Source organism: Gymnoscopelus braueri, assembly GCF_963280865.1.
Source record: "Gymnoscopelus braueri genome assembly, chromosome: 16".
Taxonomy (NCBI): Eukaryota; Metazoa; Chordata; class Actinopteri; order Myctophiformes; family Myctophidae; genus Gymnoscopelus; species Gymnoscopelus braueri.
The window spans coordinates 21,280,921-21,353,009 of record NC_137616.1 but is presented as its reverse complement, the minus strand read 5'-3'; the positions used below and the strand labels follow the sequence as shown (position 1 = coordinate 21,353,009).

General features: G+C 44.2%; 3 protein-coding genes across 4 annotated transcripts in view; 1 reads left to right on the top strand and 2 right to left on the bottom strand.

Moving 5' to 3' along the window:
• Positions 1–21,490: 21,490 nt before the first annotated feature.
• fndc4a (fibronectin type III domain containing 4a) lies at positions 21,491–47,652 on the bottom strand (the record flags this gene model as incomplete). The annotated part of the gene is made up of 6 exons (XM_080452729.1): positions 21,491–21,628; positions 23,842–23,963; positions 27,901–27,990; positions 37,078–37,285; positions 39,393–39,508; positions 47,577–47,652. The coding sequence occupies 6 exons, from the start codon at positions 47,650–47,652 to the stop codon at positions 21,491–21,493; spliced, it is 750 nt and encodes a 249-aa protein (XP_080308855.1).
• A 20,790-nt stretch (positions 47,653–68,442) lies between these two features.
• LOC308103811 (chemerin-like receptor 1) lies at positions 68,443–69,754 on the top strand. The gene has a single exon (XM_080453986.1). The coding sequence runs from the start codon at positions 68,456–68,458 to the stop codon at positions 69,212–69,214; it is 759 nt and encodes a 252-aa protein (XP_080310112.1). The 5' UTR covers positions 68,443–68,455; the 3' UTR covers positions 69,215–69,754.
• Positions 69,755–70,722: 968 nt separating this feature from the next.
• The window catches only part of blk (BLK proto-oncogene, Src family tyrosine kinase), a 19,504-nt gene continuing 18,137 nt past the window's right edge, over positions 70,723–72,089 (bottom strand). For both annotated transcript variants that reach the window (XM_080453984.1, XM_080453983.1), the window contains exons 13-14: positions 71,766–71,897; positions 70,723–71,364 (exon numbers count right to left, since the gene is read on the bottom strand). In XM_080453984.1, coding sequence (XP_080310110.1) covers positions 71,162–71,364; positions 71,766–71,897 — 335 coding nt within the window. In that variant the 3' untranslated portion in view covers positions 70,723–71,161. The remainder of the gene's footprint in view (positions 71,365–71,765; positions 71,898–72,089) is intronic.

The window sequence follows — 72,089 nt, the reverse complement described above, 5'->3', positions numbered from 1 at the left end:
AATGACCAACACAACTTTGCAAGGAGGACAAGGTGCCCCCTGTCTGTAGACAATCGACAAATAATAGGGAATACTTAAATATTAATATGTCTCTGATATAGAATCCAAATGTATTTTGCGTAGGGTGGACCCCAGTCAAATGTAATAAATGGATGCTAATGTCTCGAAGACAAATGCTGTGAAAGAGGCATCCTGATGCATACAGTACACTGTGGGAATGTTGTGCAGTGATCTTCCTCTGGTCATTGGAGTATCCTCAAACTTGATGTTCCTAAATGTCCTATACTAGCAAAAATAGGTTGGTTATCTCGAAGGAAAAGAGATTTGTAAAATTGGGTTGTCTTGCGGCTAAACCTCTTTTTTTTTATGAGTTAGAAAAAGAAGAACTCCACCACAATAATGCACCTTGATCTGGGCCTAGAGGGATTTTGGGATACAATAAGCTTAAGGTCATACTTGAACTCCTTTATGGATTGTGTAAAATGGTGTGTAATTAAGTTTAATTATTAATTGACACCCCTCCCTCTTAATATATTCCTTTGTTTGCTTTTGTGCTCTGTTTTGTTTTTAGTTTTTTCAGTGTTGTCTACTATAAATATATATATATATATATATATATATGACTCGTGCACATCTTGTTGGACCCCGACTGGAGGTGCAGGTCAGCGCAAGAGATATGTATAAAGCTAAAAGAACAAAACCTTCAAAAGAAGGGACCGCACACTCCTCAGGACTGATTTTGCTTTTTTATTTTTTGCACAACGCGTTTCGCTTCCGCTTCCTCAGGTGCACCTGATATACACACACACACACACACACACACACACACACACACACACACACACACACACACACACACACACACACACACACACACTACCTGTACATCCTAACAAAGTCCCTTTGGGCACTATGGTCTATACACTATGTCACGTGCACAAATTAGTTTTTGAAATGATTGAGTCACCACCTGGTTACTCAATATTATCTGCCAGAGGTTAAACACTTGTAGGAGAGGACATGGGATGGATGAGCCACAATTCTCTGAGCTCCTCTGGACACAGGCTGCTCTCGTATATACAGTAGATGGAAGGTACTGGTGTTTTTTCTTCCCTATGACCTTCATGGCAGTCTGAACAAGACCGGGCAAGCCTAGATTGTAACTGTACTGAGAGGTTACCATACCATGCCTGAATCCCATAAGGCCTACCTGATCAAACCGTCGATAGAAGAGATACTTATGTTTTCGGTCAACCATACACTCTGATCTTTCTGAAAAAGCACATCCTCTGCTCTAGCCTGGAGCACAGGCTGTGAATAAAGCATGAGTAAAGCAAATGAAGTCTGCAGGCCGTGTCCTGCGTTGTCAGTTTTCTGAAAAGCAGATTGTCCAGCGATGTCAGAGACCACAAGTCTGCAATGCCAAACAGTTTGAAACCCTTTTCTTATTCAGGTTCCCATATTTGCACCCTATGAACTGTGACCGTGCTCAGCAACCGTAACCAAGGAGCACTCAATTTCAGCCTGACTTTGATATTTGTTTGCTCTTGTGCCTGCTGATGTTCACCTACTGCACTTGGCCATGGAAGATTTATTGCATTGCCAAACAGTGTGATCCTTGAAGGACATATCACCTTATGGCAAGTGAAAAATTAATGTCACGAGGAGCCTTTAACTTAAAATAAAGTACGCCATCTCAAACAGGAATTGTTTTTTTAGTTAGCATTATTATGCATGATATCATGCATCATTCAGGGTAGACGAAGGGAGCCGTGAGTAGGGAAGGCAAAGTCTGGAAATTAACTGAAGCAGGGTGTAACTATACATCGCTTCAGAAATAAAGAAAGCAGCTATTGTATAATCCCTTCTTGTGTTGTCTTGTATACAGATAATAGCACAAAGTACTGCAGATGAATGGATGGCAAAAGACTTGATGGAATTAAAGGGGGTTTCTCACAGTTTCAATAATCTATACTGTGGCATGTGTTGCCCTGTGGAGATAATTATCTGTTTATTTGATCTATTGGTCTTAAACCCTATACTGTACTTATTTGCGGTTGACTATTACTGTTTTCGCTCTACACTAAATATTTTCACAGATAATAGCCGATCTACAGGCTCACAACGCATCGCAAGCTTGTAAATCTGCTATTTCCGCCAAATATGTCCCCCAGAATAGAGGCGCTAGGGTTCAAGTGGTTAAGGGATTGAGCTGGTTCCAGGCCCAATTAATTTCCCTGCAATGAATATCTAGTAGTATGCAAAGTTATTGAACCTTGAACCATTTGAACGTTGGTTCAAAAGACTGTCCTGCATGGTGAAGCGGGAGGTCAATGCAATTAACTTTAGAGAAAAGAGAGTTATCATGAATGTAAAGTTATCCTTTCCTTTTTCACTTATGCCATTCTTCCATCATCTGAATGCTGAACTAAGTGAGTCAAGACACTCTTTTTCATGGAGCACTTTAAAACAAGCTGGTTCGTCGCTGTGTTTCAGGGAGAATAGATTTAAATTCAAATCAAATTGAGTGCGAGAAAGAACAGACAATCACAAATTAGGCTAAGACACATGGCCAGATTTAAACAGTGAAACCCCAAAGATTAGATAGCTGTACATTAGATGTTTTGGCAGTAGAAGACACCAGGCACATTTTCCACAATAGAAACAAGTTATCTTTTAACTTTGTGTTATCCTCCACATTTTCGCTGACCCGTGGGACATATATAAAAATCACACCCAGTGTGAAGAGAGTGGTGCCTTTCATGAATTCATTTCATTAGTTACTTTTTATGGACTTATTACGGACTTTTTACAGACTTATAAAGTATTTTTTACTAATTTTAAGTACTTTAAAATGTTTTTGCTAATTTTTACGTGTTTTTACTCATTTTAACATCTTTTAAGTATTTTTACTCATTTTAAGTGTTTTTTACTCATTTAAAGTATTTTTACTCAGTTTAGGAACTTTAAAGTATCTTTACTAATATTTAAGTATTTTTACTCATTTTAAGTATTTTTACTCAAAGGTGTGTGTGTGTGTATATATGTATAATTAGTGTAACTGGTTGCATCTTTGTGTTGCAATCAGCCTCAGCTGTTGAGGCTGTGCTCAAACATACAGAGAGGCCGTGCTCATACGGACGGACGGACGGACACACACACAGACAAAGTCAGTCCTTGGAGTGGCTAGCACCACTCAAAAACAATAATGATGCTGCCGTGTGTGGCATGGTTGTAGATGAAAAATATGGATCGATGCCACACCTTTTCACCTGTATATTTCATTCTCAGAGAGCACCTCTAAATTTCACTTGGCTCTGCTATCATTGTTTAGTTGCACTGGCAAAAGGAAGCCATTATGCATGTCGAACATCGATGATAGAACCTACTGTATAGCAATGGTGCAGCCGCATTACTAAGGTGTGGAGCCCTATTTGCTATGTGTATTTCTACTTAAAATAAGATGTTTATGTATGTTTATTTGATATAGGCACCGCTATCACATTGGACAGATCAGATGCATAATGGAACGTGCAGAAGGATTTGGAGAGGCAGGGGCTTGAATTTCAAAAGGGCACTTTTTGGATTTTGTTTCACGGACAATTATCATACTTTTAGGTCCGAAAAGGTATCACTGCGTGCTTAATGGCCTCAAAGTCACGCACCCAACAAGCTTTGAACTGAGCAGATTGGACATTCCGTTCCAGAGATAATGGCCAAAACATCTTGAAAACGGCCACTTTCGCCGATTTTCGATCGCCGATTTTTGGCCATTGTCGCCCGTTTTTCTTTAATAACACGGGCTAGGAAGGTTGTACGGCGACAAACTAGATACCTGAGAAAAGTTCACTTTGAGCTGCATCCAACACATCCACTGACATTTCCGTCAGCCTTACCGTTAGCCCGCTTGGGGCAGTTGAACTTTTCTTCCTTTTTTTTTTTTTCCCAGTCTGGAGAGGGCACTTTTTTAGCGACGGGTAAAAGGGCAGGGGCTCAAGCCCCCTTTCATGTCTATGTGTGCACGTGCACAAGTGCAAATGTTCAACACCTGTCTAGTACATACTGTACAGTAATGGCATAAAAACAAAAATGTTTTAAAGTATATCAACAGTAGATGATGAAGCCAAATCTGTTAAAGCGATGTTGAACTTTGGTAGAACTCTGTGCATGATATGAGGCAATGGTTTTCAATGGGAATGGAGCGGTTTGTTTCCATTGCGCAGCTTTCCGCAACAAAACACTCCGTTTCCATTGAAAACCATTGCAAATAGACGGCCACATAGACGGAATCAAAGTTAGGTGTGACCGTGTAACAGGTTTTTGGGTAGAGTTGTTACCACTCTAGGTTCAGACTCCCGTTCACACCATATACAGAGTGAATGACACGACACAGTATATATATGTATAAAAATATAGACCTTTATTTCTAAAACTAAACAGACAATTTATGCAAGGGTACCCTTTTCAATACATCAATGGATCAACATTTACAATAGCAAGCACTTCAATTCATAATAGCAAGCAACTCCAATTCATAAAACTGTGGAAGGAAGCAAGTCAGTCAGTGGGTTAGAGATACCAAGTTTGTATCAGTCCAGTCCGGTCCTGTGGTGAATCCGATCCGGTTTTTGCGGCTCGCCACAACCGTGACTAGACGGCCAGTATAACCCTGTTCAGTCCGCGAACTCCAGTCCGGAGTTTCCGCGTTGCCGCTCGCCGGCGTCCTGCAGACAGCTCCGCTGTAGGAGGAGAACGGTACAATAAATGACAGCCCTCTTTGTAACCGGCACTTTCAAACTATGATAAACACGCTGGCGTGATCACTTTCCTTTAACAGGAGTATTAGAAGCACATCAATAAATCTCTGCCACTGCTGCTCTGCTGTCGTCACGTCACCCGTCTGGCTCCAACGCCTCGACACAAGGAAACAGGAGGACTCGAATTACTCTCCACAATCACGCTCATAAAGAGCCTTAACACATACGCCAGGGAGGGAAATAGTTACTTTCCTTTAGCTGGACGTTAGAGAGCGTTGACACTGCAGAGATCGGATCCTCAGCGATGTGGAGGGAGGAGGCGATTCAGTGTTGCGGAGATCCGACCCACGGTGTGGTGAGGAGAAGAGCCTGAGGTCTGGTCCACGGGCACAGCGTGGAGAGAAAAGGAGATCTTGCCTACAACATGTAGGGAGAGAAGAGGAGGTCTGGTTTGGCGTGACCCGACGGCAACAGCGGCAGCAGGCAACTGTCTGGGTGGCGAGAGAGAGAGAGCCCGAGGTAGGAACCTGGTGTCCCTTTTATATGGGCGTGGAGTTTTCCTGGCGAATGAATGCCTTGATATCAGTCTGTCTGATGCACACGCCTCTGTCACAGCACCTGACAGGTGAACAATACTGTGGCATACAAGTTCATTGTCCATCACGTCAAATATAACACACAGTAATCAATAAAACACAGCAAGCATAATCGAAATCACAGCAAACTATAAAACTCACAATATAAAGTAAACCATAGTCAGGCTGCTTAACCATTGGCCCTGTGCATTCTGTGACATAAACTAAATGGCATTATTCACTCTATGACACACCTCCCCCCTTTATCAGTTGTCGTCCCGACAACTCTAATCGCCATACCTGGCTGGAGGCCTACCCCTAGTGGGTCTCTGTGACCTTCGCAGAGGTTCTCCGTTTCCTTGCTCCTGTCCATCAACTGGGGCTAAAGGTGGGACTGCTTGGTCAACTTCTCTTGGACCTGCAGATGCTGTGGGCACAAAAGTAACAGGTAACAATATTGGCCTAAAATGATGTACATTTGGATCAGGGGGGGCGATTGTTTCAGTCTCTGGGGCTTGTTGTACCACCTCAGGGGGATTGAAGGGGCATGGTCGAAGGTGGTTCCGGTGGATTGTCCTAACGGGTCCTTCCTTTCCTTCCGGCCTGATCTGAAAGACTGGCACACCAGGGCGTGGTTGGTCGAGGACAACATAGGGTTGGGGCTGCCAGTGGGGTGCCAGCTTGCCTTGCTCTCTGCGACGGAAGTTGCGTAAGAGCACTCGCTCTCCAGGCAACAAGGGCAGGTGTTTTGCTCTCTCATCATACCTGTCCTTGTCCCTCATCCGGTTTTCTCTTGTCTTAGCTGCCACCTGTTTGTAGACTTTCTGCAGCATCTGGTTATGTTGGTGAACCCAGCCTTCTAAGTCGTGTCTTTGGGTCAGTGGAGGCGCTCCTACAGCCGTTTCCACAGGCAGGCGAGCGTGTCGACCAAACATGACATAGTGTGGGGTCAATCCGGTGGTCTCGTGGGTGGTGTTGTTGTACATCTGGAGCAGAGTAGGCAAGTGATCTGGCCAGCGTACTTGGTCTTCCTGGCTCAGTGTTCCTAGGAGAGACAGAAGAGTCTTGTTAAACCTTTCACAGGCCCCGTTTCCCTGAGGCCTGTAGGGTGTAGTTCGGATCTTGGAGCATCCGTAGAGGTTGCACAGCTGTGCTACCAGGTTGGACTCGAACCCTGCTCCCTGGTCAGACAGGATCCGTTCCGGGCATCCCCACGCCTGGATGAGGTGGCGCCAGAGGACACGGGTTGTAGTGACTGCCGTCTGGTCCTTCGTAGGAATGGCCCACCCATACTTGGAGAATAAGTCTGTTATGACCAACAGATAAGGGTAAGTGTCGCCATGCCGGCCAAGAGACAAGTAGTCGATTGAAACCGTTTCCATGGGGTAAGAGGTGAAGATGGGCACCAAGGGCGCCCTTACTTCTGGGCCTCGTTTCTGTTGGATACAACTGGCACACTGGGACGTCCATTCCTGCACGTCAGTGGTCATCCCTGGCCAGTAGAAGGTCTTCCGCAACAAGGCTTCAATCTTGGCCACACCCATGTGGCCTGAGTTGTGGTACTTCTCCCACAGCTCCTTGGTCTTGCTTGTGGGTACTACAATTTGAGAGAGGTTCAATCCAGTGTTGCGCTCCTGCGCTCTCCTCTTCAACACACCTCCCTGGATGTGTAGCCGACTCCATTCTCGCAAGAGGCGTCTTACCACAGGCAGGCTGTCCTTCCTTTCCTCTGCTCCTGGGAGGTGTTCTCCTGCGACCCACCCCTTCACTTGGGCCAGGGTTTGGTCTCCTTCCTGCCAGTTCCTCCACTGGTCTTCGGTTTCGGGGGTCACCTCCATTTCCACTGCTCCTGCCGCAGCTTGGATGAATCCAGTCTCCTGCGGTAACCTGGACAAGATATCAGCGTTACGGTTGGCAGTACCTGGGCGGTATTTCAATTCAAAGTCGAAATTTGCCAGCTGGGCTGCCCAGCGCTGTTCAATGGCCCCTAGGCGTGCTGTGTCTAAGTGTACGAGGGGGTTGTTGTCGGTAAAGGCCAGGAACTTATTGCCCCACAAGTAGTCCTTAAACTTTTCCGTAACAGCCCATTTGAGGGCCAAAAACTCTAGTTTAAAGGAACTATAGTTTTGGTCATTTCTCTCTGTTGGAATCAAGCTTCTGCTGGCATAAGCAACTACCCTTTCTTTGCCATCCTGCACTTGTGATAACACGGCCCCCAAACCCCCTAGGCTAGCATCAGTGTAGAGGTTGAAAGGCTTTGAGAAGTCTGCATAGGCTAAGACTGGAGCACTCACCAGAGCAGTCTTCAGAGCGTCGAACGCCGTCTGGCAGTCAGGAGTCCAGTCAATGCTTCTCTTCTTTTGCAAACTGGCTGTGCCTACTAGGAGGGCGTTGAGGGGTGCGGCTACCTTGGAGAAGCCCTTAATGAATCTTCTATAATATCCCACGAACCCAAGAAATGAACGTACCTGACTGACTGTTGAAGGGATAGCCCAGTCCCTTACGACAGCAGTCTTTCCAGGGTCAGTGGAGATCCCACCACTGGAGATGACATGGCCAAGGTAGGTGACCTTCCTCTGGAACAGGTGGCATTTCTTGGGTTGCAGCTTCAGGCCATGGGCTACCAACTTTTTGAAAACCTGCTCCAGGTGTTCAATGTGGGTGTCGAAATCCGGGGAATAGACTATGACATCGTCCAGGTAGATTAGGAGAGACTCATTGACCTGCCCGCCCAGGCACCGCTGCATCAGTCGTTGGAAAGTTGCAGGCGCGTTGCATAGGCCAAAAGGCATCCTCTGGAACTCGTAGAGGCCCATGGGGGTTGTGAATGCAGTCTTCTCCCGGTCCTTCGGGTCCACGTCCACCTGCCAGAATCCACTGGCAAGGTCGAGAGTGGAGTACCAGGCCGCTTGTTTTAGACAGGTGAGGGACTCTTCTATCCTGGGTAGAGGGTAGGCGTCTTTGTGGGTGAGGGCGTTGAGCTTCCTGTAGTCCACGCAGAAACGCCAAGACCCATCCTTCTTCTTCACAAGGACAATTGGCGCCGCCCAAGGGCTGGAGCTTTCCTTGATGACATCAGTGTCCAACATGTTTTGGAGGAGCCCTCTCAGCTCTGGATACAGGCTTGGTGGGATCGGCCTGTAGCGCTCCCTGCTGGGTGGTGCTGCGCCTGTGGGGATTGAATGGAGGACTGCATCAGTCTGTCCGAAATCCTCTTCTCCTGCTGCAAAGGCGCACTTCCATCGCTGCAACAGGGAGTCCATCGTCTGCTGCTGCTCTGCAGACAGCCCTTCGCCTTCCAGCAGGTGGACTGGATGCTGGTCTTCTGTGGTGACCTGGTTCACCTGGACATCAACTTCAACTACACCAGGGTCTGAAGCCTTCAACACCAGGTCCTTCTCCCCTCGCACCTGGCTTGCATCGACCTGAAAGACGTTAGCGAGGGGGCGCCGTTGGGGTATTAAGATGGGGTATGGATTCACGTTGCGTATCCTTATGGGGAGGCGTCCCTTCACCACCCAGGCAATGGACCGGGCCACCTGCCATTCGTCATCTCTCTCTGGGCCCTCCACCAGAGCGCAGAAGTTGGACCTGGTCCTGGTCCCATACAGGTGTGTCCATAACACCATCTCAGTGTTGGGAGGGACGTAGACTGGATCTTGGCGGGTTAACCGGGCCACTCCAACCTGTCCATCTGATGGTTCAGCCTGCGACACCTTCTGGCAGACAGCGAAGGCACGTTCCCACTCTTTTCTGGCTTGTGAGGACATGGTAGCACCAAACGCAGTCAGCCCCGGGTGGACTCCCTGGAACAGTTCTTTCCAGAAGTGTGAGATCACGTTCATTCCTAGAATTCCCTTCTCGGCATTCAGGCACTCGTCTTTCACTATGATGACCCCCTTTCCAGACACAGTGACCCCTCCCACTGTGAAATCCAAGATGGCGTATCCGGTATAGGGGATTCGTAGGCCATTGGCAGCTTTCAGGGTCAGCCAGTACAGATCCTGTGGGTCCCGTGTCTGTTCCTCACTGAGCCATTTCTGAAAGAAAGTTTCACTGAACAAAGTTACTTGGGAGCCCGTGTCGAGCAAGCAGGGCAACTTAACCCCCGCGACAACTATTTCTACCCCTGGACATGTACCAATCATAGCGTTCTCATCTGCTCTGTTCCCTTGACTCCCCTCCCCAACCACTTGGCTCCCAGTGGCTGGGGCTATTAGTTTAAATGCCTCCTCTCCTGTGGACAGCGCCTCTGGATGTGGCCCGCCTGTCCACAGCCTTTGCAGATGGGCTGGCCCTGTTGGTCCCATTCGAATGGCTGGTGTCGCCTGGGGGAGGGTGAATAACGGCCTTCCTGAACTCTCCCTCTTGTAGACGGGCGTCTGTGCTCATCTGGGGCATTCTGTGGGGAAAGTTGGCGTTTAATTTCCTCTTTCAGTGTTTCAGTGAGAACAGATATTTGGTCTTTCATTTCTTTCCTAAGTTCAGCTCTTACAGTTTCTCTCCACTCGTCTAGGCTAGGGGTTACTGGGGTCTGTCGTGGCGGAGGCACTGAGACACGTGCTGCGCATGCAGACTCCATCCTCTGTTCGGCTTCCAATGCTCTGGCTTCACTACACACGTCACTGAAGGATAATGTAGGGTTTCTACGCACCTGTCGTTGGAGTTCCTGTTGTACTGTGCTAGGCCTCAAACCCAGGACAAGCTGGTCTCGAATTGTCATCTCATCTTGAGCTGAGCCAGTTGGTTCATGCTCTCGCCATATGGAGAATAGCTCCCGGAGCCGGAGAATGTAGCCGGCAGCAGTTTCTCCTTCCTGTTGGTGACACTTAAAGAATTGTGCCCGGAGCTGGGCTACTGGTGTTGTCTGTCCATATAGATGCTTTAGCTCTAGTAGGATGGCTACACTGGTTGCACGTCTGTTTGGGTCTAATAGTCGTATCTCTCGTTTTGCTTCACCTTCAAGTGCTCCAAAAATAAAATCAATTTTCTGTTCCTCATTTAACCCTTGTGCCCGCAGCATAGCCCGAACCTGCCCATTCCATTCTGAAAACCTCATTTTACTTTGATCACCATTAAATTTTGGGATCCATGGGACCCCCATAAACCATGGCATCATCATTGCATTTATCAATGGCTGGCTTGCATTAACATTTTCTGCCCTGGCCCCATTTTCCAGTGGTAAATTAAGGCCTACACCTTCAACGGGCATTTCATTTTCGTCTGCCATTCTGCTCTGTATGGTGTGAAAAAGGAGTCCTGCCGCGACAACGCCACTTATGTAACAGGTTTTTGGGTAGAGTTGTTACCACTCTAGGTTCAGACTCCCGTTCACACCATATACAGAGTGAATGACACGACACAGTATATATGTATAAAAATATAGACCTTTATTTCTAAAACTAAACAGACAATTTATGCAAGGGTACCCTTTTCAATACATCAATGGATCAACATTTACAATAGCAAGCACTTCAATTCATAATAGCAAGCAACTCCAATTCATAAAACTGTGGAAGGAAGCAAGTCAGTCAGTGGGTTAGAGATACCAAGTTTGTATCAGTCCAGTCCGGTCCTGTGGTGAATCCGATCCGGTTTTTGCGGCTCGCCACAACCGTGACTAGACGGCCAGTATAACCCTGTTCAGTCCGCGAACTCCAGTCCGGAGTTTCCGCGTTGCCGCTCGCCGGCGTCCTGCAGACAGCTCCGCTGTAGGAGGAGAACGGTACAATAAATGACAGCCCTCTTTGTAACCGGCACTTTCAAACTATGATAAACACGCTGGCGTGATCACTTTCCTTTAACAGGAGTATTAGAAGCACATCAATAAATCTCTGCCACTGCTGCTCTGCTGTCGTCACGTCACCCGTCTGGCTCCAACGCCTCGACACAAGGAAACAGGAGGACTCGAATTACTCTCCACAATCACGCTCATAAAGAGCCTTAACACATACGCCAGGGAGGGAAATAGTTACTTTCCTTTAGCTGGACGTTAGAGAGCGTTGACACTGCAGAGATCGGATCCTCAGCGATGTGGAGGGAGGAGGCGATTCAGTGTTGCGGAGATCCGACCCACGGTGTGGTGAGGAGAAGAGCCTGAGGTCTGGTCCACGGGCACAGCGTGGAGAGAAAAGGAGATCTTGCCTACAACATGTAGGGAGAGAAGAGGAGGTCTGGTTTGGCGTGACCCGACGGCAACAGCGGCAGCAGGCAACTGTCTGGGTGGCGAGAGAGAGAGAGCCCGAGGTAGGAACCTGGTGTCCCTTTTATATGGGCGTGGAGTTTTCCTGGCGAATGAATGCCTTGATATCAGTCTGTCTGATGCACACGCCTCTGTCACAGCACCTGACAGGTGAACAATACTGTGGCATACAAGTTCATTGTCCATCACGTCAAATATAACACACAGTAATCAATAAAACACAGCAAGCATAATCGAAATCACAGCAAACTATAAAACTCACAATATAAAGTAAACCATAGTCAGGCTGCTTAACCATTGGCCCTGTGCATTCTGTGACATAAACTAAATGGCATTATTCACTCTATGACAACCGTACCCTTAATGTCATATTACTCTTGATGGAAGTTCTCTCATCCCACATTAATCGATTGGTCACCATTGTGTTATGTATAACAGAAATTGTGTTTTACTGGCAGAATCCACTTCCTTTTTGTTTGCCAATAGTGTGATTTTGAGACTTGTTTTGCAGTGCAATGAGAGTGACTGGAAGCACTTCTTCTGGTTTCTTGATGATGCGCAGAAGCAACAGATAGACAATATTTGAACTTAAAGCATGCCTATAGGTACAGTAGTTACAGTATACAACCCAAGTTTCTACCAAAATTCAATATCACTTTAATGTTCTTACTTGCGGAATACACAAAGACTGCATAATTCAGCTATGGGCTATGGAGCTCTTGTTTAATTCAGGGGCAGGATTTGTATTAGAACTAATTGATCTATGGTGGCTTGGGACTGGGTCTGTAATTGAAGCATGCAATAGGTATTCATAAATGACTAATTAATTGCTATTATAATTGGCTGTTTAACATGATTTTGGTGTGGGTAATTAGCACCTCTTAACACATTGCACGTTGCCACATTGTCTCATTTTGTGGCAATGGCACTGTCATTTCAACAATGTTTCAACAAAAGTTATATTTTAAGATTATTTTGACTTTTGGAGGTCAGAGAGGATGTGGTTTTCAACAGGGAAGGGATGTCATGCAAAGGGATAATAGTTTGAAAGACACTACTGCACCACAACAAGTGACAATTGAAGCTGCAACATACGTATCCTTATTACATTCTGCTTAAGGAGTAAATGATCCAACCTTTTCAGTGCATTTACACTGCTACCAAGACGCTGTTCAAAAGAAACTTTATTTTCATCATTTCATTTACAAGACCAATGTATTGTGAAACATTGTATGAAAAAAGGATGTGTTTATGTTTGAAAGTAGGACATAGAGAAGAATGAAAATCACAGTATTGCAATAATATTTATTTTTTGCATCATTTACTTGCTACACTACAGGCAAATGACCTGCATGCATCTTTCTTCCTAAACAGTACTGTATAGATGGGTTTCCGCGCGACGTCATCACAGAGCAGAGTGCGCAATCTGCGCATGCTTGGGGTAGAACGAACCGGAAGCGCCCTTCACTCTGTTGTTTTGTTCGGGATTTAGATAGGCATAATGCTGCTATTATAGGCATAATAGGCATAATGCTGCTATTATATACAAACAGATCCAACTTCCGACAAATCATTTTTATTGAGTAAAGAAGATATTACAAACTGCATAATTTAATCTACTTTCATTAAACCCGGTGAAGACCATTTCTTTTATGAATGTACAATGGCCAGAGCTGCTGCGGGTAATATTACCCGCAGCAGGGACGAGGGGCGAGGACGAGGGACGAGCCTGTAGAGGGCGCTATTTAGCGCCCTCTACAGGCTCGTCCCTCCACTGCGCGCGCATCATCCTCTCATGTTTACAAACAGGAAACCCATCTATATGCACAGAAAATGTGTTTGTATATTGTATCATATATGCAAAATGCAACTTTAATCACAAAATGTCAGTTGAATTTCAGTATTTTAGTAGTTTGTTATGTTTCTTCCAATTTATTTTTGATGGAAAATACAGCATTCGACTTTTGCCCCAAGTTAATGACCTTTGCCATTTTTATTGTACAGTAGGCCACTAACAATCTGCCTGCAATGCACAAATAGCTCCATTCCTTTGTGACGTCACTGTACATTAGCGTTTTGTGAATGAACAGAAAGAATATGTTGTATGTCTGTCTAATTTGGAGATACATACAATATTGACATAGCATCTACTTTTACCATATCAAAAATACCCTGCCTATTACAAATATGAGATGTAAGACATGTCTCCCAGAGATGAAAATGGTGATGTATTGCAAAAACATACCAAGCATCAAGCACCAAAGACATCACCGTTATATTATGTGTTAACATCTTGTAATGCAGTGGTTCTCAAAGTGGGGTCCAGGGACCCTCAGGGTTCCTTTACGGGGTTCCAAATGGACCCTTACAGGTCTGTAACTCTGAGAGTTATGGGGGTCCTTGAAATTAAAACGTCTGAGAACCAGTTTTATAATGCACCCTGCGGCAGTAGATTGCCTTGGGGGCACTGCGAAGTGTGCGACTGTATGCATGTGTGCGAGTATGGGGTGTGGGGGGGGATTTGTGTTTGTGAAAAATGTGTGCATGCATGTGGGTCTTCTGCTAGATCAGTGGTTCTCAGCCTTTTCAGGCCGCGACCCCAAAATAATCATATTTGAACTGGGGACCCCCCACTCGGTTCTACAGATAATAGCAGATCTACAAGCTCACAACGCTGCAAGGCGTTGTGAGCTTGTAGGTCTGCTATTTTCACAATCTTTGCGTCTTTCTTATATTATTTGACAATTTGGCCCATGTTTGACCAGTTTTTATAGTATAGTTTGTTGGTTACCTTTGATGCAGTAATGGTCTTCTGTCTGTCTGTCTGTCTGTCTGTCTGTCTGTCTGTCTGTCTGTCTGTCTGTCTGTCTGTCACTTCACTGCCATCTGGGGACCCCCTCAAAATCATGTGGGGACCCCCCTAGGGGTCCCGACCCACAGGTTGAGATCCTCTGTGCTAGATGAACTTGGCTGACCTGCTTCTACAACCATGCCACACACGGCAGCAGTTTAGCCAACAGCTTGACTTGGCCCATCGATGTCTCCTATAAAGTGAGAATGGTTGGCAATGAACCCCCTGCACAGGAGGGGGAGAAAAGGAGACGTCTTTTGTCTGCAGCATCCTTCATCTCAAACCTCGATGATGTTGATTGATGGCGCAGATGGATGAAACTGCAAAGGACAGAAGAAGTGAACAATAACAGTGCATTTACTTTTCTCCTTTGTTTAACCACTTGGGGTCTTCAAGGGGTCTATTATTGCTCCTTTTTGCCCTCTACACCTCTTTTCCGAAAATAGGCGATCTACAAGCTCATAACGGGTTGTGCCGCAACACGTTGTGAGCTTGTTTATCTTACGTTGTGAGCTTGTGGAATACATTTATCTGTAAATGTATTCCACTGTTTCTCTGTCTGATTTATTTTATGTTTCTTTGTGAGGACTGCGGATGAAAACTAGCATCTTTGCTAATTCCGGTGTATTTACGTCATGACGTTCATTTATATGCATCCTGTCCAAATAAACAAATGAATGAATTGTAGATCTGACGTGATCTACTCTGAGGAGAAAAAAATTGTGCTTAGAAAAGTTGTCAAAAAACACATTATGTGGAATGGTTATTGTAAAACATACCAGTGGAATATCAGAAATACATTTTGTTTAATTGCAAAAGTCACACAGTATTGTGTGATAATTGTTTATTAGCAGTTTTGCCACGGGCTGTAGGATCTGGACGGACATGCCATGGTTTTATCTTTTATGCGTTGTTGCAGGTTGTTGTACTATGTTGCACGTAGTGTTTGTCATATAAAAACAAACTAAACTAGAACCTCGGAGCACAGGTCTCCGCCAGGTCAGGTACGTTATTGTGGCCTCCTGGTGGCGCTATAATAGGCCAATGTGAAAAGGGTGCCATTTCTTCTTAGGCCTTTCATGGCAATCGGACACTGTATTCATGATTTGAGGCATTTTGTTCCAAAAATGTGTTTTGCTAAATTAGACCTGCTGGTGGCGCTATAACAGGCCAATGTGAAATGGGTGGCATTTCTTCCTCGGCCTAGTGGGAATGTGCGTGTGAAATTTCACGGAAATTGCAAGCTGCGTTCATGATTTGAGGCATTTTGTTCAAAACGGACCAATCCTGCAAACTTTGGAAGCCAACCTTAGCCAATCAGGATGGAATATGGGAAATCGGACAGATCCTGGTTGATCACATGACTATAGAGATACTGTGTTCCAATTTGCATGACGTTTGGATAAAATCTGTAGGAGTAATGTCAAAAAATTGGTTTTGCACAAATCGGCCTCCTGGTGGCGCTATAACAGGCCCATGTGAAAAATGTGGGGCAGAGGTTCAGAATTGGCATCCAGGGAGTGTGTGTGCACAGTTTCGCAGCGAGCGGGCCAACGGTGCCAGAGATTAGCTGGTAACACACGGACAGGACACACACACACAGGGGGTAAAACATACTCTCTCGCCATGCCTTTCGGCCTGGCGGAGGACAATTAACTGATGAAAAGCGAAATCCTATTTCTAGAAGTGTGCGCACATCCCTCTGCTCCCCCTACAATACCACCCCGGATTTACGTAAAAATAAATCCATAATATTTTCATAGGTCATTGTTTTAGCGGGATAACTTTAATGCCCAGAGTAAGCACCATTTTTGTTGCTGACTCAGTATTTTAGTTAAAATGTACTGAATTCAAGACGCAAGTGCATGCATTGAATAATACATTTTTTTATAACACAAGCCTCGGGTTAAATGGCAATCAATGAATGGCTCAAATGAAGAGGAGAACTGATAGAACCACCATAGATTTAACGCTGTGTAACTAAGTTCTTTTTTTATACAATTCGCAAGTCTGCCCCTGACACTCGCTCCAAAATGACAAAGGCACAGATAATGTGCCAACGTGTTGCGTTCCAAAATATCATCAGGCGCTAGGACTCTTTTGCAGCTGATAGACAAACGCTGTGTCGCCAATGTTACACAGTATGATATGTTTGAGTGAGAGAGAAATGCCAGGAGAGAGTGTGACATGCAGCAAAAGGGCCTCGGGTTGGATTCGAACCCGGGCTGGCTGTACAAAAGACTGAGTTTGGCTACATCATTCACTGTGCCAGGTGAGCTACCTGAGTACCACCAGAACATACATGTTCAATCAAAGATCAACTAATGTAGTTGTATACAACGTAGGTTCAGGAGTGGAGACCACCCTCTGCTTATGTTATCACAGCCACTCCCCGTCCTCAATCGCTTCCCTGTCTACCACACTACCTTCACTCATTAGCCACTCCCCATTCATAATCACCCCTATCCACTACACCTGCCTCCACTCACCTCAGCCAATCCTTGTTGCAATCACCACAGTATAAATACACCTGCGATCTCTCAACTCTTGTTTGTTCTGCTCCACTACAGACCAAACATGGGTCGCGAGTACTGCGCTTGTAGATCGGCTCTTTCTGCCTTTCATCGGTTTCAAGTTTGTTGACCACATTATGCTTTCGATAAGAACTTCATTTAACAGTCCATTTATCAAGTGCCAGTAATCCGTCAAGCGAGCTTGTAGATCGGCTACTTCTGCTATTGTCTACCGAACGCCCCAGACGACAAGCTCTTCCGAACAACACCTCCAGCCATCATCACCATACAGGAGAGTGAACTTTATTTGTTATTACAATACTTTGCTAATGTTTCAGTCCTTAAGCATCACATTCTTGCATTGATTCGTTCTATGCCTTAACATCCTAGTTCACTTCGAGAAGTCTCCTCCTCCTTGCTGGTCGATGTCCCAGAGTCAAGCCACTCAACGGAGCTCAAGCAGACCTGTTCCCCGTCTACACAGTGCACCTGCATGCCGGCACCCCCCCCCCTCGCAGGGCACCCCCCCCCCCTCATCGTCAGGTTTGTATCGATGCTCTGGCCGCTTCCCTCCACCTCCCTCCCCCTCTCCTTTCCTCCTCCTCCCGGCGCCGAGCGCCCCCCACACCGCCCGCCCTCCACATTCGACCGGCGCCGTGCGCCATCTTCCCTCCCCCCTCCCACAGTCCTCTCCTTTACTCCTCTTCCCGGCGCCGAGCGCCCCCTCGGATCGGCACAGCATGCCGATTCTTTCCAAGGACGGGCGCAGCGCGCCCTCCTCCCCCCTCAACGGGTACCACGTGCCCCCCCTTCGACGGGCACCGCCCGCCCTCCACATTCGACCGGCACCGAGCGCCCCCCTTCCCCCTCCCCCCTCCCTCGGGACGGCACAGCGTGCATCCTCCGTTCTCGGACCGGCGCAGTGCGCCTCCCTCCCTTCCTCCCTCCCTCGAGCGGCCCCGCCCACCCGGGCCACACGCTCTGATTATCTCGCGCACCACCATGCTGCAGATCCAGACGCACCTCGAGCGGCCCCGCCCACTCGGGCCACACGTTCTGACGCCGCCGCCCAGCTGGCGTCCTCTACTACTCCGCTCCAGCAGACACGCGCACAGTCCACTTCCTCGCCCCCCACTTGCACGTGGACCGGCGTGCGCCTCGTCTGCTTCCAACCCCCCCCCCATCCCTCACGACCACGTGGGCGGGTGCCCAGTGCCCCAACCACTTCCAACCCCCCCTCTCCTCCCTCACGACCACGTGGGCGGGTGCCTAGTGCCCCAACCACTTCCAACCCCCCCCCCCCCCGGCAGGCTTCCCCCGCCTCGCCTTCCTCCAACGTCTTCCCTCCCTCCCCCCCCCGGCCCCGGCGAGGCCCGTCCCACATCGCCTCCCTCAAACGTCTTCCCTCCCTCCCCCCCCCGGCAGGCCCGCCCCACCTCGCCTCCCTCCAACGTCCACGTCCCCCCCCTCTCGTCTGTCCCTTCTACCTCTCAAGCACGGCGGGTGCCTAGTGCCCCGCAACCTCTGTCCCCCCTCCCCCCGCCTTCCCCCCCCGGCAGGCTTCCCCCGCCTCGCCTTCCTCCAACGTCCACGTCCCCCCCTCTCTGCCTTCCCCCCTCCCTCTCAAGCACGGCGGGTGCCTAGTGCCCCGCCACCTCTACTCTCACCCCCCCCCGCTCTCCCCCCCGGCAGGCCCGCCCCACCTCGCCTCCCTCAAACGTCTTCCCTCCCTCCCCCCCGGCAGGCTCGCCCCGCCTCGCCTCCCCTCCTTCCCCCCCCCGGCCCCGGCAGGCCCGTCCCACTTCGCCTCCCTCAAACGTCTTCCCTCCCTCCCCCCCCCGGCAGGCTCGCCCCGCCTCGCCTCCCTCCAACGTCCACGTCCCCCCCCTCTCGTCTGTCCGTTCTACCTCTCAAGCACGGCGGGTGCCTAGTGCCCCGCAACCTCTGTCCCCCCTCCCCCCGCCTTCCCCCCCCGGCAGGCTTCCCCCGCCTTGCCTTCCTCCAACGTCCACGTCCCCCCCTCTCTGCCTTCCCCCCTCCCTCTCAAGCACGGCGGGTGCCTAGTGCCCCGCCACCTCTACTCTCACCCCCCCTGCTCTCCCCCCCGGCAGGCCCGCCCCACCTCGCCTCCCTCAAACATCTTCCCTCCCTCCCCAGCAGACACGCGCACAGTCCACTTCCTCCCCCCCGCCCCCCACTTGCACGTGGACCGGCGTGCGCCTCGTCTGCTTCCAACCCCCCCCCCCTCCCTCACGATCACGTGGGCGGGTGCCTAGTGCCCCAACCACTTCCAACCCCCCTCTCCTCCCTCACGATCACGTGGGCGGGTGCCTAGTGCCCCAACCACTTCCACCCCTCCCCCCCTCTTCTCCCCCCGGCAGTCTCGCCCCGCCTCGCCTCCCTCCAATGTCCACGTCCCCCCCCTCTCGTCCGTCCCTTCCACTTCCACCCGGACCCATCACCTCCGGGATTCCTCCAAGCATCTGACGCCACACATCCACGCCCACCCGGACCCGCCACCTCCAGGCCATCCTCCAAGCAGCCTACACCGTTTCCTCAAGCAACCTTCGTCCCACAACCACCCGGACCCATCACCATCGGGTTCCCCCAAGCAGCCCATGCCGTACGTTCATCCAGACCCGTCACCTCCAGGTCTTCCTTCAAGCATCCGACACCGCATGCGACGCCCATCTGGACCTCATGCTACAAGCAGCACACACGCTAACCCGTGCCCGTCACCCACAGGTTCACCCCAAGCTCCCCCCACCCCACGATCACCCCAACCCGGCACCCCCGAGTCATCCCCCAAGCAGTCCACGTCTCACGCTGCACGCTCACCCGGACCCGTCACCTCCAGTCATCCTTCGAGCAGTTCACGTTCCACCGCAAACTGGGCCCGTCACCCCCAGGTCATGCTGCAAGCAGCAAACACACTACCCCACGAGCACGCAAGCAGGTGCCCACCACACCTCGCCACTTCCCCCCCTCCCTCTGACCGGCGCCGTGCGCCTCCTCCTCCCTTGGATCAGCGCCGTGCGCCTACTCCTCCCTCGGATCGGCGCAGCACGCCCGACAGCATGCGTCTCCCTCCCCTCCGCCCTCGGATCGGCGCCATGCGCCTCCTCCTCCCTCTACCGGCGCCGTGCGCCTCCTCCTCCCCAGACCGGCTCAGCACGCCTCCTCCCGACGCTACGCGTCTCCCTCACCACCTGGCTCGGCGCGGATCACCGCCGCGCGCCACCTCCTCCCCCGGACCGGCACAGCACGCCTCCTCCCGACGCCTCGCGTCTCCCTCGGATTGGCGCAGCACGCCGTCCCCCCCGACGCTACGCGTCTCTCTCCGCGCCTTCCCTGGATTGGCGCCGCGCGCCTCCTCCTCCCTCGGATTGGCCATGTGCGCCTCCATCGGCGCCATGCGTCTCCCTCACGCCCTCCCTCGGACCGGCGCCGTGCGCCTCCTCCTCCCTCGGCGCCGTGCGCCTCCCCCTCCCTCGGATCGGCACCGTGCGCCTCCCCCTTACGCCTCCTCCTCCCTCGGACCGGCGCCTTGCGTCTCCCTCGGACTGGCAAAGCACGCCCTCCTACCGACGCCATGCGTCTCTCTCACGCCCTCCCTCGGACCGGCGCCGTGCGCCTCCTCCTCCCTCGGACCGGCACTGTGCGCCTCCCCCTCCCTCGGATCGGCACCGTGCGCCTCCCCCTTACGCCTCCTCCTCCCTCGGACCGGCGCCGTGCGCCTCCATCGGATCGGCACAGCACGCCCTCCTGCCGCTCCTCCCTCGGACCGGCTCCGTGCGCCTCCTCCCCCTTTCGGATTGGCGCCGTGCGCCTCCTCCTTCCACCGGCTCCGCGCGCCTCGCCGTGCGCCTCCTTCTCCCTCGGACCGGCGCGTGCGCCTCCCCCTCCCAGCACAGCCCGCCCTCCTGCCGCTCCTCCCTCGGACCGGCTCCATGCGCCCCCCCTTCCTCCGCCCCCCCCCCCCACCCGCCCTCTTCCAGCCCATTGCACCCCGGCGCCGAGCGCTTCCTCCTCCCTCAGGGCGACCGGTTCACCTTCGCCTGGTCCCCGAGTTCAACACCTCCATCCACTCCGCCCATCAACCGTACTCCGCGTTTTACCCAACAGCCTTCGCAATGCCTTTTTGGGGCCACGAATGGTCGCAAAGAAGCATCCTCATCTCCCAGGCCAACACAGCCACAATCGACCCTATCAATAAGGTTGTTCAAACTCCCCCGATACCACATCATACCTCCATCGTCCCGTTCGGACATCCGTCACCCCCCAGTCAAAACTCCGAACAGCCTGCACGGAACGCCTTCAAGCATTTCCACACCAACACAGGCTTCACCTTCCTCTGACGTCATGTTCTCATGGCATTCTTCGCGTACCTCATTCTCAGCTGATCAACGGATCAACCCTCAGCCCCATCTCTCACCCCAGCCTGTCCGACACGTTCCACTCCCACGAATCCCTCACGCTCGAGCGCATCAATCCGATCAACAGGTGCATTCATCCACCACGCATCCGCTCAGATCGACTCGCCCCCCGTCCATTCCGAACGCATCCTCCGCCGTACCCCCTTGATACGTTCCTCAATGCCGCACCTTAAGACCGGAGACCATCTCTGCCGAATCGTCAAAGAGACTACCTCCGCCAAATCCTAACCCCCTTGAATTCAACCTCGCCCCTACTCCGGCCACTCCTCCTGCCTGGCGTTCCCCCACCACGTCCTACAAGTCCCGCAGATCACGTAGTTTTGCATCCCCGGTCGATGGTCCTCCCAAGCCTACCACATTCACGACAGAAGCAAAGTCCACGACGTCCGTTGCGCCCATCTCCACCCAGGACGACTGTAACGTGTTGCATCATCTTCAGCCTGTCCGCCCCGGAAGGGGGTCCCCTCTCTTGTGATCCTTCCCGAGGTTTCTTCCTCTTTCCTCCACCCAGCCTAGAGGGAGTTTTCCTCGCCCGATAGAGGGTCCAAGGACAGGGGGGATCATGCGACACAGTGCCCGAGCTCAAGACATTCGGTCTCCACCTCTCGGCCATCCACGTCATCGAACATGCTCTTTGGGGACAGTGACGGAGCCTAGACGACCGACCGCTCCCCGAGTAGAGCAACGATGGCCGTCCGCTCCCGAGACATACTCCCCACAACCCAGAGTCTCACCCCGCCCGGGTTCCACATCCACACACGTCCACCCATTTTGGTTCAATAAAACCCGTTAACTTAAGCAGAAGGTGTGGTCTCTTACTAGTGAAATGTAGTTGTATACAACGTAGGTTCAGGAGTGGAGACCACCCTCTGCTTATGTTATCACAGCCACTCCCCGTCCTCAATCGCTTCCCTGTCTACCACACTACCTTCACTCATTAGCCACTCCCCATTCATAATCACCCCTATCCACTACACCTGCCTCCACTCACCTCAGCCAATCCTTGTTGCAATCACCACAGTATAAATACACCTGCGATCTCTCAACTCTTGTTTGTTCTGCTCCACTACAGACCAAACATGGGTCGCGAGTACTGCGCTTGTAGATCGGCTCTTTCTGCCTTTCATCGGTTTCAAGTTCGTCCTCCTCCACCCCAACCTCCTCCTTCCCCCTTGATTCTCGCTCTTCTCCTTTCTGTCTCTACTTCTCTAGGAATCCGGGGGGGGACAGTGACGGAGCCTAGACGACCGACCGCTCCCCGAGTAGAGCAACGATGGCCGTCCGCTCCCGAGACATACTCCCCACAACCCAGAGTCTCACCCCGCCCGGGTTCCACATCCACACACGTCCACCCATTTTGGTTCAATAAAACCCGTTAACTTAAGCAGAAGGTGTGGTCTCTTACTAGTGAAATGTAGCAAAAAATATATCTTATATGAATACAGGCACAGTTTGGAGGGGTTGTATGTTCTTAAACAATAACCTAAATCTCTGTTGTGTCATAATAAACCCTGATCATCAGTGGGCTCATTGTGAGTCATGGTTCATTAATCAGTCATTCTGTCAGGGGGAGTAATGTTTGCTGTATATTTTCATCTTTTGACCTGACAACTCTTCCGTCAATGTCAAATATGACCTAAACTTCACTATTTTCTGCCCATGCATTGAACACTGCTTTGAGGGGTGGAGAGACAGGAACTTTGATTTGTCCCTGTGATTGACTTGACTTTTGTATAAATATGTTCCTTTGTTTGTCAGGAAAACATTTAGCTGATGAAGACCTACATGATTGAAGCTATGTGGCAGTAATACAATTATTTGGGAGCTTTAACCAGGGTGTGGACGTTTTTACTATTCGATTGATTCCTGCTTTGATATCCAGCATCTGGACTAACCAGGTACTAGATGTGCACATTATCTCCTCATTGAACCTTTTTACCTATGTTACCTGCATTAAAGCACCCAGTCTTGGGTTTTGATCACTACCTGGCTGGCCTGCATTTGGGAGGCCATGAAGGCCTGGGGCCGACGGTGGAATGCTTCTCCCGGCAGCACCTCAGCTACTGGGAGAACTTGGATGGTGGCCACGCTCTCTCAAGTATACCGCAACCGTTAGGTTCCCAGTTCGATCCCGGGCGCTGCGGCTGAACCCCTAATTGCTCCCGATGAGCAGGTTGGTGCCTTGCATGGTTTCCTCTGCCATCTGTGTATGAATGTGTGTGTGAATGGGTGAATGTAATGCACAATCTATGTAAAGCGCTTTGGATAAAAGCGCTATCTAAATGCACCATTTACCATTATACAATCCTTTGTTCCGCCTCCCATTATGTGGGTGACTGGGTCTACTGGACTGTATTTTCTCTGAATGACTCCCTATGCACACGAATACAGTACCACTGAATGTAAAGGACTTTTTAACAGCAAAAAAGGAACCTGTTGCTTCCTCTTGAATTAGCTCAGGTGCCGTGGCTTAGAACCATGCATGGTTTCAGAGGAGTCCCACTTACGCTTCCTCCACTGTGGTGCTCCGGTGTGCTCCTCTCTGAAGACGGCTTGGCCTTCTCCTTGCTGTTACCTGAGTCATTGTCCTTTATGATGTCATACTGTCTGCAGAACAGGGCAATGACAGCTGCCAGGAGGTGAGAGACGGAGACACACACACACACACACACACACACACACACACACACACACACACACACACACACACACACACACACACACACACACACACACACACACACACACACACACACACAGGGTCAGGATGTCATTCATATGTTGGCACCTGTCACTCAGAGACCTGTCTTACTCTGACTGAGCACATTGAAAGCCCATGTTGGATAATGGAATTCAGTTCCCAGCGGGGTTTGATGGGCGTGTCGTTATCTCTAAGCTTGCTGGGTTGGAAATTCTCCACAGAGCTTGCTACAGTATTTGCAGTGTGTCAGATGCAGGTACTTGGCAGTGTCTAATTGTGGAGGCAATTAGCTTGCTTGCTTCATTGCAATTTTTAACTTACAGTAATAGTATGAGATCATTATTGGTCCTTCTCCATAAAGTGGTAGCCTATAGTAAAGTGCTAGAACGGGGACCAATATACATTCATAATAATCAACTAATCACCAGACACCCGTTGTTAATGTATATTGGAATGTTAAGTAGCCTATTTCATATTCAAATTGTCAGTTAGCATCTTGATTGGATTTAGTTCCAAGCACCATGCTTCTCTTCCAAACAAGATGGTGATCGTTATATCCTGAGGCGAGGCATTACAAGCCATGGTGTAAACAGAAAGCATCTGTCATGATTTCCCAATCCACCTCCTCAGCTATGACACTCTTGGGGATTCTGTGCCATCTAATAAACTCACTCAGCTTAAGATCTGGTGCCATTGGCAGATGCATGTTGGCATCAAGAAAGTGAGAGATCCTGGATTGAGTTTATAATAATAGCATAATGTAATCATTGTAAAGGTTTCATATTACATGATATTTTATCGTCTTATCTTTTTTCAGGAGTTCAGGAATCAAGTCCTTTTCTAGATGCTTTACTTCTTGTGATAGAAGGTAATCCGTAAAATTTTATAGAGAGAACAAACGGCAATAGATAACATTTTGTGTTGGAAGTGGAAGCCAAGGACTGAATTAGCTTTCCATTACGGAAGCGATAAGAGTGACATTCAATTTTCATTTCAATGAATATTTAACAAGGTGTTAGCTGTTTATTCCAAATGCATGCAAAACCCATCTGTGATACTGTATTACTAATTCATTAAGTATCTATAAAGTACTGTATATTGCCGATTGAACTGACACAGGTAATGAGCTACATCTTAGAGCTCCATAACCACTTAAATCCTTATATACTTTGTTGACAGGAGGCCACCAAGGGTCTATGCAAGGACCCTTTCTTTTTCCCTCTACATCAAATCCCAGTAAATAGCCGATCCACAAGTTCACAATGTGAGCTTGTAAATCTGCTATTTTCGCCAAATGACACTAGGGTTCATGTGGTTAAGTCATACTCTTTCTATTCTTCATCTCGCTCTTTCTTTCACCCCTTACAGCATGCTGCGTTTTTCTTTCTACCCACCTCCCACGCTTCTGGTTCCTACTATTTAGGACCTCAGTCTACAGCCCAGGGGCAGGACACCCAGTCGCTGGGAGGTCTGGTGTGTCAGATATGCCAGTTCTCATAGTGCCTCAGCACTTATTTAATCTACACAGGTCCTCAAAGGGAGGGCAAGTCACCTCATGAATGGAGAGCTGAAGGGCATAGACTAAGGGATTGATGTGATATCTCCCCCATAGTACTGTAGCAACACTGCCAAAAAACATTTCTGGGTCATATTCAAAGTTGTTGGTACATCAAAGTTGTCAGATACATTTTTCTGTCAAAATGAGTTTGCTATATGACTATTCTGTAGTGTAAAGGACACTGCACTGGATTAATAACTAGCTATCCAGTAATTCAGGGAGTTAATGATTAAGCTGTCAATTAATTGATGTTAGCACAAGGACAATTACGGTGTGAAATTAGCTGGAATATGTGCAACATGAATCTTCATTAATCGGATAATGTTTTAAGGATTATTTGAAGTTACTGTACCTTGATTACGATTAACTTTTTTGTGGAAATAGCAGATCTACAAGCTTACCACGGATCGCGTTGACTTGTGAGCTTGTACAGCAGTTTTTTCATGTCACCAAGTATAATACAGGGATTAAGTGACTAATCGAGTTAGTCGAATATAACAAATGTATTATACATTTTCTGTGTAGATTTGTTGATAAGAAAGAAAAAAAACACACAGTACATCCCCCACAAAAACCTTCTCAATTATTTGATTAACCTAAGTCGGCTATTGTGTCCGTTTCGATAACGATTCCTGAGCCATGTGGCCCATACGGAGGCTGCCCATCTCCTGTTTCTGTAGCGTGAGGTGGCTTGAGGTACAAGTACATCCCCCAGCCATGATGAACAAGTACACATGACGCTAGTATGTCTCAGGGACTTACTGTACCCCCCAATCCAATCCTTGATGCAGAGTGCCAAGCACGGAGGCATTGCATTGGGTCCCATTTTTATAGTCTTTGGTATGACCCAGGGGGGGGACTGAACCCAGACTTCCCAATTGCCGGGCGAACACTCTAACAACAAGGCCACCGAGTGAATTTTGTGTGTTTGTGCACTTAGTTAGCAACAGCCCACGAGTTGGTGTCCAAACATGACACAGAAACTTCACGAGGTTCAACAAAGAAGTCTGCTGTTGTGTTTGTACTAGCCGTTTGCTTGGCTTATATAACAGTGTTCTTGTTCATTGAGAAACTCACAAAGTGGAGGTCTCTTGGTATGCCACATCAGCGCAGCCTAGATACTTGCTTTTCTTCAATTTCCCATTGAAAACAACTAAGCATATCACTCTTGTGTGAGAATCCAACCACACCAAAGTAGACGGTGTAATCAATGCCCTGAAATATTCTGTGGGCCTTTCCAGCATTTTTTAAAGGAAGGACTTTATACCATCCCATGAGAATAGCAGTATATACTGTACTGTGTGTGTGTATATATACACACACACACACACACACACACACACACACACACACACACACACACACACACACACACACACACACACACACACACACACACCCCGTACATAATTGCGTGTGCTTGTAGATATGCTATGCGTGTGTGCTTGTAGATATGCTATTTTCGCTTGTTATCACATGCCCAGAATAGGGACCCTAGGGTCCATTTGGTTAATATTTAATGTACTCTAGACATCGCGTGCAGTGATGTGAAATGGCCAGTGTCTCTCGTGTGTTGTGCAGGGTGTTATTTATTAACCATGTCAGTACTGTATGTGCTTTGACATTTTATTATAAATATGTTCTAGCACCCATGTAACTGTTTCTGTACTGTAACTGGCAACCAATCTTATTCCATAACCACTTCAATCCTACAGTATATACTTGGTTGACCAGGGTCCCCCATGGGTCTGTACTTCCCCTCCCCCATCCTTTTCCCTCTATTCGAAATCTCTTCGCTGAAAAAAGCCAATGTACTGTACATGCTCACAACATGAGCATTGTGATGCATTGTGAGCTTCTAGATCTGCTATTTTCACCAAACTAGATTTTCAGGCTGCTATGTTGCCTTCAAATCTAGTCCTACTGTATATTGGGCTGATCTGAGCAATGGTCACCAAGTTATGTCTATTTGAAGTGATAAACATTGCTGTAACACTGTTGTAGTGCCCCATATGTGTGCAATGTTTGGTGCGGATCGGAGCAACGGTGTGCCTGTGGCCGTCTGTGACCCCTGACGTGTGGCCCCTGTTCTCAAGGCAGACCTCTGAACAGTGTTTGTGCCATGTTTGGTGTGGACCTGGGCAACGGTGCGCCTCGCAAGTCCGGATGTTACGTTTGCGACGTCCTCCCACCGTCAACTCAATAGGCAATTTGAATATATGATGTTCGCCCTAGAATATGGACGCTAGGTTTCATGTGGTTAATCATTAGCATAAATGTACATGAACTAACAATTTACAAACATACCTGCCCACATGAGCAAAACCACCACAATGATGATCATCTCCCCTGTTTGTAGATGTCTGGGCCTATCCAGTCCCTCCACCGTGGGATCATCTGAGAGAGAGAGAGAGAGAGAGAATACATATTTTAAACCCTAATATTTTGCGTGTATTCGTAGCATAATGTGTGTAATCTACTGCTTACATTTTTGCCAATACTTTGAGTTGTTACACCTAGCTAATGTGCAATCATAAGAGGACAGTGACTGTAATAAAATGACAACAAACAAAAACATGCTACATACACAGACTTGAAAGACTGTTTGAAAGGAAGAAGAAAGAGAAAAATGATATTCATAGGCTAAACGATTGAAAATATCATGGCAGCTCAGATCTAAAGACAATGTAATCTCTCTTTAAACTTCTCTCTCACTCACAAAGGAGCCATCAAACATCCCAGATGTATCAAGCTCCATTACTTGGCCCTGTCAGCAAAGGGCAGCAAAAAATGTGTTTACCTGATGCGAGCATTATGCCATTTTTTTCAGAAGCTGCTGGAGGAGGAAGTCGTGTCCACAAACCAATGAGTAATCCTTCTTTAAGAGGATTGACGATGAGCCTAACTCCTCCTCCTAAACCATCTTTTAACCTGTAAGGATGGAACTCTTCCAGAGCGCCACTCTTCCCAATTGCTATACTCTTTTAGTGTAGAAACTCATCAAGGCATTGGCCCTGAATACCAGAGCGTCAGCTCTCCCTTTGTGCGATTACAATTACCAAGACGGGGTCCACTTCTTGGGTTATTGGGGGATTGTTGTTGTATTAGAAGAATTTATTGTATGAGTCACAAAGAGAGGAAGTCATTGTGGAAGCATTTACCAATTATAAGTAATGATCATCTTCTAATGGACAAATTGGCACCTTTTAGACCTTTACTCTAGTGCTGCCCTCAGGCTGAAATGTCCACTTGTTTTCTGTTTTAAATGCACAATATTGTAGCTTTTTAATAATGGTACGCGTATTTTGTTCTTTGAAACGTGTGTTGTTTACATTACGTGTTAATCTTGCAGTAAATACATAATAGAATATAGTATAAAGTTGAGGTTTTCTCAACTTTGAAGCTACTTTTTGCTGTTGAGCTTTCCGATGCTAAAGTGTCGACGCTCGTCTCCGTAGCCTTTGGAATGAAACTCAATGCTCAATCAAAACATGGCAGTGCGTTACTCTTTTCTGTCTCTACAACATTCTCTACCATTATAAGAGGAATGTCATGCTGATCCTTTGTCATTTCCCAACCACAACCCATTTGAAATACATTATTGTCCATAACCCATAGTTATTGGAGAAGCTAAATATTCTTTTTTCATTTGGTTCTCTAGTCTAGATAATCAAATGATAACCTACATTTAAGAGCAAGGTTTAAGAGCAACGTTTTGTTCCCCAGAGAGGGCCAAAGGAATTAACAAATGACCTGACCTACAGTAAGTGTGTGCTGATGAAGTACCCTACATATTTCGCATTATGTATTCTATCTCTCAATGAGAAGTTGCAGTGCATTGTGCTCAACAGTTTCCAAAGGAAAGTATATGATAATTAGTCAGCCTTGCCCAGATTTCCCATGGCACTCTTTGGGATTGTGAACTGTGCAGCAAGGCCTTGCACTGTAGTAATACCCCAGCTGCTCTTAATTGGGACCACTGAAACAATTCATCCGCTGATTCATTTATCTCTCTTTGTTCTCCTAGTTATAATATGAAGTATGTTGTAATCAATAGCATGGTAACACAATATCAGTCGGTTACCTTTGTCTGTGTGTTCATGGCAAATTTTGTTATACCCTTTATACTGTACAGTATCACTGCCAATTTCATCCTCTGATTTATTACGTTTTCTATATCTGTGTCTGGAAAGTGGATTTGTCGCCCCCGGTATGAGCACTGAGCCTATATGACTCCATTATCTTATACTGTTTGTAGATGATGCATTGAATAAATATATAATAATTTAATAGAGACTAGGGGTTTGAATCCTCCACGGTGCATCTGGCTTGGCCGAATGCTCCATTATACACAACTGTCTGTGTTCGAGGGTGGGAAGCTGGGGGATGGCGATCTCTGACGCTGCACTAGCGACTCCTACTGGTTGGTCAGGCTTCGTCTTCGGCAAGGAGAAGAACTAGCTCGGCTAGCATGTGTATGCCTCCCAGTGCTCCTCACTGTCAGGTGGAAAAGAAGCGGCTGACAACTTCATGTGTATCCTCCAACATGACCAACTGTAGGGGTTAGCAGTGACAGGGACGTGTGTGGGGAAAATTGGGAATTGTCATAATGAGTATATTTGGAGAAACATGGAAAAAAGAGTGCCTTTTGAGTGCCAGCATTGAGCGTAGCTTTGGGATTCTGTTAACTTTCTTCCTGATGTTAAAAAGCAGCAAGGTTTAGACTCAGCATAGGATTAGTGAACCTGTCATTCCTTTGAAGTATTGCACAGTAATTGTGTCTAAGGGGATCACATTTCCAGTTGTGTTTAACAGCCTAAGACATTCATGCTTTTGACTTTGCTTTTGAATTATTAATGAAATACCATACTATCTGGGGTGCTGTTGATGCAACAATGGTGGATCACACATTACAACGCATTATCAATGTTATACACAGCATAAGGAGACATTTATCATAAGTGATGATTACAACTTCTTACAGTGTTGCTGTAATGCTGTCCTATAGGGTAGAATAAGTATTGTTCAGGAAGGCCATTTGGAACTAACCAGACCAAATATTCTGTAATCTAATCCCAGTAATTATCTGCCCATTTTATCCCAAATCCCAGTGAGCGGAAGTAAAATAAAGTACCTTTTCTCTTCACATATACAGTACAAGGAGGCAATTTGGAGTGTTTTCTTAGCATTCCAATTCCTCACCCATTTAAGGCCATTGCACACCGCCTGCGCAGTGCAGTGACGCGGTATTGACGTGTGTGAAGTGCAGTAGCGTAAAGGAACGCCGAGCTGGGCGTCAACGCGTCTAGTGTTGCCAGTGTGGAGGTTGTACATAGACAATAATGGGGGTGCCTGTTTTGACACGCGCCGTTTGCAGCCATTGTGTTTTAGATTTTACCCTGTTTTTGGTTGACAAAAGTTGATGGCCCCTACTCTGACCTTGCACTATGTAAGTCACTCTAGATTAAATGGTGCATTTATATAGCGCTTCTATCCGAAGCGCTTTACATTGATTGTGCCATTAACCCATTCACACACACATTCATACACCGATGGCGGAGGAAACCATGCAAGGCACCAACCTGCTCATCGGGAGCAATTAGGGGTTCAGCGTCTTGCTCAAGGACACTTCGACACTAACTCTAGGGGAGCGCCCCAGCCCGGGATCGAACTGGGAACCTTGCGGTTTTCCAGTTCACTCTACCCGGCCACTCTACCCCTGAGCCACTGCCGCCCAGAGTGTCTCTGTCATTTCTTTGAGATCCTCAAACTATTCTCACTTTGTAAATACAAAGACTCAATATACTTTAATGTGTACTGTATGACCAGTTCAAACCTGAAGTTTATGCCTGACCTACTTTTAGTTGCATCATTGTCGCATGTTTCCAAAGTGAAAGACAGCCGTGCTATAAATAAAACATCACTCTTGTGGTTCCCCCAGCTATCCTGGGGCCTGTTCTGAGAGCCCAGCAAAACCTCCCCTACTTTTGAAGGGCACACAAATCACATGCAAACATTCTAATGAAAAGCTTTGCAGGGAACTAATGATATTGAACCAGTCTTTGAACATACATGATTTGTACATGATGATACATTGATTTGTTCCTGACAAAGCACCAATATCCTATTTAAATTCAAATTGTCCTGTACTATGCATGTATAAATTAATCTGCATTATGCTCTGGTATGTAATTGTGTTTGATGAAAGAGTATTGCAGTGAGGGGAATAACAGCCCTTTTGATTGAGTAGCTAATTTTGATGTCTCAGAGACCCTGCAAATTAATTTACTTTAAATTGTGAGTGCCTGGGTGTAACAAAGGATCTAAAAGGTGAAACGAAGGTAGATATTAAAAAAACACTTTTTAGGGCCCTGTGGCCGTTAGTTAGCAGCCACACATAAAATGCAACACTTAGTTCAAGTTGTGAGCTGTCACCTAATGGTATTGGGAATTTAAGGGAGCGCTGAGGGAGCATTGTATTCCAAACAACTTCTCTCAGTGGGCAAATTACTTTTTGAGTGTGCCTTTATTGCCACCATCAATACTTATCAGATAGTAATAGCAATCCATCTTTTGATGTAGTGCAAATTAGTGATGTTAAGTGATAAGTGCTGACCAAGTGTCCAATGTTGGTGAAGTGAGTCTACGTATCTGATTAGGTGATCTGATAATAAGACCTTCTGGTATTCAGAAGTCCATGTGGATGGTTCCATGGACCCACTGCAATTGTGAACAAGTGGTACAATAATGTGCCAGAAGAAATGGTATAACCTCTGGATGTCATCGTCTCTTTTTGTGCCCAAGGCACACCAATGGACAATTTAAAATCTCAAGACACAACTGCATTCATATCTGTGAAAAATAACCACGTTATTACTCTTATCTGTAAAAGTATTTATTTTATTTACTACAGCCAAATAAATAGTTTAAGCACTTACGCCCCATTTCATATTTTCACAAACAAATCAATAATAATAGCTTAAATAGCGCAGTGTGATGTGAACTGTTTTCACAAATTTGTGAATTTAGAATGAGTGGGACGCTAGGTTGAAAGTGGTTAAAATATATTTTTAGGGTATAGAATTTGCCTCTGTATTGTGAAATGAGTGGTCACACTGTACTGCTATAGTAAATGAATGACTTAAACCATTATACTTAGTTGACCAGATTCCCAAGGGCTCTATACTAAGGCCTAATTTTTGTATAGCTTTTTGTATAGCTGTATTATACTGGATACAGTATACTGTAATAATGTGTCGTTGTCACAAAATCCCAGGCTCAACTGGACCCGTGTGCACTGTTTGGGAACCCCTGCTCTAGCCTATCCCCAGGTACTTTATCAGTTTCATAAGGTGTTATTGCTACTGGTTAGCTCACCTATTACTTAGTGCAGACATTGTGCTTTTACGTTGTAAAGATAGATTTGTGGAAAGTTGACACTGATTGTTTACTCACTAGATCCCAACAACACACTTCAGGTAATGAAGCCCATAAACTGCGACTCTGCTGTTCTTCTGACCCACTTGGATGACTCACGGGGCTCCCAAGACCTGATATAGTAAATCTTTAGTTTTATGAGTCTACAAATGTAGAAAGAGACTGAGAACCAATGAATCATTCTAAATGTGCCATGACTGGGTTATTTAATCACTTTCTAGTCACATTGTGTCTTACTTGTATTAACTGAATCCCTCGTTTTCATTTTCTTCGCCCTTTGCTTAAATTTATTTTGTTTAGAAGTGCATCAATATACTGCATACAGTAATCAGTTTAGAGGTTGATTGTGAATAAGTCTCTCCTCTCACTTTTGCTGATCATGCCAACTAAACTAATGCTACCAAATCTGAGTCAGCTGAAGAGAAACATGATTCACTAGCATCAGCACTTCCCATATTAGGAACTTTGGCTGCAACTTATAAATCATGAAGGAAAACAAGTATCTCAAGTAGGTCCAGTGTTTAGACCTGGGGTGTCACTGTTTAAGTCCTTTTAATTGATTTATCCTATTTTCAGGGCTGAACCAAAAATTGAGAATCATAACCCAAATGATTGCTTCTGAAATCTAGTATCGTCACACTGTAATACACTGCACAGTTGATACCTCTTTCTCACTCTTCTCGTTTTCTGCTGAATCCATCGTTTTCTGCCCCAGATCCAGCCCCTCCCCCATGCCCGCCCATCGCCACTCTCTCTCATTTCGACCCTGTTTCTCTCCCCTCACTCACTGAGGTGGTCATGCACCTGCGGCCTACTACCTGCCAGTCCAACTGCATCACATGACTGTCCTGGTGCTCCTTGACCTTTCAGCCGCGTTCGACACTGTACACCATGAAATTCTGCTCTCCCGACTGGAACACCATGTTGGCATTACTGGTGCTGCCTTAGCCTGGTTCCGGTCCTACCTCACTGACAGATCCTTCTCTGTTCAGCTAGGGGAATTCTCATCCCCCGCGGCCCCCCTTACATCTGGAGTTCCTCAAGGCTCAATCCTGGGGCCTATCCTATTTCTCCTATACATGCTGCCCCTAGGTTCCATTTTTGCCAAATACAATATTGCTTTCCACTGCTATGCGGACGATGTCCAAATTTACCTTCCCCTCACAGTCAACACAAAGACTTCAGCTGCTTCTCAACTGTCTAAAAGAAGTCAAAACCTGGATGGCCTATCATTTTCTAAATCTCAACGATAGCAAAACGGAAATAATATTTTTTGACCATGGTACTGCCCAAACCACCACCATCCTCGGTACTCTCAATTCAAACATCTCCTCATCGGTCAAAAACCTTGGTGTTACCCTCGACAGCAATTTCACATTAAACTAGAAAAAGTGCTCCTCGGAGCACAGGTCTCCGCCAGGTCAGGTAGGTTATTGTGGCCTCCTGGTGGCGCTATGATAAGCCAATGTGAAAAGGGGCGCCATTTCTTCTTAGGCCTTGCACGGCAATCGGACACTGCATTCATGATTTGAGGCATTTTGTTCCAAAAATGTGTTTTGCTAAATTAGACCTGCTGGTGGCGCTATAACAGGCCAATGTGAAAAGGTGGCATTTCTTCCTCGACCTAGTGGGAATGTGTGTGCAAAATTTCACAGAAATCGCAGGTTGCGTTCATGATTTGAGGCATTTGGTTCAAACGGACCTATCCAGCAAACTTTGGAAGCCAATGTTAGCCAATTAGGATGGAATATGAAATATCGGACACTTCCATCTTGATCATATGACAATAGAGATAATGTGTACCGATGTACGCAGCGCCGGGAACCTCTAGTATAAATACAATTGGCACAAGGAATTGACACCCTCCCTTCTGCTGATTAGAATCACAGAGGTTTGTTGACAATAATAGCCTAGTAGAGGGGTGCTCGCTGTGCGTCCTGGCTGTCTCCACGAATCCATTGCAGTCTGTGTGCTCTTTGCGGGTGGTTTTAGAATCCGCTGTGTGCTTTCCCAAAGAAAATAGATGTAGATGTACAAGTTCACAATATGTTGCGATGCGACATGCGACAAGCTTGTAGATCAGTTATTTTCACTATTTTAAAATGATTTTAAATAATAAAAAAGGAACGGTTCTTAACAGCAAGGACTTCCTCTCAGTCTGGTACAAATGTTGACATCTTTGGTAGGATGGCCATAACCTGACCCTAGCCATGGGCCAAACCCTGACCATCTCTCACATAGACCTACACATAACCATTTGATTGTTGGAGATTGTTGGGGGCGGTACACAGCTAGGGAGTAAGCCAGAGTGTTAGAAAGAGATGTCTTGACTGTGAAAATGGGTCATGCACAGTTAAAACATAATTTTCGCAGCATATGATATTTGTGAACTCCTTCTAACCTCCTTTGGGAGTACAGTAAGTGAGAGACTAAATTCAGGGCAAGAAAGTCCCTTAAAGAGGCAGTACCACAGTCCTATTGCCTCCTAATTGGGTATTATTATTATATGCAAGTGTTAAAATGCTGTTTGTCTTTGGACACACAAGACAGTTCATTAAGAATTCCAGGTTGATATATTAGGACAACACACTTCATACAGTACATGTTTCATATCTGCTGCTACTTGCACACGAGACTGAGGTACTCATGTATATTTCATATTTTCACACAGTCGGTCTGTGTGAGGATGGGGTCCTCGGAAACACACTGGTTATCCCTGCTGAGCGCAACTGAACCATCTATCAACGTTCGGAATCTAGTGCTGACCATACACTTCTCGCTCACACTCGCTCGTCAATCATCTACTGTAGGAGCGTGCAATATTGATCTATTTAAACACTTCTTCTATTATAAAGACAGCTTCACGACAACAGTGCTGGTGTAACTAAGACATTCGTTGCAACAAATACAGTTTTACAATATGCTTGGATCACACAGACTATATCAAGAGGTTCCACATTCTCTTCATTTTACATTTCCTGATTGTTGAGGTGCATTCACATCGCTAGAGACATGACACGTATATTATTTTGAGTGGCGTGATTTAATATTAAGGGTAAGTGATGTTTTTGGGTTCAAATAAGTGTTAAATAGCTTGTGATAGTACTGACTGCTATAGTGTGTTTGTTCAGTAACAGTCTCTCCAGCTCCTTATTAAACAGAAAATGCATTTTCAGGTCAGGATATTATATATATGTATCCAATCAGAAGAGAGAACTCACACTGGATACAAATTAAATAAGTGAAATTGGTGATGACACAAAGAAACAAGCTGAAAAATGTGGAACTGCACAATACAATTGAAGCGGATAAATGGGTAGTCTTTTCTGATTGGCCGGAAAGTGTAAAAACACTCGCAATGAAAACTATTGAACAAACAATTGAAACTATAGCAATGATTACTATCACAATATAGTGCTTTAACCTTTTAACAAAACACTTTTTGTTTTAACCAAAAAATATCATCTACCCTACGTTTTTAATATGAATGAGAGTCTCTTTCTATTTGTCCATTTGACATAGAAAAATACACAGGGAAACATCCTTGCACATTTTAACCAAACCGGGTAGTCTAGAGGAGTAATGTTGACTCCATACAGTAGATGTGTATGTCAATCAGGAGAACACATCAAGACTGTAAAGTGACACTGCTGCCATTGAATCAGCAAGAACACTGGTACAATAGATGGCTGCACAATGGGAATTTGATCACTTGGTCACTTCAGGCAGCACTTCGAAAAACAGAAAAGATGCCAAAATCGTGGCACTGGGGGTCTGGCAGCGAAACTACATGGTGCATTGAAACACCAGTGGGTATAATTTATGTACAAGCTAAAAAAATTAAACAATTGATTATGTTATTTACCATATTGATTCTAAGACTTAGAATCATACTGTATACAGAATAGATCATATACTAGGATAATATTGTATATAGTAATGGAAATGAGAGAATGTGAAACTTCCCTCTACAGTGTAATTATGGAGATCCAGACAACAAAACCCACATGCATTTTCTTTTATAAGGTAATATGCTTCCAAACCCACCTTGGTTGGAGCTGTTAGAAGAAGGGAAGCGGTCAGACTTCTTGAGGGTGCGGAAGTGAACCTTCTTGCTGGCTTGGCTTTCTCCATACAGCCCAATAGACTGGACCTGGATGATGTAGTCTGTCTCCTCATCCAGGTCCCAGAGAACGCAGGCCCGACTGGTGGTGTTGACCTCCCGGATGAACCGCTGCATGTGGCCATCCTGTCTCTGGGAATTGGAAGAGGGCTAGGGTTAGTGGAATGGATGGATGGTTGGATGGATGGACAGATGGATGGATGGTTGGATGGATGGATGGATTGATTGCTAAATGGAATCCTTAAAGGATAAATGAATCAATCAATAGAGTGGGTAGATGTGGCCTAATTATTAGATAGACCCTCTTGTCTCAAACTTTGGCTGCTCCTCTATTCTAGACACAGTATGGTCATTATTGGATATTGAATAGCTTTTGAGATGTTTGACAGATTAGATTCTTGTGGCATCTGTCTTAGACTTTGTCTTGTGAAAGTTACTTAGGCTATTAAAATCTATAACGTGCAGGATGTATTCCACATAATGGTATGCACAGTTGTTTACATGCAGCCCTCATTGGCCCATCTGTACTCTTGGCAGCAATGGGCCAGATGTCTTCTTATCAACCTTTTATAGCCCTCCTTGACAGAGAGATCTGTTAGAACTCATTACACTCTTTATGCAATAAATAACATAATGATGACAACAGACACACAGGCAATTCCCAGCCATACTCAAATTCAGATGGCTACCATGATGAATATGTATGGGGAGAGTTGGTTTAGATCTACTACAGTGGCATATACAGTTCATTCTTAAGGTCCTTACACACCGGGGCGATTTTTTCGTGCGAATAATACGCTTTTTTTAAAAACCTTATAAAGTCAATGCAAGCGTACATGGCGCGGAAAAGCGGAAAAGCGAAGCGAAAAAGCGTCTTTTAATTATTCGGAACGAGTCCGAATTTTGCGTATATTCGCACATTCGCCGGTGTGTAACCGCCTTTACAGTCACAGAATGAACAATGTGGGCGTAATGATGAAGTCCATAAAATGGAACCTTCATGATTACTGTAGTTATACAGCATAATATCCACATCCATCATCAGTTTTCAGTGAGCCATTTGACTATTTCAAACCACTTAAACTGAAAAACTTTAGGTTGGCATTCACATTACAAGCTTGTTTTCTGTTTGCAAATCAAGGAGTTTTATTTTGATTCCAGCCTTGGTGTAAGATTAAGATTTGTGTAGGTTTGCCCAGAATGCCAACACAACTTATCTTTATTTCACAAGGATCTTGTTAAATAAGTACACTAAGCAAACGTCTGATGATGCCTATTTGCTGAGTGCACAAATCCTCCACAGAATTAAATCAGTAAACTAGTTATTACGTACAGTATTTCACAGTTAATTAAATTCTCTTTTCATTTGCCCTGAGGCATTTTCCCCAAATGTTCCGTCAGACAATAAACAGTGACTAATAAGAAATACATCAGGTATGTTTCCTCATACTGCCTTTGGGCTAGGACTGGTGGTTGCCAAAATCACATCAGAAGGATATGAGCAAGGCTTAATGACACCATTACTGTAAATGTCTAAAAGCAATATAGAAATGACATCACTTTCTCGAGGGACAACCAAGACGCTGACAAATAACAGCGTGACTCCCATGTGGTTTTCAGACTTCATGTTTTCAGGCTATGACACCAGTCATGATGTACCTATGACTGTATTTGGAGTTAAGTATAAGTTATTTTCAGCCCAACAAATCCATTTGTGGATTCATAGAATAGATTTTGGGAGAACACCTGATCTGACTGGCTTTCCACTGGGCACTGCCCCCCCTTGGGTCCTCAGTAGTACACATGCCAAGTTTGAAGCTGATCATTTGGACTGTTCTCGAGACTACACACACACACGCACACGCGCACACACACACACACACACACACACACACACACACACACACACACACACACACACACACACACACACACACACACACACACACACACACACACACACACAGTTTCAGTGCATTTCTAGATAGATACATTTCAGTTAAGTATTTAAAAAATGCATGGAGGTAGGCCTACTTCCTTGGCTTACTGGCAGTGTGCGCAATAAGTTTGGCACTGATCGTTCCAGCAGTTTTCGAGATTACTCAGTACAGACACAGACAGACAGACAGACCTATTTGTAGACGTCTTGCCTCTTACAGAGCCATTTCGTAAAAAGAAGATTGTGTCGTAATTTCTCATTGTTTGGCAGCTATTTTACAGGTAGAGACTTATTACTCACTTGCTGTGAGATGGAGAAGCCAATGATTATATCACCTTCTGGAACCTCCCAGGATACGGTTGCAGAGTCGGCACGCAGGTGCATGACAGACACGTTGACAGGAGCTGGTGGTCGATCTGGTGAAATGGTTAGAAGAATAGGTTGGTTTGTAGAGAAGGGTATGGAAAAGTAAGGACTTGCATAGTAAGGTACTGTTTATTATTCTAGCCAGTGTTATTTTATTCACATCAGTCACAGTGCTGATTCGTATTTTTAAGTATAGCGTTGGTGAATAATTTGCATGCGTCCTGTTGAGGTAACGGATAGGTTATTCTGAACAACACCGGTATGATATTTAGATGATCATAATCATGCATCCGTAATTCCATCAATACTGAATTGTCCACGATATCTGGACTCAGTGTCCAAATACCATCTGGATGTACTTGTGCATTACTTTAGGAGTATGTTTGTTGACGATTTTGTGGCTCGTCAGGTTATTGAAAAACAGTAACCATAATCAAAATGAGATAATGTACGTCTATTTATATTACATCTTTATTTAACATACAGTAGCTATGCAATCTTTCAAATGCACACTGAAGAAGGTAGTAAAAAAACGAATTCACTGTTCCATTCTCACACAGTCCTATCTTGGGTCACAGAAGTGGCTTTGAAGGCAATTCAGCTAAAGAAACAAATTATGTAATGCATATTTTATGTACTGTATATACATTTAAGTCACAGCACTCACCAGTGCAACATGTTGTCAGTGGATTTGTGATAGCAATCATAGCAGGCCTGTGTGGTAACACTTTACAATACCTCAGACTACTGTATGCTATATAACAAGATAGGAAAAAAAAATGCTTTTAGCATAGCAGGACACTGCATAGATACATTTCTAAAGGCTCTATTTTTCCTCTCTCTTCTTAAACACAGCCATGCCCTTAAAACCTGCCAGGTCTTGTTAGATAGAAGTCACTAAGGTATCCATTTCGTGTCCATCCTTCGGACAATGGCCCTTTTCTCTCTCTCCCTCTCACACTCTCTCACTGTTGCTTTCTAGCCATCTATCGTTAGGTACCAGTGGACAAGCTGATTACAGAGTGGTACAAAAGCCTGGGAAGCAAGCGGGCAGGTGGAACAGAGTGTGACAGATCTAATAGAGGGGCTATACAGCCGTACAGTCTCCTAGCAATCACTTGGGTTGAAATGGATAGGCAAGGTGGAATTGAGGCGGATGACAGAGGCCGGGGGCAACCTGCAGGGTCTTCTCTGGGCTTTTTTCTTTGTCTCATGGACTTTGTGTGATTGTTGTACGATTGTGTTGCACGGTGAAAATAGCCAATCTACAAGCTCACGCATCATGATGTGACGTGTTGTGAGCTTGTAGATCGCCTATTTTTGTATTTAAAAAAAAAGAATCTTCTTCTGAAAATGTGTGTAAACCTTTGCTTATAATCACTTGCACAAAATAGGGACACCATGTTCAAAGTGGCTTAGACTCTATGAAATAGGTAAAGATGAATGAGGATAAAGATGTGCAAGCGCCTCGGTCCTGTCGGCATCACTGTAATACCAATAATCACGATAAAGCACATCAGGAAACATAGCTTAATTGTAAGCTCACGGCTTGCTGGCCGGCACTGTTGGAAAATGGTTAAGGAGTCTTTCCAAAATGATGTGCAGCCTTGTCCATTAATCTCACCTATAAGGTCACCCCCTTACCATTTCTCCCTTTCATTATCTCTCTCTCTCTCTCTCTCTCTCTCTCTCTCTCTCTCTCACACACACACTTCTCCCAGACTCTATTTTAACAATCGGACAACCGATAATGGCCTACGTGAACACCTAGGCGAGCATTCACACATACAGTAGTACCAGAATGTCAATCCATTCCCAGCCAATGACCTTGTGGAAGGTCACCTGGCCCTGAGGTCTTGCTATCATTGGTATCAATGTCTCCCTATTCCAGCCTCCCCCCCCCCCCCCCATGGGTCGGGATTATAAATCTTCAGGGGGCAGGGTCAAATTATGCAAAGTGCTTCCAGTTCCCAGGGCTCATGGCATTTATGATAGCTGAATAGGACTGAATAGGACATAATACTAATGGTTTAGGGTGATGCACCGCTAAACCATTAGCGGTGCGGCGAGATTGGTATTCCTGCTGTAAGGAGGGGTGGGGTACTGGGGTGCTAGTTGCACTGACGGTGTGAGGTCGCCAGGTCCTGATGCTCTAATTTTGCGGCTTTAACCATTTGAAGCCTACAGTATATACTTCGCCCCCAAGGGCTCTATACAATGCTTCTTTTTCCCCTGTACACCAAATACCTTCGCTGAAAATAGCCGATCTACAAGCGTTTGCGATGCGCTGTGAGCTTGTAGATCTGCTATTTTCGTCTATTGTATGCCCCTAGAATAACGATGCTAGGGTTCATGTGGTTAATGAGAAGTGTGTGTTGAGAGATGGATGTGTGTTTAGGGGGAAGCATCCTACACGCATTAAGGGGAGGAAAGTTTGTCTTTATTTATGGTGAATGAGTCACATGTGTATTTACAGTAAATTAATGGTTTCTATGTCCTTTATTTGCCTTTATAGTGCCTTAACCGCTTAAACCCTCTATTCTTAGTAAAAAGCACATGAGTTTAACTGTACACCGCTTTTCCCCATCTACACCAAATCTCTTTGCCAAAGAATAACCTCAGAATAGAATAGACATGCTGTGGTTCAAGTTAATGTAATGACATTTTAATGTAACGATGGCATAGTTTATATCTTCGCAATGAGCCTGCATAGCACAACTGTAGCGTTAACCCAGCTCTACAGAAGAGAAGAGTTGACCTGGCACAGTTCAGTCATTTTTTTTCAGCTCATGAAAACGAGCTGAAATAAAAATGTATTGACAGAAATTATCAAATTTATGTTCTGGCCACATACAATACAATATCCTGATATATGCATATGCAGTACATGATGCATTCGAAAAGTTATTTCTTAAAGTCTCATGAATGAGACAAAATGGCCGCACAATAACTCATGTTGTAACCTTGAAAGTGGGTAATCCACATTTAACAGGACAGCTCTGTTTTGCAATCACACTATGACAAGCCTTGACTGCCCTTCTATCATCTATCCCAGTGCACATTCCTTGGACTCAGGTAAAATTGAAAATAGATTGAAAATCTCTCTTGGAACTCAGTTGTCCTTTAGGTATAATGGAGGTTACAGCTGTCCACGCATGGTTAAGAAAGTGAGCAACTACCATGACCCATGGTCTGTAGGTCAGTTATTGCTAAGAGCAGCAAGTGGTACGTTCAATTATAGAAGGTCATGAATTATCACAAATTATAGAGCCCTGTTGTATATGACTGTTTCCACTGCAGGCAATATGAGCAAACAAGCACCCAGGGCTTTTTGTGTTATCCTTTCAGAATAGCTTGTTAAATTGTACTTGCCGTACTGTTTTACTTCTGATTGGTCTTCTGATTGGTCTGTGTGTGTGTGTGTGTGTGTGGGGGGGGGGCTTCCAATGTGAGATTAGCTGCACAGTACACACACACACACACACACACACACACACACACACACACACACACACACACACACACACACACACACACACACACACACACACACACACACACACACACGCAACCCCTACTATTATGTGAATATGGCTGCTTTGAAAGAGGTCTATTGCCCATGTTAACTGTGTTCCCTGTTAATTGCCAACACCCTGCTGAGGATGTATTGACTGCTGTCTCCTCCTCTGTTACACATGGAGTCACCAGCCGCTTCATTTCACCTGCCAGCGAGGAGTTTTACCAGGAGAGAGTAACGGGCACATATCATTTCATGCTATCTCTCCCAGTGCTGAACAGGGGCCTTATCGCACCTATACCACACGATTAACTTGCACAGTCATCCTTAATTGCCCAAAAATATATACGTTTTCCATGGTTCTACTTAATTAATTCAATGTAGCTATTGGATGTCATCCAGGTCACAGGGTTAATTAACATACAAACTGGATTACTTCCATGAATTAAGTAGCCTACATTGACACATTAGTGTCTTTGTGTTGACTACTCCACTATGTGTTATTGACCATCTGACCCACAGAGGATGTGTTATGTAACATCTGAAAACAGCCATAGATAGGTCACACTGGGTTATGGGCACGTGTCGGTACAAACAAATGATAGCGCCCTCTTGAGGCGTATAGGCACCCTGCTGTCAGGATGAATCATAGAGCACAGCTATGGCCCTGCACATTAGATACATCCATTATGAGTGCACACACACAATCCCTGCTTAGGTAACTCAATTGCTCGTGCATTTGAATAGCCGACATGTCATGGAATGAAGAGCTCTATATTTAAATGAGTTTAAATAGATTCAAAACAACGTTATATCCCAGGCATCTTGTATTTATCACACGTTTTTCTTGAGGTCATACTGTGCACTACACCACAGTACAGTTCAGTTCCATTTGGCAGCTGTCGTTATTGAACAATGTCAACAGGTTTGACTATAATTAGCTCTATTGGATTGAACTACATTCTGGCTTCTTTACCAGTAATTAATCTATCTTGCACAAGTGTGTTGGCAATTTAAAAACTGTAATAAAACCGTTTAAAAACTGTAATAGAACCTTTGTCCACACATTAACAAATCACATTGTCACTAGAAGAACATAAACACCCTGCTCGCTCTTGTATAAGCTACTGTAGGTTCCTAGAACCACATCATTCAAAAGCTTCCAGTGCATAATATGTATGAGTTGTCAAATGCTGCCATTTGTTCTGTGGCCCTATAAATGTCCTCCATAGAGAGAAAGAGGCTGCTGCCACTAAAATCTACTGACTGTAACGTCAAGCATGACACGAATGAGTACCCAGCACTTTATTCAAGGGGTGTAAAAGTTCACAGGGATTCATCGGCTCACTAACATTTTCATAATGGAACTCCCTGGGGTGTGTAATTCATACTGCTTCCAACTGTTGAGAGACACAGTAAAGTAGATTTACCAAGGTGACGGGCCGTATCGCCATTTTATTGATAACAATTCAATTTCTATCACCTCTGCATTGATGCCTTAAGGAAGTGATTATGCAGATGCATTCACAGTTCAACCTTCAAACAACCTAACCTGGATTTGTGTTACCCTAAGCTCTGGGAAGTCTATAGCAATCCCTCCAAACAGCAGGGGATTGTGATTTGCTGCTCTCAAGCTCCCATTAAGCAAATTGCCTAGCGGTGGATCTTAAGCAATATCTTGCTATTTTATCTCCACCATAGCAAAGTCTCCCCATGGTATGATCGAAATCCAGTTACTCTTACATCTCTGCAATGCGTTTCCCTTTTGAACTTACGTATCAAGAATCTTGATGAATATCACAATCTGTCTTTTATTTGGCATTTAATGGCATGCTGGAACAATGGGTGCATGAGCTCTTAGGTTTGTTCTTTCTATTTAGCTGCAGCATTTGCTATAAATGGATATTGCATGGTTGTTTTCTATTAATTACTAGACTATTATCTATGAACGATCAAGACATAGTAGGCTTTCTATTCAAACAAACAAGCTTGAATCCCTCTACTCTAATAAAAAGTGAGCCATGATAGTACCGTAGGCCATAACAAATCGATAAAGGCCCTGTGCTGGTGTTGAATTGGATAAGATGGAATAGACTTAAGACTCATATTTCAAGATTCATATTTCATTGAGTGTTATGCTACGTACTGTATTTCCCAACAAAAAATAACTGGTGTTGAACACAGTAGAAAATATATTATTTTTGTCTAGTGACATGTTGCACAAGCATAAAACTGACTTTAGTCCACCAGGCATGGCTAAATCCTATCAGGTTTTCACTGCCTCTCTACACAGTAGCTACAAGCACTCTTTATCCCTTCCCATCTCCCACAGGTACATACTGTCCGCTTTGTCAGGCTGCAATACAGCAGTGTGACCAGATGGGACCTGGTGCCAGTCCGAGGTTAATGTAATCGGTGGCCAAATTCCCTTAGGTTCTTCAGCTCTGAGGAACAAGGCTTTATAGTCATAGAAAGATAAAGCACAGGATCGAGGTCTGATGGATGAGCTGAATTTTGAGCGATCTAATCGAGAATGTGGTCATAATCAACTGTAGGTGATGTCATTATGTCATACATTTGTCACACTTCTATGGCAGTGTGTTGCCTCACACAGTATACTCCTCTAGGCAGCTTATTTACAGTACAATAAAATCTTTGTTGCTGAGACTCTACAAATGTAACATTTTACAGTCATATTTAAATTAACACTCAGGATTTGACAGTGTGGACATACACTCACTTTCTCCTCATTTTGCTCTAATCAAAATGTAGAATGAAGCCAATGTGGCTTTTTCTATTATGTACTGTATCCCCCAGTGTAACAATAGTTTTGAATTTTCTTATTTTATTTAAAAAATACATGGCACATTTTGGCAAACCTGGTTACTGTTGTCTTGGAATGTCTCAATGCTTACACTTTTTCATAACCAGTCTAACTGTATATGTGCTCATTTGCCTTTTATAGTGATGATAAATCCTGTTCAGAATGTGAAGATACGCCTACATGTATGTATCCTCTGGGTCTGAGATTGCAGTACTTGATTAATTGATTGATTGATTGATTGATTGAATACTTTATTAACAAAATGTACAGAGGTACAGTTATACAATAATGCTAAAAGAATAACCGTGAGGGCTTGTTTACATTGTGGTCCTGTGTACTAAATGGAGGCAGGTTTGTAACAATTATCTCCAATGTGTATACACTGAATACAGTGTGATTTGGAATATGGTATAGGAAATATGAGAGCTGTGACCAAAAAACAAACAATATACTGTCCTTCATCATTTCCCTCTTGTTTAAATTAGAGTTCATAGACCCATTGGTTACTCTTTAAATAATATTTCTTCTTGTGGCTAGTCCTTGAATAGTTCCTTTTTTTCAAGCAAGATTACAGACACATTTCCATAATTCAGAGAAGAGCAGAACATGGCTCTGAATACTTCTCACCCTCAAACAGTAGGCTACACACCCAAAGAAGCACTACAGAACATGGCAACCTCTCTGTCACAGTGCTATCAAACACTGGACTGGAATCCCCAGTGAGAAGACACACAGAGCGAAATAGATAAGGCGGAAAGTGAGAGACACACAGAGAGACAGAGAGAAAATCTGACAGGAATGTGAGAGCTACTCCTTCTGAATAGCAAATGTGTAGCCATGCCCTCAAAGACGCAATTTAGTGTGTGTGTTAGACCACACCGCAGTATAGACCGTGTTAGTGGCTTGAAATTATGATTTTGGCTTGAAATATTGTGATTTTATGGTAGTTATGTGGATTTGATTTGCGTGAATTTGATACTGTAGGTGAGCCAGTGACACACCTTCACTTTAGATTTTTTAATCCAGCTCTGTAGTTGAAGTTACAGTGCCAGATTTGTCTTACAGTGTACATTTTTATGATGTAAATTTTCTCAGTTGTACTATTAGTAAAGTATATGCATTGAGCGCTCCTGATTAAGACAGAATAGGCTGTGTGTTTGATATGCTTGACCACATAGTCGTTTTAACCACAGGAACCATGGGCATGTCATAGGAACATTAGGTGAAAATAGCAGATCTACAAGCTCACAACTCAAGCAGGGGAAAAAAGGAGTGGGACATTTAATTTAAAGTAAAAGGTTTAAGTTATTAAAGGAACAGAACATGATACTTGGGGTTGAGCATCATGCAGTTTGTTCTACCTAGCAACATCATTTACTTTAAATCCTGTGTCAAAATAATATTTTATATTATCTAAAGCTTGTTTAAATAGTGGACACTCTACATCTATGGGGTTATTAGACTCCATGCAGTCTAATTTGTTTATATAAAGAATAACCAAAGACATGTGTTATTACTGGAGGAGAGCTGGACAGTAAAGTATAAACAAGTAGACCCCACGAGCAATATAGCCCCGAATATTTTAGACAATGCTAATGAAGTTGAATCAAATAGGCCTACTATCCCATTCCAATACAGACAAACGTTGACATACAGTACAATATGCGATATTCACATGTAGGCTACATCTAACACTTGATGTGACTGAAGGTAATTTGTTATTATTAACCATACAGTTGCAAGAATTTCCTCGACACGTTTGTCAGAGACTACTTACTTGCTCTCACCAAGAACATGTCGCTGCCAAAAAGCAACAGGACCACGGAGTTAATTAAAACAAGCAGGCGAGCCATGTCTCAAGGGTTGATGTCACTCTTCTCAAAAAGATAGAAGCGTAGATCTTCTGCTTGTAGATCACCTTAATTAGTTCATTTTATAGCTCACGTAAAATCCTTTCGCGCATATTTTCGCCATGAAGTATAAAGGCTATAACGGAATCCAAGTAGTATTTAGTCTTGAGTAGTTAAACTCGGATACTTTTAGCAGTTGTATATGGTAAAATATGTCTCTACAGGCATTATATCAACACGTCCCCAATGCTTCATTTCTACATTAATTCCACAAGTGAATTCAAGTGATTCCTTCTCGTTATTGAGATCGAGAACAACAAGGCAATTGGTTCCCAACTAATCCAGGTATTTGAAAGTAGGCTATTCTTCACAATCCGAGTGTTCGTTCCATCTTCTGAACTGATCATCAATCCTCCGAGAGCTCATGTCGTGTGAACAGGTTGCAAAAAAAAGGAAAACTGTCCCCTCGATCATGAAGTGGTCGGTCCCCTCAGATTGAGGGGACACGTTGGAGAGATTTCAGAACCAAGGACAGCGCTCGCGTGTTGAGTTTAGAGTAGGCTACGTTACGCTTCCTTCACTAGGACTGCTTTATGTACAGTAGCCTGTTCATTCATTCACGTGGGCTACGGCTACGTGTGCCATCTCAAAAATATTTTGTGCCAGGGTTTTTTCACGCGCTATGAGCTTTAGATCTTCTATTTTTGAATTGCCAAAGTATACAATATGGTTAAAGTGGTTAAAATGATTGCGACGCTATTTTAACTAATTTTGCTGAGGACCCCCTAGCTGGTACCCCCCCCAAGGACCCCTGGGGGGTCCCCGGACCCCACTTTGAGAACCCATGCTGTAGCACACCCAGTGCTTACAACTTCTAAGAGGGGCTTGTTTCTATCACTTGGCCTTTTTGTCACAATTGCACATCAGGATTTTTTGTTGAAACGTTTTGTTTACTGTAATTTTTTCACATGTAATTTCAGCTATTTTTATTTGTTAGGTTCCAATATGTATTGTGTTTTGAGTAATGACATTTAATAATTTTGTATTTGTAATTGTATTTGTTTTTATGTGGACCCCAGGATGACTAGCTGGTTGCTATGGCACCAGCTAATGGGGATCCTTAATAAAAAATCAGAAGATGTCATCAGAACTCAGAAGATGTTTATCCCAATATTCAGGAGAAAGCAAGCATGTACCACTAATGGGAAGAGAATCTGATTATTATTCTCTATGCATGAACATGTCTGTATAAATGTCAGCGAAGCAACAGCTGGGGAGAGAGAGCGAGAGAGAGAGAGAGAGTCTGATGGGCGTGGAAATACAGCTGCTCTATACAGCATCACGCCTACAGCTCACGTGCACAGATCCTACTCCATTCATTAAATTGAGGGTGAGAAATTAAATAAAATACCAAGGGACTGGTCTGTGTTCTATCTCCATGAGCAATCTCATCGGATTTGTCAACTATAGCCTAGCTATGCAATATACTGTAGGCCTACAGCAACCTAATTTTAACGTGTGTTAATTCATCATTGAGATAAATCATATGGGCCAGCTGGATGCTTGCCATGCGGGACAAGTGATCACGTCATTGCTTGTCTGTGGGCGTGTTTCCTGACTGGGCCACGTGGGAGGTGAATAGGCTACTCCAGTGGTTCTCAACCAGTGGTGCAGTGACCACCAGTGGTCCTTGAGGGGGTTCCAGGTGGTCCCCAGCTAAATGATGGAGAGTTGTTAACCAAATGGACCCTTATAGATCTTTAACTCTTGAGAGCGTAAAACGAAACGGGTCCATTTGGTTTCATTTTTGTTTAACATCTGCATTACTTAACTAAATTATTGTTATTTTGATCAATGTTTGCCTGTTCTCTCCTATGTTACCACATCAACAGCATGGAGTTGTGGACAAAATTGTATCCAACGATAACTACATATTCTAAGTCTTGGGTCTGAGAGTCTAAATCTCATCAAATGGTGGTGGCTGCCTCTAATGCCGAATAAATAATGGACCTTTATATGAAAAGGGTTGCAAACCACTGGGCTACTCTGCTGCAACAATTTTCTCGCAAGGAGACAGACTCCTACTAGCACATATTAAATTACTGAATTACTTACAATAAATACAATATTTCCCTGTTTGCTTTGTATAATCTATTGCATTGTATGGGTACATTTGTGTGCATGGGTGAGGATTTTACAGTGTGAGAGAGACTCTCAGAGAATTGCGGTTTGGCCTTGATATTTTACTTTGTATAGGCTGTTGTATGTGTCTGTTTTCACAACTTAGTTGAATCCAAAAGGTCATTATTGAAAGAATGTCAGAATTAAAGTTTCAATGCATTTGTGTAAATGGAGTGGTTTTCTTTCAAAGATGTGTGAAATGTTGTGTGCCTGGTATTCATTCCCTCAGGCATTCAACTAAGATAGTAGTTTTCTTGTCCTTGGCAGACACTACAAGAGAGCTGCATGTGCAATCTGCATTAAATAATCAAATGTATGAAAAACCTTTTCACTAAAAGTCAGAAGAGCTGAATCCTGTAGAAGTGTTTGCTGTCTTAAAATGGGGGGACTATATAGTATTGACTATATATCGTTTTATTTTTAGAAACCCAGCTTTGTTGGACAGAGTTTAATATAAATGCAATGCATGTAATCCTCTGTGAATCCCCATTGTATCTCAGAGCGTGTAAAAATTCAAATGTACATTTGTACACTCCAGAGTTAAATGAACACTGAGGATTTTACTGTGCAGGAAGTCCAGTAAATGCAATAAAAAAAAGAAAGAAAATGTGATGTGTTTGTGTGACATACAAAGCAGGAGGCTTCTTCTAGTGTCATTTTCATTTCCCAGTTTGCCTCCAGTAGGCTATTCATGATGTTGTTTTGTAGGAGGCTTGTGAATTTGAAGCTGAATACAAAGTTGCCTCTAGACAGGTCTGTCATCTTTTATAGCTCATCTCCAGAGGCTTTGAGATTTTGAAACAAATGCCTCTTTATAGCTGATTGTTTGTAGTGTAGGAAATTCGTGAAAAAGGCAGAAATGGATATGCTCATACTGAATTAAAAAACTGACAGATTTCAGGTCTACCTGCCTGTTCTATTTTCAGTACTGTGCTCTAGATCTCGCTATGGGAGAGCGCCCACTGGCGTGAACTCAGAAGCATTTCTTGATACACTTCCAGACAATATCCATTGGCTGGATTCTGATTCGCCCTCCTGACCGGAGGTTCCGCCCTCCGTCCTATATAGTCATGGGGTGGATCATAACTCATCACTTCATTCCCTCTTCTCGTCTGAAAGCAGAGCGTTTCCCTCAGTTTCGCTGAAGGTTTGTTAGCTTAACTAAGTTTCAACAGGCCAGGATCGTCTTCTGTGACCGCGAGACGCTAACAAATCCAGGTGATTCTGACGTTCTACCTTAAGTGTTAAAGCATGCGGTTCTTTCCGTAATATTCCTGAGCTAGTAGCTTCAGGCTCGCTCCTAGCGTTTATTACGTGTTAGCTTTGATCGCTAACAGTTAGCTTGCTAACTCCAGCTTAGCCTAACTCGTTAGCGCGGAAAGCTAGCGCGGAAAGCTAGCGAGTGACTAACGTGCGATAGCTGTTAGGCTAGCTCACACTGTAGCTAGGTTAGCCTGAGGCTAATCTTGACTCCACGTGTTGCGGCCTGCTAGCTACCAAAGCTAGCTCGACGGGAAACTCGTGGTTGGCGGAGCCTTCCTCTGAGTTTTCCCAACAGAGTGAGTCGAGGCCCACAGCCAACCTCACTTCCCACCCACGCCTTAGTCAAAGCCCCAGAGGCCAAGCTAAGAGCTTTCTCCGAGACTTGTCGAGAGAGAAATGTGATTGGAAAACCAGTCAGATTGAAAAAGGTGCACTCGGTTTCACCGACGGAGGCCCGCTGTCTGAAATGAACATGAGCCACGAGAGGCACTGTCGAGTGAGCTTAGGCGAGTGAGTCGCCGTGCCGAGCGTTGCGAAGTCACCTTCAGTCAACGCAGCGTCCAAGTTATGTACCGATAGGGACAGAATCATAAATCATCGCCCCCTAGTCTCGGTACGAGACGTCATTTCTTCTTTTGACGGGGGGGGCGCCCCACCGCGGGGGAGTGCGGGAGGTGAACTCGAAGAAAACAAGCGCTCCTTTATATATATATATATATATATATATATATATATATATATATATATATATATATATATATATATATATATATATATTTTTAGTCACATTATAATAAGTCACATTTAGCCCACATTGAATAGGCTAGCTAGCGATATCCTGCAGTACTAACTGCACACTGCACATAATTACATTTCCCACTTTCCTGTGTCCTTGACTCATCATTGAGCTGATCCAGTGTGGTCAATTACTGGGGGGTGGGGGTAGGGGGTTGCAGCTACGTCATGGCTTTAAGGCTCACAAGACACAATAAATGAGTTGACATACACTCATATATCACTAGGAAATGTCAATCTGCCAGATGGCTTCCTGCATCATTCCAAATGAGAATCCATAGAAACTAAGCAAACATCTGTAAATTGTGTACATGTTGTAAGAGACCCTGTGTAAATTGTGTCCCTGTGTACACAGGGACACAATTTACACAGGGTCTCTTACAACATGTATTGGCTTTAGCAAAGACAAATCCATTAATTGTATAAAATCGCATTTTGATGGCTGAGAATGTTTTCAGAATACATATACTGTATGTACAGTATGAGTAAAGTAATTCATTAAATCTGACTGTATAGAAGTTAACCCATTCATTCAGAGACCCACTGTGTCTTGTGTCCGAACCTAAGCTTAATAAAAGCTCCGCCAGGCCGAAAGGCATGGCCGAGACTATGTTTTGCACCCTGTCCGTCCGTCCGTCCGTCCGTCCGTCTGTCTGTGAGCAGCTAATCTCCGGTTACTGTTGGCCCGGTCGCTGCGAAACACTCCCTGGATGCCAAAGCTGAACTTCTGCCCCGAATTTTTCAGATTGGCCTGTTAAAGCGCCACCAGGAGGCAGAATTTTGCAAAACAATTTTTTTACTATTACTCCTACAGATTTTGTCCAAGCACGGATCTGTCCGATTTTCCATATTCCATCCTGATTGGCTAAGATTGGCTTCCAAAGTTTGCAGGATTGGTTCGTTTTGAACAAAACGCCTCAAATCATGAACGCAGCATGCGATTTCCGTGAATTTTTGCACATACATTCCCACTAGGCCAAGGAAGAAATGCCACTTGAAAACTTTCAAATCAGCCTCATGGTGGCGCTATAACAGGCGGATTTGCGTTTTTACCTATGACTGCGCTGGTCTGCGTGAAACTTAGAACACACTCCCTAGAGGCCCAGGAAAAACCTTTGCCCTGCATTTTTCACATCTGCCTTTTAGAACACCACCAGGAGGCTGACTTTTGTAAAACACATTCTTTGCTATTACTCCCTAGGATTCAGTCCAAAAATCACGCAAATCGGTACACAGTATCTCTATAGTCATGTGATCAAAACGGATGTGTCTGATATGTACATCCTATTAGGCTAACATTGGCTCCCAAAGTTTGCAGAATAGGTCCGTTTTGAACAAAATGCCTCAAATCATGAGAAATCACAGTGAAATTCACTGTGAAATTTTGCACGCACATTTCCACTAGGCCGAGGAAGAAATGCCAACCTTTTCACATTGGCCTGTTAAAGCGCCAACAGCAGGTCTAATTTAGCAAAACACATTTTTGGAACAAAATGCTTCAAATCATGCACACAGCGTCCGATTGCCATGACAGGCCCAAGAAGAAATGGCACCCTTTTCACATTGGCCTATTATAGCGCCACCAGGAGGCCACAATAACCTACCTGACCTGGCTAGTTTTTTTTAGTAAGATAAGATACAATAAGACCTTTATTGATCCCGCGGGGGAAATTCAGCCACCAAAGACAGTACAGCAGTTAAGTTAAGAACAAGTTACAGGGCAAGGAGAAAAAAGGTACAGTAGATACAGCATGATGGGGAGACATCATATTCAAGGCAACAAATATTTACACCAAAGGAAAGAAAATATATATGGGACTAATGGGATGAATCTATCGGCTGTTGCTATGACACCTGAATTCCCCCTGGGGATCAATAAAGGTTGATCCTATATGTCATGTTATGTTGTTTCACTCTATTTTGACATTCCCTTCAATCACTCAGTGGGGATGATATGTAATAATGAGTTCATGGAGAGTGAATAAAACAGTAGTGTGAGAGGACTATTTAATCGATTTGAGGAGTAGATATTCACATACAGTATAAGAGTATACTGTATACCCCTTTCAAGGACAGTGGTGCTCAGCAGTGAGAGATGCAACCTACCTGATTTGTATGAATAGTATGATGTTTGTATTGTTTATTAATCCTGCTCATGCAATGCAAAATAGACTCACTGGAGATGTTCATATAGTTTATTATAAGCCTGCAGCATACTCCGACCGAAGTTTGAACTTTGTTCGGACAGGGTAGGCAATAAGAACAAAATGACGTATTTACCGTAAATTTCGGACTATAAGCCGCGACTTTTTGCCGAACTTGGACGCTGCGTTGACTGAAGGTGACTTCGCAACGCTCGGCACTTTCCTGTGTCCTTGACTCATCATTGAGCTGATCCAGTGTGGTCAATTACTGGGGGGTGGGGGTAGGGGGTTGCAGCTACGTCATGGCTTTAAGGCTCACAAGACACAATAAATGAGTTGACATACACTCATATATCACTAGGAAATGTCAATCTGCCAGATGGCTTCCTGCATCATTCCAAATGAGAATCCATAGAAACTAAGCAAACATCTGTAAATTGTGTACATGTTGTAAGAGACCCTGTGTAAATTGTGTCCCTGTGTACACAGGGACACAATTTACACAGGGTCTCTTACAACATGTATTGGCTTTAGCAAAGACAAATCCATTAATTGTATAAAATCGCATTTTGATGGCTGAGAATGTTTTCAGAATACATATACTGTATGTACAGTATGAGTAAAGTAATTCATTAAATCTGACTGTATAGAAGTTAACCCATTCATTCAGAGACCCACTGTGTCTTGTGTCCGAACCTAAGCTTAATAAAAGCTCCGCCAGGCCGAAAGGCATGGCCGAGACTATGTTTTGCACCCTGTCCGTCCGTCCGTCCGTCCGTCCGTCCGTCTGTCTGTGAGCAGCTAATCTCCGGTTACTGTTGGCCCGGTCGCTGCGAAACACTCCCTGGATGCCAAAGCTGAACTTCTGCCCCGAATTTTTCAGATTGGCCTGTTAAAGCGCCACCAGGAGGCAGAATTTTGCAAAACAATTTTTTTACTATTACTCCTACAGATTTTGTCCAAGCACGGATCTGTCCGATTTTCCATATTCCATCCTGATTGGCTAAGATTGGCTTCCAAAGTTTGCAGGATTGGTTCGTTTTGAACAAAACGCCTCAAATCATGAACGCAGCATGCGATTTCCGTGAATTTTTGCACATACATTCCCACTAGGCCAAGGAAGAAATGCCACTTGAAAACTTTCAAATCAGCCTCATGGTGGCGCTATAACAGGCGGATTTGCGTTTTTACCTATGACTGCGCTGGTCTGCGTGAAACTTAGAACACACTCCCTAGAGGCCCAGGAAAAACCTTTGCCCTGCATTTTTCACATCTGCCTTTTAGAACACCACCAGGAGGCTGACTTTTGTAAAACACATTCTTTGCTATTACTCCCTAGGATTCAGTCCAAAAATCACGCAAATCGGTACACAGTATCTCTATAGTCATGTGATCAAAACGGATGTGTCTGATATGTACATCCTATTAGGCTAACATTGGCTCCCAAAGTTTGCAGAATAGGTCCGTTTTGAACAAAATGCCTCAAATCATGAGAAATCACAGTGAAATTCACTGTGAAATTTTGCACGCACATTTCCACTAGGCCGAGGAAGAAATGCCAACCTTTTCACATTGGCCTGTTAAAGCGCCAACAGCAGGTCTAATTTAGCAAAACACATTTTTGGAACAAAATGCTTCAAATCATGCACACAGCGTCCGATTGCCATGACAGGCCCAAGAAGAAATGGCACCCTTTTCACATTGGCCTATTATAGCGCCACCAGGAGGCCACAATAACCTACCTGACCTGGCTAGTTTTTTTTAGTAAGATAAGATACAATAAGACCTTTATTGATCCCGCGGGGGAAATTCAGCCACCAAAGACAGTACAGCAGTTAAGTTAAGAACAAGTTACAGGGCAAGGAGAAAAAAGGTACAGTAGATACAGCATGATGGGGAGACATCATATTCAAGGCAACAAATATTTACACCAAAGGAAAGAAAATATATATGGGACTAATGGGATGAATCTATCGGCTGTTGCTATGACACCTGAATTCCCCCTGGGGATCAATAAAGGTTGATCCTATATGTCATGTTATGTTGTTTCACTCTATTTTGACATTCCCTTCAATCACTCAGTGGGGATGATATGTAATAATGAGTTCATGGAGAGTGAATAAAACAGTAGTGTGAGAGGACTATTTAATCGATTTGAGGAGTAGATATTCACATACAGTATAAGAGTATACTGTATACCCCTTTCAAGGACAGTGGTGCTCAGCAGTGAGAGATGCAACCTACCTGATTTGTATGAATAGTATGATGTTTGTATTGTTTATTAATCCTGCTCATGCAATGCAAAATAGACTCACTGGAGATGTTCATATAGTTTATTATAAGCCTGCAGCATACTCCGACCGAAGTTTGAACTTTGTTCGGACAGGGTAGGCAATAAGAACAAAATGACGTATTTACCGTAAATTTCGGACTATAAGCCGCGACTTTTTGCCGAACTTGGACGCTGCGTTGACTGAAGGTGACTTAGCAACGCTCGGCACTTTCCTGTGTCCTTGACTCATCATTGAGCTGATCCAGTGTGGTCAATTACTGGGGGGTGGGGGTAGGGGGTTGCAGCTACGTCATGGCTTTAAGGCTCACAAGACACAATAAATGAGTTGACATACACTCATATATCACTAGGAAATGTCAATCTGCCAGATGGCTTCCTGCATCATTCCAAATGAGAATCCATAGAAACTAAGCAAACATCTGTAAATTGTGTACATGTTGTAAGAGACCCTGTGTAAATTGTGTCCCTGTGTACACAGGGACACAATTTACACAGGGTCTCTTACAACATGTATTGGCTTTAGCAAAGACAAATCCATTAATTGTATAAAATCGCATTTTGATGGCTGAGAATGTTTTCAGAATACATATACTGTATGTACAGTATGAGTAAAGTAATTCATTAAATCTGACTGTATAGAAGTTAACCCATTCATTCAGAGACCCACTGTGTCTTGTGTCCGAACCTAAGCTTAATAAAAGCTCCGCCAGGCCGAAAGGCATGGCCGAGACTATGTTTTGCACCCTGTCCGTCCGTCCGTCCGTCCGTCCGTCCGTCCGTCTGTCTGTGAGCAGCTAATCTCCGGTTACTGTTGGCCCGGTCGCTGCGAAACACTCCCTGGATGCCAAAGCTGAACTTCTGCCCCGAATTTTTCAGATTGGCCTGTTAAAGCGCCACCAGGAGGCAGAATTTTGCAAAACAATTTTTTTACTATTACTCCTACAGATTTTGTCCAAGCACGGATCTGTCCGATTTTCCATATTCCATCCTGATTGGCTAAGATTGGCTTCCAAAGTTTGCAGGATTGGTTCGTTTTGAACAAAACGCCTCAAATCATGAACGCAGCATGCGATTTCCGTGAATTTTTGCACATACATTCCCACTAGGCCAAGGAAGAAATGCCACTTGAAAACTTTCAAATCAGCCTCATGGTGGCGCTATAACAGGCGGATTTGCGTTTTTACCTATGACTGCGCTGGTCTGCGTGAAACTTAGAACACACTCCCTAGAGGCCCAGGAAAAACCTTTGCCCTGCATTTTTCACATCTGCCTTTTAGAACACCACCAGGAGGCTGACTTTTGTAAAACACATTCTTTGCTATTACTCCCTAGGATTCAGTCCAAAAATCACGCAAATCGGTACACAGTATCTCTATAGTCATGTGATCAAAACGGATGTGTCTGATATGTACATCCTATTAGGCTAACATTGGCTCCCAAAGTTTGCAGAATAGGTCCGTTTTGAACAAAATGCCTCAAATCATGAGAAATCACAGTGAAATTCACTGTGAAATTTTGCACGCACATTTCCACTAGGCCGAGGAAGAAATGCCAACCTTTTCACATTGGCCTGTTAAAGCGCCAACAGCAGGTCTAATTTAGCAAAACACATTTTTTGGAACAAAATGCTTCAAATCATGCACACAGCGTCCGATTGCCATGACAGGCCCAAGAAGAAATGGCACCCTTTTCACATTGGCCTATTATAGCGCCACCAGGAGGCCACAATAACCTACCTGACCTGGCTAGTTTTTTTTAGTAAGATAAGATACAATAAGACCTTTATTGATCCCGCGGGGGAAATTCAGCCACCAAAGACAGTACAGCAGTTAAGTTAAGAACAAGTTACAGGGCAAGGAGAAAAAAGGTACAGTAGATACAGCATGATGGGGAGACATCATATTCAAGGCAACAAATATTTACACCAAAGGAAAGAAAATATATATGGGACTAATGGGATGAATCTATCGGCTGTTGCTATGACACCTGAATTCCCCCTGGGGATCAATAAAGGTTGATCCTATATGTCATGTTATGTTGTTTCACTCTATTTTGACATTCCTTTCAATCACTCAGTGGGGATGATATGTAATAATGAGTTCATGGAGAGTGAATATTCACATACAGTATAAGAGTATACTGTATACCCCTTTCAAGGACAGTGGTGCTCAGCAGTGAGAGATGCAACCTACCTGATTTGTATGAATAGTATGATGTTTGTATTGTTTATTAATCCTGCTCATGCAATGCAAAATAGACTCACTGGAGATGTTCATATAGTTTATTATAAGCCTGCAGCATACTCCGACCGAAGTTTGAACTTTGTTCGGACAGGGTAGGCAATAATTATATAACGGTGCGGCTTATCTATGGATTTTTACAGCTAACGGCCACTAGGGGACCTCCTAAATCTATGGATTTTACACCCGCGGCTTATAGTCCAGTGCGGCTTATATATGTACAAATCATTAAATTTAGCTGCTGCGGCTTATATTCAGGTGCGGCTTATAGTGCGAAAATTACGGTAATAATATTTGCAGTGCATGTCAGAACAAAATTCGGATGTTCTTGCACCTTCGAGATGTTGTAACTAGTCGAAGAAAGTTCCTAGTGGTTCTGTCAGCCGTTCAAGGTGGCCGTGATATATTTAGTTTGGTTCCTGGTGAGTCTTTGTTTCGGTGAGTAGCAAAAAAATATATAATTCATTTTTACTAAATTGTAGTATAGTGCAACCGGGTCAATGAGGGAAATAAATGTACAGTCGTATAACGTTATGGAGAACTCCTAAACACTATGGACCATGGCCAGGGAAAACCATTGGATCCATCACTGGCTGTACACAGCTTCGGTGGCTCGAGTGATAGAGCGAGCCGCAGTGTTGCTAGGCAGATTCATTGATATTCATATGGGCAGATTACTGAGTGGGTGGGGTCTGGCGTTGAGTTCTGAGGCAGTATAAAACACTTTCATCCTCTCCGAACTTTCTATGGGTCGGCAAGCCCTTCCGAAGCAAAAGTTCTTGTTTGGTTCTTGTTCGGTTGGAGTATATTGCAGCCGTAAATAACTTAAATCAGGCTTAAATATACTGTATACCTAATATTTTCTGCAGTTAGTCAGTTTATTTTGTTTTTCAGTACAATTACAGTACCTACAGTATAAGTAATTCTTCTGTGGAATGTTATTTTCTTTTACTGGCTGGTATGTGTAATGTTTTGGATGTGACAGCAATGGAGTATAAGCATTACCCTTACTGTATGTGCAGGGACTGCTGTCTGTTCGTTTCAACTCTTAGCTATCATACGACAGAAAGAAAGTCATCATTGTAAAACATTAAATTACCATTCAAAGCCCTGATTGAATTTTCAAGACCAATTAACATTATGTACAACCTAAGCCAGTGACACTCGCAAAACTACGCTATTTCTGAACATTACATTTTCTTACAAAAGTGAATTTTCTGAGATGCATTGTCAGCCTCTTCTGTTGTTGTTTTAATGCCTCCATGCCTCCATGTCTGCTGGACCAAAGACACTTTATTGATGATGTTGTATGTTAATTTAATGACATCAAACCTCAGGAGATAAATTGTTATTACGTGCGTTAATGCCTAATGAACATGAGAAAACTGTGACAGCATCTTCCTATCTGTTGATGATTTGTTTATTTTTGTCCCAGAGGACTGTGAAGGGGCATCTTACCAGGAAGCTAATGATGCGTTCCTGTCTCCAAGGATTGTCCATCAGTCTGTGCATGAGCCTTCCGGTTGCCCATCATTATTCTCCTGGTAAAATGAGTGAACAGTGATGAATAGGAGGATGTGTATAGTGGGCGATTAAGCCGCATAATGCTGACCATGTACACTCAACATTACAAATGGCATTAAAAACATTGAAAACTAGTTAAAACATTCACAACAAGCACGACATCAGGGGTGGGACGCATGTCCGAACAAGGCAATAGATAGCCAAATGTGTGCTCGCGCAAAGCGGTTCGAAGACATTCGAGTTGGATACCCATAGCTTGACCAAGCCATGAAACGCCTTGGGGTGACCTGGTGTTTAGAAAGTATTGCTTAATTTGAATGAATTTCTGGCACAGTGTGTATTTTGTACAAGACTAAAGAGTACAACGATTTTAAGAGATTGGCCTTTTTTCTTCATCAAGAATATTAATCACAGAGCTTATTGATCAGGAACGCTGGAGCGTCCGGTGGAATATATAAAGAAATAAAGATGCATTGTCAGGATGATTGAAAGATTACAAATTGCTACTGCTGACCATGCAAAAGACAAACTAATGCTTACAAAGACAAACATATGACCTGACAAGAGTCTAACTGGCCAAAACATTAGGCTACCGATGAATATAAAAAATTGCATACTGGAGTGCAAGTCTATACTGATTTTATTGTTTTTGAACGCTATGTTTATTGCTTGTCACAGATCCAAATGAAAGGTTATCTAATCTTGTAAGATGATTTCTGGCACAAATAAACAGACCATCCTCACGCAGTAGTATTAACCAGTTAAACCCTACACTTCCATGCTTTGTGAGCTTAAGTTGTACTTGTTTTTGCAGCATGTTGGCCACAGAATAGGGATAGTTCATATGGTTAAAAGAAAGGACGCAAATTATGTGGATGAAGGTAAATAAATAAATATTGTCCTGTAATGTAAAAATAAATATTACATACAATAATAACGCAACTTATGAAATTCCAATCAGACATTTGGACAATATTTGCTCTTCCCTCCTGCCCCACTGCTACTTATTAAATGAGCTCTACTGTGAAGATACCATAGAAGTAATGCATACAATAGAAGTCGTGCACTGTCATGATCTGTGTGTTTCCTTTGATATTGTAGTAACATTTAACAGTTTATTGTTTCCTGGTTTTTCTTAGTAAGGTTTTACTTTACAGTGTGTTTATTAGTTGTTTTCCTTTCTAGTTAATACCTGTCTTGCCTCTCCTGTCATTCCCCACCAGCCAATTGTATGCTAATTGGTGTGGTAATCTTGTTCACCTGCGTCCTATAGCTCCAGCCAACCCTGTGCAGAGCCTGAGCTAATTGTCAATTATATTCACCTGCTGTGTACTGTTAAGCTTGTTTGTACCTCCACGTTCTCTCTAGTCTCTGCCCTGACATAATTTTAATAGTTGTATTTGTTTGGCTTTTATGCTACTGCCAGTGTTTCAGTTTGATCATCTGTTTGTGTTGGTGTTTTGGAATTTGCATGGGCTTGTTTGTTGGCTTGATAAAACCCCTTGTATTGTTGAGACACTACTGCTCTAGCCTAGCCTGGTAAACCCTCCCTCCGGAAATCTCATTTCTATTTGATTCCAGGAGTGAGTCTGGCCTGATAGCCCATTGTGGGGGTTTCTAGTGGAATTACCAGCTAACCGAGCCTATCAGCGTCGTCGCACATCGTTCTGTGATTGACAGCAACAGTTGGCCAATCAGGTGGCGAGTTCGAGTGAGCCCAAAACACGAACGGCAGCCATCTTTTTCTTGTCCGCTATAATCTCCGCTATTTTTTGACTTCAAAAAGCTCTCTAACTTCTATTTTGAGGCACGGAATTTACTTATAATATATCGTTTGGATAGAATTTAGTTGTTTAACTTCATATATGTGGTCAATTAATCATGACAAAGCCTATTTAAAAATACAAATTTAGAGAACCGGTAGGGGTGGGCAGTGACACCCATGTATCCGAATAAGGCAACCCATTTTGGGCATGGCTGTCTCAAAAGTCCCGTTGCGTCACATTAGACTGGTGAACTGCTGATTGGCTGAAGGGGGAAAAATATCATTGGCTGAAGGGGTTGTCAGTCAACGGTATTACTCCCGCCCAACTCCAGCCTGCAGCCAATATTGCAGAATGGGCGATCAGCCCAGACTCACTCCTGGAATCAAATAGAAATGAGATTTCCGGAGGGAGGGTTTACCAGGCTAGCTCTAGCCTCGATCTCCAGGCTTTTATTATCCTTTGCGTTTCTACTGCTCTGCCTCACTTATTGTAGCCTACTTGGGTGCAACTCTCCACTCACATCTTGACAGGGAAATAAATAAATATACAGTAATGCTTTTTAAGATAATAGGAATAGTAATCCACAACAACTCAAACACAAAATAGCTTATTATTTGCAGAGAATATGCTCTCTTATAGATAAAGGAGTCATGATTACCTGTCCCTGAAGGGCATTACCGACTAGGTTATGGTTGAATGAAGACCATTTTTATGGTACAAGAAAATTCCCTGACCAGGAGTTGCCCTTTGAACATCTATCTAGTAGTCAAGTAGTGTATACCTGGTACATAATGTAGGCTGCATAACGTTATGGCCTTCCACCACTGGAATATCAAAAATGGTAAAATTTCCATTGGTTTGCCAGAAGGTTCAAATCTTCTGAACCTAAGCTTACAATGAGACTGTGTGACACTGACCTCTGCTGGGCACAATAGCTTGCCTTGTAACTGACATGATGCATCAAGAAATTGCACTTGCACTTTATCTAACTTTTCTTCTCTCTTAAATACTTACAGTTTCTTCTCTCATGATGAATGCATATATCTTTTACAGTTTGAGTACATATTAATAGAGACTTTGACTGTATTCAAACGGTTGCATCATTAATGCATATGCACTTTTGTTTATTGCTTCCTCAGAAATCTGTCAGTAATGCTAGGTTGCGAGATATTATTGCCTGCTACCACAGGTAACATCTCCTGACTGATGACTAAAAAGCACATTTAAAAAGAATAGGAAACTAGAAAAAGTGCTCCTCGGAGCACAGGTCTCCGCCAGGTCAGGTATGTTATTGTGGCCTCCTGGTGGCGCTATAATAGGCCAATGTGAAAAGGGTGCCATTTGTTCAATGGCTTTTCACTGCAATCGGACACTGCATTCATGATTTGAGGCATTTTGTTCCAAAAATGTGTTTTGCAAAATTAGACCTGCTGGTGGCGCTATAACAGGCCAATGTGAAAAGGCTGGCATTTCTTCCTCGGCCTAATAGAAATGTGCGTGTGAAATTTCACGGAAATCGCAAGCTGCATTCATGATTTCAGGCATTTTGTTCAAAACGGACCAATCCTGCAAACTTTGGAAGCCAATCTTAGGCAATCAGGATGGAATATGGGAAATCGGATAAATCCGTGTTGATCACATGACTATAGAGATACTGTGTACCGATTTGTGTGATGATCTGTAGGAGTAGTATCAATAAATGTAGTATCAATAAATGTGTTTTGCACATATCGGCCTCCTGGTGGCGCTATAACAGGCCAATCTGAAAAATTTAGGCCAGAGGTTCTAGGGAGTGTGCGTGCACAGTTTCGCGGCGGCCGGGCCAACGGTGACAGAGATTAGCTGCTAACGGACGGACAGGACACACGGACACACGGACGGACACACGGACGGACGGACAGGGGGTAAAACATACTCTCTCGCCATGCCTTTCGGCCTGGCGGAGACAACAATGTTTTGGGGACTGTGCCATTGTTGTGTTGATGGTAATTCTGATAATGAAACTGGATGAAACTGAAATTCTGTAGTTTTAGCAAGGTCTCAACACACAATCCTCTAAGGTATATTTTCAAAATAAAGCCAGTTTCCCAGCGACCATCCTCACAATACTCTTAATTACTGTGCTTTAGATTTTTCCAGTACTTTTTGCGGATAAGCAATTCCATGCTACAGTACATTAGGATAATGGGAATTTAATCATAAATCAGTGGTAACAAAAAAGTAGGCTACAAACACTGCATGGGCTTCATAGAAAGAGATAGAGATAGAAGAGATGAATATTATATTTCTGTCTATGCATTATTGTCTCCGCCAGGCCGAAAGGCATGGCGAGAGAGTATGTTTTGCCCCCTGTCCGTCCGTCCGTGTAGCCTGGTAAACCCTCCCTCCGGAAATCTCATTTCTATTTGATTCCAGGAGTGAGTCTGGGCTGATCGCCCATTCTGCAATATTGGCTGCAGGCTGGAGTTGGGCGGGAGTAATACCGTTGACTGACAACCCCTTCAGCCAATGATATTTTTTCCCCTTCAGCCAATCAGCAGTTCACCAGTCTAATGTGACGCAACGGGACTTTTGAGACAGCCATGCCCAAAATGGGTTATGGGTGTCACTGCCCACCCCTACCGGTTCTCTAAATTTTTATTTTTAAATAGGCTTTGTCATGATTAATTGACCACATATATGAAGTTAAACAACTAAATTCTATCCAAACGATATATTATAAGTAAATTCCGTGCCTCAAAATAGAAGTTAGAGAGCTTTTTTAAGTAAAAAAATAGCGGAGATTATAGCGGACAAGAAAAAGATGGCTGCCGTTCGTGTTTTGGGCTCACTCGAACTCGCCACCTGATTGGCCAACTGTCGCTGTCAATCACAGAACGATGTGCGACGACGCTGATAGGCTCGGTTAGCTGGTAATTCCACTAGAAACCCCCACAATGGGCTATCAGGCCAGACTCACTCCTGGAATCAAATAGAAATTAGATTTCCGGAGGGAGGGTTTACCAGGCTACCGTCCGTGTGTGTGTCCGTCCGTCCGTGTGTGTGTCCGTGTGTGTGTCCGTCATTCTGTCATTTTGTGTACAGCTAATCTCCGGCACCGTTGGCTTGATCGCAGCGAAACTGTGCACACACACTCCCTGGATGCCAGAGCAGAACCTCTGCCCCAAATTTTTCAAATTAGCCTTTTATAGCGCCACCAGGAGGCCGCTTTTTGCAAAACACATTTCTTGACAGTACTCCTACAGATTTTATCCAAACATCACGCAAATCAGTACACAGTATCTCTATAGTCATTTGATCAACACGGATCTGTCCAATTTTCCATATTTCATCCTGATTGGCTAAGGTTGGCTTCCAAAGTTTGCAGGATTGCTCCGTTTTCAACAAAATGCCTCAAATCATGAACGCAGCTTGCGATTTCCGTGAGATTTCACACGCACATTCCCACTAGGCCGAGGAAGAAATGCCACTTGAAAATGTTCAAATCAGCCTCATGGTGGCGCTATAAATGGACGATTTGTGTTTTTAACTATAACTGCACCGATCTGCATGAAACTTTGCACGCACACTCCCTAGAGGCCAAGGAAAAACAACTGACCTGCATTTTTCACATTTGCCTTTCATAGCGCCACCAGGAGGCCGACTTATGTAAAACGCATTTTTTGATATTAAGCCTTCAGAATTTATCCAAATTTCACGCACATCGGTACACTTGATCTCTATAGTCATGTGATCACGATGGATCTTTTAAAATTTTCATATTCCATCCTGATTGGCTAACATTGACATCTAAAGTTTGCAGGAGTGGCCCGTTTTGAACAAAATGCCACAAATCATGAATGCAGCGTCCGATTGTGGTGACACTTTGCACGCACATTCGCACTACATTGAAGAACAAATGCCACACTTTTAATTGCCCTATTATAGCGCCACCAGGAGGCCAATTTTGCAACACTTTTCTTTTTTATATTACTCCTACAAATTCAAACATCATGCAAATCGGTACACATATAGTCAAGTGATCAAGATGGTTCCGTCCAATTTTTCATATTCCATCCTGATTGGTTAATTCCGAACATTGCTGCCCCACAATAACCTACCTGACCTGGCGGAGACCTGTGCTCCGAGGAGCACTTTTTCTAGTTAGAATATGATACAGTGCATGCCTTATCACATAGAGTAAGCAATCAGGCCACAGCCAGTTCTGTCATAATGCAGTTATACAAATCTTTATTTGTTAGCTTTCATAGCAATACCATTATTATGAAAAGCAGAACAAAATACTTTTTGATACTTATTACTCTTACTTGAGTACATTTCTAAAGTACTGAGAACTTTTAAGCCCACTCTACACCAATGATTTGCCATGCGACTCCTTGCAACATGCAACTACTTGCAATGACTTGCAACCATTATCCCCAATGGCAGTTGCAAGGAGTTGCATTGGTGCAGTTTGAGGTATATTTTATGGTGAAAGAGCGGCTATAGGCTACTTAGTTTCCTGGGAGAGGTTTAAGGAGAGAGGTTCCAGTCCAGGTTAAGTCGAGGAATATTTTATTCAGCCCGACTCATGGCAGTTTCCTATGAAGACCGGATTAGCAACGCGCACACATTAACAGGTACAACAGTATTTATACCAGATTCAGATCCTGCTCACAAGGGGAGGGGTCAGGTAGTTAAGCCCACCCCTAATACCTGTTCACCAATCATACACACACTGGAGTTTCGTGACCAAGCCCCCCTCCAACATCCTGGTAAAATACATTAGCATGTATTCCCTATATGACATATACAAGTTATCAGTTATACTTAGACACAGTATTTCAAAAATATAACCTGTTTGATAATTCTTGTTCAACATCTCTCAAGCTTTAGAATAAGTCCACACACATTATACATTCATGATTGTAAACAGCAGTTAAAAATACAATGAATTAACAAAAACAACAGTTACTTCAAGACTGAATACTTTCCTTAACTGACGTTTCTCTTTGTTAACAACACAAGTAATAGTTATCAAGACTTTTAATCATTTTAACTACACACTGCAGACCCAAGAAAGAAGAATAATCAAAGTGTATATATTTTTAGCTGTTTACCCAGTCATCTTGACCTGGCTTCTAACCATTCACTACACATTTCCTGTCTGTGGCTGATGCCCAGGAAGGAACAATGATTATTCTGATTAGTTCAAATGAATACAAAAGACTTGCCCTGATGATCAAGACAAGACAGAGGGTGTCAATGCCTCTGAACCAAGGAACAAAAGGTTTATCAAAACGACTGTTGTGCCTCTCACCTCTTACCTGGACTCTCTAGTGTAGCACAATGGCCAGGAACTCTGAACTGATTGCATTACAGCTGAGCCCACACAACAGTTGGGTTATGTCTCTCCCTGGCTTACAGTATTCGACCAAATGTCAAACTCATTTCTAGATACAAATACTTCAAGGGTTTATCACTTCAAATGGAATATCATGGAAATACCCTGTTCTCATGTTTGAAACGATACCACAGGTTGACCTTAAAACGGTTTTGTTGCTAGAAGTTGCGACTATAGTTGCATTGGTGCGGTTTGGCTTTTAGGTTGGCTGCTTTTTTCTTCTTCCCTAAAATGCAAATGGCCACAGGTCTGCTCTCACGCTAGCCGTGTTTCTGACTTCTCCCTCCACTCGCCTCTTTGTTACATCTTGTATGGGTGTATAGGAGTAAAATGATTTAGTTCTGGTTCCTCAGTAATTTCTACGTTTTTATAGGTGTTTCTGCTGAGCTACTTTTACTTGTGTGGAGTAAATTTGACCAGGAGTATCTGTACTCTTACTCAAGTACGGGGGTCGAGTACTTCGTCATTGTGCCTAAAGAGGCATTTTCAATTATAAATGGCAGCACTTGAACAGGCTTGTCGGGCCCAGGGGTCCAGTGTCCAGGGGCCTGAAAGTCATGCCTTATAGAATAATAACTGTCTGAGACCCCCTGTTCCAGAGCCTGAATTTCAAAAGTGGAACCAAAAAGTCCACAAACAGCACAAACAGCAGATCTAGATCTAAGCAGTTTCACAACGTTTGTGTGACACTGTAGTATGACAAAGTAGGGCATTCATTTACACAAAAAATATAGAGATGGGAGGTTTCTGCCTGGCAGCAACGATAGGACACCTCCCACAGGATGCTAGGGTGATGTGAGATCCTCGCTGACCACAGTTTGAACAAGACACTTCTTGGCTTATCTCTCTTCAACACTTCGAAGGTAGCTTTTCTTTTCTCTCGTTCTCTCTTCATCTAGACACTCAGTCTAATGATTACTATCAGAATATAGAGCTATTCACACATTTTCAAATGTGTAGAGAAAGATCCTTTTGCACACCTACTGGGAGCAGGCAACCAGTGCTACATGAAAAAAAAAATTGAAGTCCTGCACACTGACTTCACTTACAGCAGTAGTTTATTACAACGTTTCGGTCTAAACGACCTTCATCAGGTATCCCCTGATGATACCTGATGAAGGTCGTTTAGATTTCATTCATGACACGCAAATGTGTAGTGAAAACACACAGAAATCACAGAAAGAGCTCTGGACGGCTTCTGGCCTTTTGGTAAATTCATGTGCAAACTGAACAGCACCGTTCTCTTCCTGAACATGTATGCCAGCATCTACATTCTGATGGTCATCAGTGTTGACAGATGTGTATATGTGGTGTGGCCAGTGTGGGCCAAGAAGTACCGCAGCATCAGAAAGGCGTCTTGTGTGAGTCTGGGTGTCTGGGTACTGGCCTTGGCTCTCAGCTCCCCTTACTTCATCTTTAAGGACACAAGCTACTCCCCTGATGACGACACCATTATGTGCCTCAACAACTTTGCTTTCACCGATAATGGCTACATTACATCTGCAGAGAGACCGTTGGTGAAGTTTCGACATGGGGCCATGATCATCACTCGCTTCCTCATGGGATTCGTGGTCCCTTTCACCGTCATCGTCTCCTGCTATTCTGTCATCATCCACCGGATCAGGAGGAATCGCTCGCTGGCCAGCCAATCAGGTCGTCCCTTCAAAATCATAGCAGCTGTTATCACCGCATTTTTCCTGTGCTGGGCCCCCTATCACATCATGCAACAAATTCGGTTGATGAATCTCATGGCGGCAGAGGACAGTGAAACACTGGAACATGTGATCATCATAGCTTTCTGCCTGGCATATATCAACAGCTGCCTGAACCCGCTGTTGTACGTGTTCATGGGTCAGGATTTCAAGAATGAAGTTCGCAGATCTGTTCTAAAAGTGCTGGAGAACGCTTTCACTGAAGAGCTGCCTCAGACCAACACTTCCACAAACCCAGGGATCACCCAGGGGGCACAGGTTTAGGGTTATCTTTGAATAGATTGTTTTTCTCAGTACATTCTCAGAGCTTGAAACAGTTATGAAAAGTAACATGTTGAAGTTAGAGTTTTAAAACTCTCAGTATTATTTGTAGGTTCTCTTTGACATGCATCTTTAATGTTTGTTTTTTTCCTCCCTGCTCTCCTTCTCCTTGTCCTCCTTCCTTTTTCTTCTTCTCCCTTTCTGAATAACAGCAAAATGATGGAGCTTACACAAAACAAATTTTCACCCACTTCTTTACACCTGTAAAAATAAAGTTGATTCTTAATTTTCTTGATTCAGGTGTGAGACAAGTCAGTAATTGTCTGTCAGACACTTAGCCAAATGTTTGACCCTTGCATGTTTTTATTTGTATTTGTTCTTCTTGTTACTGCTTATTGTTTGAATTGCCTGTTAATTTGCCTGGGTAATTTGATGTGTCATTTTATCAGTTTTTTAATGCAAATGTTAAATTATTATACAAACTTCACAACAAAAGTGCCATCAATGTAAATTGTATTCTTTATCTATCAGGTCAAATGACTGCATTCGTCACCAATTTCCCGTGTGAGATCAGACGAGCAGATAGGCCATCACGTCTTTTCCTGACAACTTTGTCTCAGTAGGCTTATTTTACATTTTCAATACTTCAATACTAAATAAATATTTTTGAACAGCACAAATGTGTAGAGGCCAACCTTTTATAATTGGCTGCCTGGCTGGTGAGTAGCCATGGCATGAGAGGAATGCTGACTCACACTTCCTGTTTCCTGTCCATTGACTCAGGAAGTGGCAGGATATGTCCCTGGGTGGTGGTGCCATTCCACTGTCTTATCACCAAGATAGTGGTTGGTACCCATGGGAGGGCTTAGTTACATGATCAAAACCAACGTGATGTTTGCTTTTTGAGCATTACCAGGTCAGTTGGGCTGCCAGTAAATTAGCACATAATGTGTTTGTGGTAAACGTAGTACATGGTGTCTCTGTGGTTTGTAAGGTGTCACTTACTGTACAGTCAGTACATTTGCATTCACTGCTTGCAGTAATCTGATTATTCTGCACTTTCTGCAGTAGGCAGCCGTACATGAATGAATTATCTCTGAGGTAAATGTTTTATATAACAATCTTTTATATGAGGGCAACATTCGCTCATATTTAAGAACTCAATTTTAACTGCAGGCAGAAGTTGCTATTTCCAAGAACAAACCTACAAACCTATATTTTAATCATGTTAACACATGGTAAAGCACACCATTATTATGTTGATCTGCCTCCCTTACATCCCTATCTGTTCCTATTTTATCCATAGTCATCACTTTTTTATAAGATCAAATGATTTGAAACTTCATTTGGCCTTGAGCAATATAATATATGTTTTAGGGTACATTTTTCTCTTGAAGAAATTATGTATATAATCATAAATGCATCAAATACTCCCAACAATGCAAATATTGATCAATTATTGTATGCACCTGAAGGTTCCGGTTTGCTACTGAATGACTAAGGAACCCGACAAAAGTGATAGGTTATCTTTATTCTCAGTATAGTCATAATTTGTACCATGCAAAGGTTTGGTGTGCAACTGTGCTTGTGCTTGACTTTCTCTGCAAGTCCAGGTTGTACACTGCAATCCATCCATCTAGGTGTACATTTGTATCACACAGTCTTCATTGTGTCTCTTCCTAATCCAAAGCAGTCTACATTGACTGTCAGAAGCTGAAATTAGGTCAGTAAAGTCAAAGTTTCCTGTAGAAGGTTTGAAGCTGCCAGTGTGGTATGTCATGCTGTACCCTGCCTCTAGGGGGCTGTGAAACCACAAATAGCTTTTATGTCCATGCAGAAGGAAGGCACAAGAAAAACTATATATATTTTTTTCCTGAGGGTGGTGTGTGTGTGTTGTGGGGGGAAACAGGGTTACGTTTTAGCATGCTTTGAAAGTATAGATCTTTCTCATCAGGGCTGCATCTCATACTGTCCCTCTGTGGCGATGAAGAAATCATTAAGGGTGCCCTGCAGATATTCAAATGTAGGCCTTTCTTCTGGCCTCTCCCTCCAGCAGAGCATCATAAGGGCATAGAGCTCCTCACTACAGCCGTCGGGGCAAGGCATCCTGTATGTATTGTCCAGGTTTCTAATCACCTCTGGGTTGGTCATCCCTAGTGAGGAAAAAAAAAGCCTCTGACTGTTACTTCTACACAGAAAGTATTAATTTGGTTTCAGCCGGGTCTATTGAGGTTTGGTTATTGATGATAATATATAGGGTGCTGACATTCTAGCCATTCTTCTGAGAAAATATACAACACAGCAGTGGTTCTCAAAGTGCGGTCCAGGGACCCTCTGGGTTCCTTGGAGGGGTCCAAATGGACCCTTACAGGTCTGTAACTCTGAGAATGTACAAATGTATCCATTTGTGCACTCTTAGAGTCATTGGGGGTCTTTGAAATTAAAATGTTTGAAAACCACTGCAGTACAGTATAGTTTATACAATAAAGTGATAGCAGTATATTGTACTACAAATACAAATAATGTGTCGTTCTTTTTAGTTGTTTTCAGTTACCTGGGTATGGTATTCTGCCATAGGTGACTATTTCTGTCAGGAGGATTCCAAAGGACCACACGTCTGACTTGATGCTGAATGTGCCATAATTGATGGCCTCCGGGGCGGTCCATTTGATGGGAAACTTGGCTCCTATCCAGAGAGACAAATAGTGTAATGTAGAGGAAATCATGTTACTGGGTGAATGTGTGTGGTTGACAAAAGTAGTACAAACTACAAATTATGTAGTTGTCAGGCTTCACAGTTCTGATGGAATTTTGTATAGGGACTTCTTAAGAGCATGTTAGTGGTTTGTTGTCATCAGTGCTGTTTGCTTATGTTTTC

What these genes read in the sequence shown, in the direction of transcription:
- LOC308103811 (XM_080453986.1), top strand. Translation starts at nt 68,456, where the DNA reads ATGTGCAAACTGAACAGCACCGTTCTCTTCCTGAACATGTATGCCAGC.